The sequence below is a fragment of the Chanodichthys erythropterus genome, chromosome 10 (assembly GCF_024489055.1).
Source record: "Chanodichthys erythropterus isolate Z2021 chromosome 10, ASM2448905v1, whole genome shotgun sequence".
NCBI lineage: Eukaryota > Metazoa > Chordata > Actinopteri > Cypriniformes > Xenocyprididae > Chanodichthys > Chanodichthys erythropterus.
In genome coordinates this window covers 38,073,980-38,145,607 of record NC_090230.1, presented here as the reverse complement: position 1 = coordinate 38,145,607, position 71,628 = coordinate 38,073,980, and the positions used below count along the sequence as shown (strand labels likewise).

At 36.4% G+C, this 71,628-nt stretch overlaps 5 protein-coding genes and 1 pseudogene across 6 annotated transcripts; all 6 read left to right on the top strand.

Moving 5' to 3' along the window:
- LOC137028611 (collagenase 3-like) overlaps nucleotides 1–16,201 on the top strand; it is a 19,141-nt pseudogene extending 2,940 nt beyond the window's left edge.
- A 1,105-nt stretch (nucleotides 16,202–17,306) lies between these two features.
- On the top strand, nucleotides 17,307–22,827 carry LOC137028326 (collagenase 3-like). The gene is made up of 10 exons (XM_067397090.1): nucleotides 17,307–17,399; nucleotides 17,491–17,732; nucleotides 17,809–17,960; nucleotides 20,830–20,958; nucleotides 21,080–21,259; nucleotides 21,325–21,433; nucleotides 22,048–22,175; nucleotides 22,279–22,438; nucleotides 22,527–22,630; nucleotides 22,721–22,827. Exons 1-10 carry the CDS (start codon nucleotides 17,307–17,309, stop codon nucleotides 22,825–22,827), a joined length of 1,404 nt encoding a protein of 467 aa, XP_067253191.1.
- A 4,116-nt stretch (nucleotides 22,828–26,943) lies between these two features.
- LOC137028606 (collagenase 3-like) lies at nucleotides 26,944–30,177 on the top strand. The gene is made up of 10 exons (XM_067397616.1): nucleotides 26,944–27,085; nucleotides 27,176–27,420; nucleotides 27,504–27,652; nucleotides 28,457–28,585; nucleotides 28,729–28,890; nucleotides 28,977–29,106; nucleotides 29,194–29,324; nucleotides 29,421–29,580; nucleotides 29,674–29,777; nucleotides 29,860–30,177. Exons 1-10 carry the CDS (start codon nucleotides 26,981–26,983, stop codon nucleotides 29,964–29,966), a joined length of 1,422 nt encoding a protein of 473 aa, XP_067253717.1. The 5' UTR covers nucleotides 26,944–26,980; the 3' UTR covers nucleotides 29,967–30,177.
- A 3,134-nt stretch (nucleotides 30,178–33,311) lies between these two features.
- Nucleotides 33,312–38,571, top strand: mmp30 (matrix metallopeptidase 30). Its single transcript, XM_067397618.1, has 10 exons — nucleotides 33,312–33,421; nucleotides 33,561–33,805; nucleotides 36,558–36,706; nucleotides 37,045–37,170; nucleotides 37,251–37,412; nucleotides 37,524–37,662; nucleotides 37,802–37,929; nucleotides 38,013–38,172; nucleotides 38,253–38,356; nucleotides 38,468–38,571. The coding sequence occupies exons 1-10, from the start codon at nucleotides 33,320–33,322 to the stop codon at nucleotides 38,569–38,571; spliced, it is 1,419 nt and encodes a 472-aa protein (XP_067253719.1). The 5' UTR covers nucleotides 33,312–33,319.
- A 1,653-nt stretch (nucleotides 38,572–40,224) lies between these two features.
- acat1 (acetyl-CoA acetyltransferase 1) lies at nucleotides 40,225–48,516 on the top strand. The gene is made up of 12 exons (XM_067397623.1): nucleotides 40,225–40,357; nucleotides 40,566–40,613; nucleotides 40,720–40,837; nucleotides 41,781–41,876; nucleotides 42,032–42,132; nucleotides 42,237–42,380; nucleotides 42,576–42,726; nucleotides 44,967–45,062; nucleotides 45,644–45,757; nucleotides 47,179–47,243; nucleotides 47,324–47,481; nucleotides 47,585–48,516. Exons 1-12 carry the CDS (start codon nucleotides 40,286–40,288, stop codon nucleotides 47,703–47,705), a joined length of 1,284 nt encoding a protein of 427 aa, XP_067253724.1. The 5' UTR covers nucleotides 40,225–40,285; the 3' UTR covers nucleotides 47,706–48,516.
- Nucleotides 48,517–51,861: 3,345 nt separating this feature from the next.
- Nucleotides 51,862–64,519, top strand: tmprss2 (transmembrane serine protease 2). Of its 2 annotated transcripts, none has more exons than XM_067397615.1 (15): nucleotides 51,862–52,037; nucleotides 52,765–52,810; nucleotides 52,950–53,031; nucleotides 54,250–54,523; nucleotides 55,046–55,138; nucleotides 55,221–55,337; nucleotides 55,485–55,614; nucleotides 57,898–58,017; nucleotides 58,198–58,241; nucleotides 60,029–60,191; nucleotides 60,262–60,431; nucleotides 63,091–63,186; nucleotides 63,383–63,525; nucleotides 63,645–63,797; nucleotides 63,936–64,519. In XM_067397615.1, the coding sequence occupies exons 3-15, from the start codon at nucleotides 53,014–53,016 to the stop codon at nucleotides 63,942–63,944; spliced, it is 1,530 nt and encodes a 509-aa protein (XP_067253716.1). In that variant the 5' UTR covers nucleotides 51,862–52,037; nucleotides 52,765–52,810; nucleotides 52,950–53,013; the 3' UTR covers nucleotides 63,945–64,519. The 2 variants fall into 2 exon arrangements, with proteins under 2 accessions (XP_067253716.1, XP_067253715.1); XM_067397614.1 differs by having other exon boundaries at nucleotides 52,720–52,810.
- Nucleotides 64,520–71,628: the final 7,109 nt, after the last annotated feature.

The window sequence follows — 71,628 nt, the reverse complement described above, 5'->3', positions numbered from 1 at the left end:
CTTGGTCTTCCAGCTATCTTCAGGTATGTGAAGGCATTATGGTATATTGTTCCCATAGCGACAGTACACAGCATTGAGGGAACCCATGAAAGGGAACGTCTTGGCAAAGACTATAGAATAACACAAGACGTGTCACGACTCGTATTGTTTTGAATGGGAGAAAGTGAATATGGCGGAATAAGTCCCACCTTCTGAATAAGAGCCAATCGCCGACTGGTAAAGTCATACCCTGCGTTCCATTCGGAAGGGCTCATCACTATGCCCTAATCCCTTCAGAGGGTTTACCCTCCGGAGTGAGAGCTTCGAAGGGATGAAGGGTGTAGGGGTAAAAAAAAATGTTCTTTTGGAACGCACTTCAGCATCATCTTAACGAGACAATCAAGGATGATAAATTGTGCAAGCTGCGCCTTTTGTTTAACGTTATTATTTATTTATTTATTTATTTATTTTAGGTTTACCGCATGTAGGCTATTTTGTATCTATGTATTTGAAACATTTGAATGGACTGATAAATGAGCTGTAAAGTATTTTTTTTTTAAGTACAATGTAATTTTGACCATAATAATGTACCAAATCTAACTCGTATAAATATTACAGTAGTACAGAAAAATATTATACATACCTTTATAGTTAAAATCGAACTCCTAACCTCCTGTACCCATTCTGTGACGTCAAACAACTTCCCTATGCAAAGGATCATGGGGGCCCGAAGTGTCCATCAGTTGTTCCCTTCGAAATCCTTCATTCCGAAGGGCCCTTTAATGTGGCCAGTTTTGAGCACTTTGGTTTGGAACGACCCTTCAATATGGCGGCCATGATTATTTTCACTCCGAAGTGCCCTTCGGAGGGCGATATATCCCGTTTGGAACGCACCGATAGTTGCTGCTGCGTCCCAATTCGCATACTATGCGTCCTAAATAGTATTCGAATTTTTTTAAAAAATTAGTATGTCCCAAATCGTAGTATGTTGAAATGAGTATTCCAAAGATACCCGGATGGTGTACTTTTTCCGGTTAGAATTCGAAGTGCAGATCCGTGCACACTTCTAACGGCTAATATTGCCCATAACACATTGCGCTGTGGACGAGGATTCGATTAGAACTACAAATACGAATAAAAAGTGTTTAAAACTACAAACATGACGGACGTGCGAGGTACGACGGTTTAGATAAAGGGGCTTGAATGATTAATAAGCAGTGTCTAACCTGACAAAAAGATATTTATTAAATGTTATCCACATTATATTTCATCTGCAGCAGCATTGTAAACTTTTTTAACGATGTGTTTGGTCATTAACTTTTAAATGCATCATTATGCAAAGATGAGGAGTTCTCTGCATGAAAGACCCATGACTAGCAGATCAACGTGCGACTACATTTCTCTCCGAAACGGTAGGAAAATAAATTTAATTCAATGTGGAGGATTTTAACTGTGACAAGATGATTGACAGGGTAGTTTAAACAGTTACAGGTTGAGTAACTAAGCAACAGAACGTCAGTTAAAGACGCAGTTATGACGAGTTACAGTTTTTAAAAAAAATAATAATTATATGACAGTTGTCAGATTTCATTGGTTTTTCAAATATGAAATTTAAGCGAAAGCTTGGTGAACAGCTCTGGAGAATTTGATGTTTCCCCATTCAAAGAAATATGAGCTGCATGATGCCCAGGATGCCCGAGTCCCGAGAGGCGTTTCAAAGGTGAGTGAAATGACTTGTCTTAAAGTGACTTTGGTCTTGGTTACGTATGTAACCTTGATTCTCTGAATAGTACTAAACAATTGTACTTAAATAAAAGTATTGCTACTTAAGAAATAATTTAGAGTACAAGTAGAAGTACTGAAAAATAATATGACTCAAGTAAGAGTAAATAAGTAGTTTGCTGAAAAACTACTCAAGTTACTACATAACAAAGAACTTATTTTTCTATTTTTGTATTAAACCTCTGACAAAATCACTCCAAACCTATGATCAGACCTGTGTTCGCACTACCGCTGAGCCAGAAAGAGCAGTTGTCATGTACAGCTTAGGTAACAAACAGCTTCAAAAACAGTGTTTCCAACCACTCAGTATCATCATTTCTGTGTTACAAATATTCATATATCTCAGAAGTACTGGGGAAAAAAGTTTACAGTTTGGATATAAAAACTACAGTTGTGAGCAAAATAGAGCAAAAACACATTTTGAATGCAAATTGTATCGATTACATTGTTACACCACTAGGTGGTGACAAATGACTGTTAAATGTATTGAACATTTGACATTGAATCATCTATTCTGTTTTCCCTCAATGCTTTTTTCCTGCATATGATCGATATGATCCCATTAGGGTCCATTCTCAGGAAATAGGACATTTCGTTTCACTGTAATGCAGATGACACACAAATGTATCTGCCACTGAAACGCAAAGATGCCAGTCCTTTAAAACTTCTGTTTGACTGCCTCAAAGACATTAAAGATTGGATGGCCCTAAGTTTTTTACATTTAAATGAGACGGAAATCATGATATTTGATCCAAACTCTACTAATAAGACCTCTAACACTGATTTAGGCCCTTTGCTTCCCTATGTTCACTGTTAAAAATCTGGGTGTAATAATGGATATGGATTTTAAACTTGACAAACAAATAAACTCTGTAGTCAAGCCAAGTTTTTAGCAGTTAAGGCTTTTAAAAACTTTTATCTAAAGTTAAGCTTTTGTGGCGGGGCGGTGTAATTTTGAGACACAAGCCCAAGGTTTTGTTCACTAATAATGAAGTCCGACTACGCCACCCTAAGGATTAACCCCAGGGAAAATACTCAAACCACCCAAATTGGGGAATATAGCACACAGGTTCGGTTCCCTCAAAATGAGGCCAGAGACATGAGTATAAAAAAATACAAAAATGTTTATTAATACAAAAGTTAATTAAAATACAAAACAATGAATCACAGAAAAATACACGAAACCCCACTTCAAACACAAGAACACAAATTACAAAAAGAAAAAGATATCAAACAAAACCAACTTGAGGTAGTATGTATTTGTGTATGTATATGTAAAACAAAGACGGAGTAATACCAGCAGGGGCTGAGGTTCCCAACGGCTGGGATCAATGTAGAGTTTGGTTTCACAAGAGCACACTTCCACGCGCACACACACCCGTGCACTCTAATCACACTATCAAACACTCAAGGTGTACACCGCACACGATGAAGGAGAACCACCACCACAAGGAGGAAGATCAAACCACCCGTGGGACCCCAGCTCCTGCAATAAATCAGAAAGAAAATAAATAACTATAAAAACAAACTGGGCAGAAATGGCAATATAATCATCAATGCAGCAACTCCTCACATAAGTGGTATCAACAAACAGAAGTGAGGAGAAGCAACAATGTAACCAGAAAATCAGATAGTTAATCACCTGAAATTGTTACAAACACCAACTTCTATACAGTAGATCACCACACGATTTGAATTGCATTCATAGATTAAACATGCACATATCGACAGATTGTAGTTTCACAAAAAAAAAAGAAAAATCAAAGCAATACCATCAAACAAATGTCCACAAACTTAAAGAAAAAGAAAAAGGTTAACTGATTTAACCATGATAACTAATAATAAAATAAACCAAAACGTGAAGCAGGGCACTAGAAAGGCACGTAACAGAATCAAACCAGCAGTCCCCTTTAATAAACTTTGATGACTTCGTCGGCGCGGCTGTATGGACCGCCGCTCTGTTAACAGCGCGAAGACAGCAGCAAGTGCTCACGGCAGCAAACAATCACGGCATAAACGATCACGGCAGCAAACAATCACAACATAGAACGAGAGGGAGAATCCTACATCGAACAAAAGGAGATGTTAAAAAGAGTAATATTATGCTCACCCAGATATAAATTGCCTTAAAAATACTTACCATCAGGATATCACGCCGAATAGAATGCTTCATAGGCATGGGCTTGTCACCGTCATACCCACCGCTAACACCATGGGGTACAGGAAGTCATGTATACTAAATTACACCAAAAAAAATGTTAAATATACTATACTCACTTTATACTAACCACGCAACGAGCTATTAACATTGCATACCTGAGAGGCAAACAGTCATCAAAACCCACTAAGCAGCACAAAAAGGGCAGCAGCACCAGAATATAGAAACTGCACTCTAATTAAATAAACAGTTTTCAGATTATGCACGCCAACAATGTCTAAGTCACCATATTAAAACACAGCACACTTACCCACAGCCACCGTCAACACAGCCAAAACAAGAGAGGAAAACGGACGTGACGCATCCCAGGTAACAGCCAATCGGCCTTTAAATAGGAGGTACTATTCACTGATAGGCAAACACTGCTGTCAATCACCTAATCCTGTTACATTCCATCCCCAGTTTCTGCAACGTCGTCCCGACGGTGAATCAAACAAAATCCCACCTAGGAACTCAGTTCCAAGGCCGGAACAGGGTACCAGCTGTACTACTCACTATACTGGCCACTGAACCTGCCCCCACTGTTCGAGGAGGTGGTGCAAATTAGAGTGCTGACCTGCCGTCCTCCTCCCAGTCCTTCTTACCGTAACCTCACCTACCTCTAATGAGTTGGAAGGCAATACAACTGGCTGTGAGCCCACCTCAACCTCTGTTACCCTAGGGGTTTCCACAGCTTGCCGGACACCAGAGGTCTGAGGAAGAGAAGGACCAATGTCCTGTAGCCTCGTCCTACCTCCAAGTTGTGGTGTCTCTGGCACTAAGACAAACAAATCCTCCTCATCATCATACCCCTCTTCCGGAGGCTGCAAAGACTCAGCCACCGGACTATCAGGCAACCCAGTAGGCAGATCCTGACAGATCTGGGCCTTCAGCAAGGACCGGTGCACATGCTTTACTTTTCCCAAATCCATGGTAGGAGCAATGGTATATACTGCCCCACCTTCCTTGGGTGCTCTCATGATCTGGTACACCACTGAACTCCACAGGTCTTGGATTTTACATCTACCCCTCACACTATGATCACGGAGGTATACCAATTGACCCTCCTTCAGTGGTGCTCCCCTTACCTGCTGGTCATGCCGAGCCTTTCGCCGATCGGCTGCAGCACCCAAACGTTCACGAGCACTCTCAAACGCAACTTGCAACCGATCCTGCTGCTCCAGAATCCACCTATTAACGCTGCCGGCCAACGGCTCTTGGACTCTGCCCAGCAAGAAGTCAACCGGAAGTCTGGGTTCCTGCCCGAACATTAAAAAATACGGGGATTCCCCCCGTTGTCTGATGGGGAGTGGTGTTATATGCAAAGAGTACTTGTGGGAGGCAAAGTGGCCAATCACCCTTTTTGGAAAGCGGCAAAGTGCGCAACAGATCATGCAACGTTCTATTGAAACGTTCGCACTGACCGTTTCCGGCCGGGTGATATGGGGTCGTACGTGACTTCTCGACTCCATACAAACTGCAAAGCTGTTGAAGTAGGACGGATTCAAAATTCCGACCTTGGTCGGAGTGAATACGACCCGGCACACCGAATTTACAAAACCACTCTACCACAAGAACCTGAGCTACAGTCTCTGCCCGTTGGTCTCTAGTGGGTACTGCCAAGGTGTATTTTGTAAAAACATCGGTCATAACTAACACGTTTTCAAGGCCAGACCTTGAGGGCTCTAACACTGTGAAATCCAAGGCCAAAATTTCATTTGGCCGAGCAGCCAACAAATGTCCCATGAAACTACCAGGTGCAGAGGGGACGCCTTTGGCACACTGGCACCGCTCACACTCCTGGCACCAGCGGGTAATGTCTGCAGACATGCCAGGCCAATAGCACCGCTGCCGCACTAGCTGAAATGTGCGTTCTACCCCCTGATGCCCATGCTGTTGGTGAAGCTGGATCAAGACATCCTGTTTCATGGCTGCAGGCAATAATACCTGGAAGATTTCCTCTCCACCATCTGAGCGCAATACACGCCGATAGAGCACTCCATCAGTCTCCACTAGGCGGTCCCATTGACGGAGCAGAATAACTGCCAATCTGGAGAGTTTCTTACGCTCTTCAGGAGTTGGGGGCAACTTGCGCCTCCAAAACCAACAACTCACCTATGACTGAGTCTGCTACCTGCTGAGCACTCATGTCACTAATTGAAGTACAAGGAAATGAGGTAACCTGATTGACCGAGGTCACCAATCCACCTTGGGCAGCTTGCTGCAATGCCACTGGAACAGCCACAGCAGGACAAAACTCATGTACCACCCCTGTACCTGAAAAGTTTTGACGCGACAAGGCATCAGCATTGCGGTTGTTTCTCCCTGACCTATATTTGATCTCAAAATCAAATGATGCCAATTGGGAAGCCCAACGCTGCTCCATGGCACCCAACTTTGCAGAAGTCAGGTAGCTGAGGGGGTTGTTGTCAGTAAAAACCACACATTTATGGCCCAGCAAGTATTCCCTAAATTTTTCAGTCATGGCCCACTTGAGCGCCAAAAAACTCCAGTTTCATTGAACTGTAATTGGATGTATTGCGCTCAGTGGGCCTAAGACTGCGGCTACCATAAGCTATAGGGCGTACTTTACCTTGTTGCTCCTGTGAGAGGACTGCCCCTAGTCCTCCATGACTGGCATCTACCTCTAAAATAAAAGGTAGCGAAAAGTCAGCATAAGCAAGCACTGGAGCTGTGGTTAACTTACCTTTCAACCCTCAAAGCTACACTGACATTCCGCTGACCAGGCTTCAGCAAACTCCTGAACACCCTGCTTCGGCCGCTTGGGATTTTCTAGCTGAGCCCCCAAACAAAGAAGAGGGGCAGCCAAAATGGCAAAACCCAACACAAACCGGCCGTATTAGCTAACAAATCCCAAAAAATAGCGCAACACCCCAACACAGGTGGGACAAAGCCCATGTGCAACCGCCTCCACCTTCCCTGGATCAGTGGAAACTCCATCTGAAGAGATGACATGCCCCAAATAATGCACTTCCCTTTTGAAAAAAGCACACTTCGATAATTTGGCCTTCAACCCTTCACTTTGCAAGCGGCTCAGGACTACCTCCATCCGGGCAAGATGTTGATCTACCGAGGAGGAAAAGACAACAATATCATCAAGATAAAGGAGGAGGGACTGGCACTGCTGATCCCCAAACAACCGTTCCATCAATCGTTGGAAGGTGCTTGGGGCATTGCACAGCCCAAAGGGCATCCTATTCCACTCAAAGAGGCCAAACGGGGTGCAAAAAGCAGTTTTAGATTTGTCCCCCTCAGCTACAGGTACCTGATTGTACCCGCTGGCCAGGTCCATGGTAGAAAACCAACGGGCCCCAGCCAGCGAGTCCAGAGTCTCCTCTATACGTGGTAGAGGGAACGCATCCTTCCTAGTCTTTGAATTTAAGCGACGGTAGTCCACGCACATGCGCAGACTACCGTCCTTCTTTTTGACCAGAACAATGGGCGACGCATAGGGACTGCAGCTCTCTCTAATTACCTGAGTTTCCAACAATTGATTGATATGTGCCTTGACCACCTCATACTCGGATGGAGGAATACGCCTGAACCGCTGCCTAACAGGGATGTCATCCAACAAGGGGATCTCATGGGATATCAAATTTGTGCATCCCAAATCCCCATCGTTTTCAGAGAACACAGGCACATACTTCTCCAGTAGTGCCCTGACCTTACCCTGTTCTTCTTCTGACAACACAGATAAGTCTAACATGGCTATCTGTTCTTGCACAGTAGGGGAAACCTGCACAAACTGTGTACTCACCTTTAGCTGTAACGGTCTTAACTTCTGCGACCTCCGGGGGCAAACTAATCACATCAACCTTATTCACAGTGCCAATAACAGTGCTAGCGTACAATACCACATCTACAGTACCCACATTAACTACTGGCACATAAACTGTACCACCGTCCACCCTTAAGAGAGCAGGAGAGGCTAGCAAACCTGCCGGTAGACCAGAAACTGGTGGCTCAAACAGTACTGTACCACTCGAATATTGCACTGAACAGGTTGCAGCAACCAATTTCATGGTGCCACCCAAGATGCGCCACGCCCGACGTCCCCGCACTCTAACTCGCCCTCCGCCATCTGAAACTGGCTGAACGTCAACCTGGTGGCAATGCTGTAAGGCCTGAAAAACAAAATTAGGGGCCTGTGATACCACTGGTAAGTCAAAGAGAGCTGTGCCATGCTGGCCAAAGAGCTCCCGGTAGCAGCGGCTCAGGATGTTCATACCTAACACCCCAGGAACTTCTGCACACACACCACCGGGAGGATCTCTGACCACCAGTATGCCGCAGCCTGAAATTACTCGCCCACAGAGTTCCACATCTAATTCCAAATAACCAACATAAGGAATTGAAAGACCGTTTGCAGCTCGAAGTTGTAACCAATGACACGATCTAAGCTGTTCCTGACCCCACGACCCAAAATTTGTCACAAACCAACTCTCAGTAATGGTGGACACCATAGAACCAGTGTCCACCAGGCAAGGTATCTGAGCCCCACCCATAGATACAACAAGCTGTGGACAAGTAGACATAAGGCGTGACATAAAATCAAAATCAGTTACAGTTTTAGAGCCTATCCTTTTCCCAACCAAATTGTGGCCCTGCAACTCGGTGGGAACTAGTTTTCCGACGGCTGCGCGGATGACTGTCCACCCTTCATTACGGCAGAATTCACACGGGCTGATGGTGAAGCAGATCTCCGCTCCTCATCGCAATCTCTGGCAAAATGGCCAGGTTGCTGACACCTTCTGCAAATTAAGTTAGCCTTAAATGGTCGTGAACGTGACTGAGAATTTTGAAGCTGAGCCATACTTTGGGTTAACTGATTTAATTGTTGTTGCTGCTTTCTGAGCATGTCCCGTAGTTCACTCATTTCTGACGTTACTGAACCACTACTACTATTAACATGCTGATGTCCCTGTACCCCATATTGGATGCCATAAGCGGATGGAACAGACTGGCTCCGACCACGTACCCCCAGGCATACCCTCTCTTTCCCAACGAAGAGCTTCGCTGCGAATGTCAAACAATGTAGCAGTAGGTTGACGACGCACAAATTGCTTAAGTTCACGCCGAAGAGCACAATCGTTAACATACTCAACAAACTGATCTCTTAATAACACTTCGGCGTTAGGCATGCCGTGAGGTGACTGACTTTTAACCTTTTCCAGGAGACTCATCAGGGCCAGGGAGAACTCCACCAGCGTCTCCCCATCCTGTTGTCTTCTGGAAAAGAACGACTCCTGAAGTGCTACATAAGACTTTGTACAACCGTACAATTCACGCAATACCTGAATAATTTGATCTGGATCCTCCCTCTCGTTCCTCGATCGATAACGAATTTCTTCCCTCGCCTCTCCTTCCAGATGATCAAACAAGAAAAATGCCTGATCAGCTGTAGACAGATGGCGAAGCCGCATACAGGCCTGAGCCTCCTCCACCCACTCATTGATGCCAATGCCCGACCGACCGCTAAACTTTGGGCACTTGCGATCCCGAGGAATGAAAACAAACCGCTCCGCTGTCGATGCACCAGCACCAATAAGTGGGGGATTTTCAGCCACAGGAATAGCAACATTAGATGGACCTGGCTGCGCAACAGACACTGGCTCTTGCCGCAGCCTTTCATTATCAGCTTTCAGTTGAGCTACCAAATCTCTTAACTCACGCAATTCGTCCTCCATATCTGCAACTGCACACGCAAAGAGGGACTGCTGTTGTCTGGTTCCTACCAGAAGAGAGAGAAAGAGAGAGAGAGAGAGAAAAAAAAAAAAAAAGCAAATATACAAACAAAACCCACGTCTCTGGACTACACAAGAGGGGATCCTGCCGACTACGCCAGAATGTGGCGGGGCGGTGTAATTTTGAGACACAAGCCCAAGGTTTTGTTCACTAATAATGAAGTCCGACTACGCCACCCTAAGGATTAACCCCAGGGAAAATACTCAAACCACCCAAATTGGGGAATATAGCACACAGGTTCGGTTCCCTCAAAATGAGGCCAGAGACATGAGTATAAAAAAATACAAAAATGTTTATTAATACAAAAGTTAATTAAAATACAAAACAATGAATCACAGAAAAATACACGAAACCCCACTTCAAACACAAGAACACAAATTACAAAAAGAAAAAGATATCAAACAAAACCAACTTGAGGTAGTATGTATTTGTGTATGTATATGTAAAACAAAGACGGAGTAATAACAGCAGGGGCTGAGGTTCCCAACGGCTGGGATCAATGTAGAGTTTGGTTTCACAAGAAGCACACTTCCACGCGCACACACACCCGTGCACTCTAATCACACTATCAAACACTCAAGGTGTACACCGCACACGATGAAGGAGAACCACCACCACAAGGAGGAAGATCAAACCACCCGTGGGACCCCAGCTCCTGCAATAAATCAGAAAGAAAATAAATAACTATAAAACAAACTGGGCAGAAATGGCAATATAATCATCAATGCAGCAACTCCTCACATAAGTGGTATCAACAAACAGAAGTGAGGAGAAGCAACAATGTAACCAGAAAATCAGATAGTTAATCACCTGAAATTGTTACAAACACCAACTTCTATACAGTAGATCACCACACGATTTGAATTGCATTCATAGATTAAACATGCACATATCGACAGATTGTAGTTTCACAAAAAAAAAAAGAAAAATCAAAGCAATACCATCAAACAAATGTCCACAAACTTAAAGAAAAAAGAAAAAGGTTAACTGATTTAACCATGATAACTAATAATAAAATAAACCAAAACGTGAAGCAGGGCACTAGAAAGGCACGTAACAGAATCAAACCAGCAGTCCCCTTTAATAAACTTTGATGACTTCGTCGGCGCGGCTGTATGGACCGCCGCTCTGTTAACAGCGCGAAGACAGCAGCAAGTGCTCACGGCAGCAAACAATCACGGCATAAACGATCACGGCAGCAAACAATCACAACATAGAACGAGAGGGAGAATCCTACATCGAACAAAAAGGAGATGTTAAAAAGAGTAATATTATGCTCACCCAGATATAAATTGCCTTAAAAATACTTACCATCAGGATATCACGCCGAATAGAATGCTTCATAGGCATGGGCTTGTCACCGTCATACCCACCGCTAACACCATGGGGTACAGGAAGTCATGTATACTAAATTACACCAAAAAAAATGTTAAATATACTATACTCACTTTATACTAACCACGCAACGAGCTATTAACATTGCATACCTGAGAGGCAAACAGTCATCAAAACCCACTAAGCAGCACAAAAAGGGCAGCAGCACCAGAATATAGAAACTGCACTCTAATTAAATAAACAGTTTTCAGATTATGCACGCCAACAATGTCTAAGTCACCATATTAAAACACAGCACACTTACCCACAGCCACCGTCAACACAGCCAAAACAAGAGAGGAAAACGGACGTGACGCATCCCAGGTAACAGCCAATCGGCCTTTAAATAGGAGGTACTATTCACTGATAGGCAAACACTGCTGTCAATCACCTAATCCTGTTACACTTTTTTTTGTCATTTAATGATTTTGAAAGGCTTATACATGTTTTTATTTCATCTCGTTTAGACTATTGTAATGCCCTCTATGTTGGTGTCAACCAGGCCTCCCTCTCACGCTTGCAGTTAGTGCAGAATGCTGCCGCTTGACTTTTAAAACGAACGCGTAAACGGGAACATATTTCCCCATATTAGCTTCCCTACATTGGCTTCACCATTATAAACTTTGGAAGAGTAAGGATATTATTAAATATATCTCAGATTGTGTTTGTCTGAAAGAAGATGAAGGTGAGTAAATCATGGGATAATTTTCATTTTTGGGTGAACTATCCCTTTAATGCACACTGCAGTAAGCTAGATCGATATTAGGCATGATAAAACATGGCACCCTCTGTAAATCAAGAAAATGAGATATAAACACTAAGACCTACTGTCCTACACTCAGGGCTGCCCGTGCAGGGCCCCCGAATTTGCTCATGGGCAAAACGTTGGCCCCCTTAGCGCTGGCCCTGCATGGTCAGCCCTTACTTAGCCTCCAGGAAGCTTTAGCGCTGTTTTATTGAAAATAATAAACTTTGAAGTCACCGTTATGAAGGTAAGCGCTTGCTTTAGATGGGCACTTGACCCTTGATTTCTTAACTTTAATGTATGTTATTTAGATACCCCTTATAGTACATTTGAAAATGTAAGTGAAACTAGAGCACTTGAAGTACATAACAGAAGTGTACATTTTTTTCACCTGGGATAGCTTTGTGCAACAGACAGAGACAAGAAACCAGTGTCTTTCAGTAGAGGAGGACAGTGGACCTCTCATTTTACACCTACTGGTGAAAATCGTAATTGCACGTCCAAAATTCAATTTATTTTTATAATAACTTTCTTTAGCAGGAAGATGGAAACGTGAAACAAGTGCCAATCAATAGAGGGGGACAGTGGACAACTTTCACAACCTTTCAGTTCACCATAGTGGCTGATTAGGGAATTGCATGTTCAAAATTAACCTTCTTTTTGTAATAGCTTTTTCCATTAGGGAGACAGAAATATGAAACCAGTGTCAATCAATAGAGGAGGACAATGGACAACTTTCACAACCTTTTTTTTCACCCCTGCTGGTGGAAAAGGGAATAGCATGTCCAAAATTAAAGGATTAGTTCACTTTCAAATGAAATTTTCCTGATAATTCACTCATCCCCATGTCATCCAAGATGTTCATGTCTTTCTTTCTTGAGTGGAAAAGAAATTAAGGTTTTTGATGAAAACATTTCAGGATTATTCTCCTTATAGTGGACTTCAATGGCCTCCAAATGGTTGAAGGTCAAAATTTTCAGTGCAGCTTAAAAGGGCTTTAAACGATACCAGACGAGTTATAAGGGTCTTATAAAGCAAAAAGATCGGTCATTTTCGAAAAAAATACACCTGTATATGCTTTAAATAAACAAATGATCGCTTTCCAAGTGATTCCGGCAAAACAGCATTTTCATATTCTTCAAAAAGCTTACGCTGTATGTCCTACACCTTTCCTATTCTACTTACGGAAAAAATGGAACTGCCGCTGCGTTCATTTGGTGGAAGCACTTGGAATGTGATCATTTGTGTATATAAAGCATATACATTTAAATTTTTTTCTCGTCTGGTATCATTTAAAGCCTGTTGAAGCTGCACTGAAACTGTAATTTTGACCTTCAACTGTTTAGAGGCCATTGAAGTCCACTATAAGGAGAATAATCCTGGAATGTTTTCATCAAAAAACTTTCAACAAAAAAAATTTCTTTTCGACTGAAGAAAGAAGGACATGGACATCTTGGATGACATGGGGGTGAGTAAATTATCAGGAAAATTTTATTTGAAAGTGAACTTATCTTTCTTTTTGTAATAGCTTTGACCATCAGGGAGACCAGTGGACATTTTTCACATCCTTTCATTTTACCCCTACTGGTGGAAAAGGGAATTGTGTGTCCAAAATTAACATTATTTTTGTAATAGCTTTGTGCAAAAGAAAGACAGACATGAAAGCAGTGTCTTTCAGTACAAGGGGTCTTTCACAGCCTCTCTTTTTACTGGTTTTATTGGTTGAATACAGAATTGCATGTGCAAAATAATCTTTCTTTTTGCCATAGCTGTCTTCAACAGGAAGAAAGAGACCTAAAACCAGTGCCAATCAATAGAGGGGGACAGTTTACATTTCACAACCTCTCTTTTTACCCTTGTGGCTGATTAGGGAGCTGCATGTTCAAAATTAACTTTCTTTTTGAAATAGCATTTTCAACCCTCAAGTAGTTCTAAACCTGTCTGAATTTCTTTGTTCTGCTGAACACAAAGAAAGACATTTGGAAGAATGTCAGAAACCAAACAGATCTCGCCCCCCATTTACTACCATAGTAGGGAAAATAAATACTATGGTAGTCAATGGGGGTGATATCGGTTTGGTTTGGTTCACTTGGTTCACGTTGTCTTGTGTTTTGTAAGCATTTGGTTTATGTTTTCATTGGCCAGGCATTCTTGTGTTGCGTTCTGTGTAGCATGCGGCTCGTGTTTTATACGCCGCGTGTTTTCATGTCACGTTTTGAGTGAACACGTAGCTTGTGAGTGTTCTCATTAGCTGTTTGTGTCTTGTTTTGTTTGAGCAAATTGCTTGTGATTTGTGTTTGCTGGCCAAGTGCTCTCATGCCTATTTTCTTGACCACGCCCACGCCTTGTTACCTGATTATTGGTTCATTTGCCCCACGGCTCTCCCTCGTTTACCTTGTTTGCTACCCTATTTATTCTCCTTGTGTTTGCAGTCCTGTTTGAGTTTGTTGTCTGATGTTACCAGTCGTGTACCTTGCCTGATCTTGTCCTGCCTTGCCCAGTCCAGTTTCCAGTTGTGTTTTCCCCGACAGGGTAGTTTTTGTTGTTGGTTTTTGTTTTTTTACTAATAAAAAGCCAATTTCCTTCCTGAGATTAAGTCCTCGCTTCATCCCTTACCTCAAACCTGAAATATATATAATGTATTTCATAGTAGAACAAAAACACAATCGATGGCTTATTTCTACATTTATATTTAAAATTGCATTTTAAAACAAATCTCCTCCTCTTTCCAGATCATTGAGATGGTTACCCTTTTGAGGGACCAAATGGTTTTCTGGTTTCCCTCCTTTTGAGGGTATTGGTGGTGATGCCCATTTTGATGATGATATGTTCTTGTACAGATGTCGTCAAAGTTAGGATTCATCTGGAGTCTCCAGTTTGTACAAATGCTTTAAATAAAAACAAACTGTATTTGCATTCCTACTTACTGTGTTCCTCAGGTTACAATTTGTTCCTGGTTGCTGCTCATGAGTTTGGACACTTTAGGGCTTGAAAATTCATGGGATCTGGGTGCACTGATGTATCCTACCTATGCATATCTATACCTTCTTCCTCCCTCAAGATAGTGTAGATGAAATCCAGTCTTTTTTATGGTAAGATATTACAAATTACATCATGTTGATGGTTCAAAAGACCCTGAAAGTGGTGTTTGTAATGATTTGACTTATCGAACAGGCCCAAACCCTGATGATGTAAAACCCACACCACCAGTTACCCCAAACACATGTGATCCCAACCTGGTCCTGGATGCTGTCACCATGCTCCGCGGAGAGATTATGTTCTTCAAGGGCAGGTAAACAGAAATGTCGATGTGAGCTTATGATAGTTATATGACTTGTCGGATCTGACGTTTCATTGACTAACGGGTGTCTGGCTTTATTCGCAGTTTCTTCTGGCGCAGTTATCCCCTGAGCACAACTGCTGAACTACATCTCATTAAAAGCTTCTGGCCTGAGATTCCAGACCATATTTATGCAGCATTTGAGAGTCCATTTTAGGACAAAGCCTTTTTCAAAGGTAAAAAAACAATTAAGAAACTTCCAAAAGAAGTTCCAAATGTGGGTTTTCACAACGATGCCATAGAAGAAACTTAATGGGTTCCCCAAAGAACTGTTCACTAAGAAGAACCATTTTAAGAACATTTTAATAATCAAAAGAACCTTTTTCTGCTATAAAGAAACTTTTGTCTATTGGAAAGGTTCCTTGATTGTTAAAGGTTCTTCGTGGAACCATAGATGCCAATAAAGACCTTTTTTTTTTTTTAGAGTGAAGATAACTACATGTCATATGACAAATTAAGGTCTTGGCTCTCTATGGTTATGATGTGGCACAGGGTTATCCCAAAAGTTTTAGCCTGTTCCGTTTGCCAAAAAATTAAGAAAATCAACGCAGTCCTCTACGATGAGACCAGCCACAAAATCCAGTTTTTCACTGAAAGCCAGATTTATAGGTCAGTAAATCAGTCTGATCGAGTTAGCCTTGTCATCTTTTTCAAGAATCTTCAAGTAACGAGAATTTATCTTGTGCAGTTATGATGAGGAACATCGCAGAATGGAGAAAGGTTATCCTAAACCGGTGGAAGTTGTTTTCCCTGGAATGACAGGGACGGTGACCGCAGCCTTCCAGTACAAAGGTGAGGGTTTTACAAAATGTAACAAGAGAAAATCTAAAATAAAATCCCATCTGACTCTGACTTATCATTTTTAGGTTTCAACTATCTCTTCAGCGGATCAAAGGTTTTCGAGTTTGGCTCCTCCAACAACAAGCTGTTCCGTGTTCTAAACAACAATTATTTCCTGCCATGTTAATCTGTTAATGTTGAGTTTTTCTTTAAAGCTCATCAATATACTGCCTGTCTGAAAGAACCATCAGTATTTTAAAGTAAACTGAGTAACTTTTTTACTTATTTTACTGAAAAATGTATAGGTTGTCTAGTATTTAAAAGAGTGTTTGTGCAACAAGTAACACTTGTTCTGATTGAGCAGTTTAATAATCTTAATCTTTTGTTATTAATTTTTTGCCTCTTTATTAATCGTGCCTGACACCAAAGGTGGGAGTGTAAAGTAGGGGAGACTGAGACACAGGATAAAAATGTTTATACAACATACACTGTTCTTTGTATATTCACATATTTTTTTCAAATTAAAATCTTGTCATGTTGTTTATCAACATGTTTAAGGCAGGAAACATTTCCTACACACCTAAAAAGAAAAAAACTCTTGTGTTTGGGATAAGAACAAAGGACATATCAGCTGTTTTCAAGGGCGATGTCTATATAACATTAATTTAATGACTGTTTAAGATGTTTACTGCAATATTCTCCATATATCTATGTCACCCAAATCCACAATCACCACTTAGTTGTTCTACTGACTCATTTGAGCCTCCACCTAATCCTTTTAAGGATATGAGAGCAGGTGGTTTTAGTGTGTGTATTTTATTAATTTATATAAAAAAATTGTGAGTTAAAACATATAAATGGCCAAATTCCCTGCAAAAACCATCACATTTATTTAAATAAAAAAATAAATAAAAAAATAAAAAAAAGATACTTTCTTCCTGATCTTGTTATTAGCCATGTGCACTGGTTGGTTTTATATTGGACTTTATACTATTTAGTTGATTTAAGTTGAAAAAGACCATCCTGTAAAACATTTTTAAAAACATTATTACCATGTTGCCCTTGTTTGTGTTTATAATACATAGAAATGCATAGAAATGCTGATTAAAAAAAAGTCATGAGAAAAAATATAATACAGATATTTGGGCGAGGAGAAAAGGCTGTGTCAATAAAGTTGAAAATCCTGCTGTTATTGTCTTGCTGTCAGTTTGATGGTTTACTCACAGAAGTTTGTAGTGGATAATTTCACCTCTTGCTCAACACCTCACCGTTTTAAGAGTATATAAGTCTTTATCGGACTCTTGTCAATCAGAAGCTCAAGATCGTAAGAAGCAACTCGCAACATGAGGATTCAGCTGTGTTTTCTTGCAAGCCTGGTGCTTGTTATTCATGCAGGACCGATTGCACAGCCCGTTAATGATTATGATATTGCAAAGGTTTGGGGTTTATATATATATATATATTTGCTTGTTTTGTCTTCTGTCATAGGCCTAATTCCTCCAATAATTCTGTTTTTGTATTCTTTAGAATTACCTGATTAGATACTACAATCTGGAATATAATCCTCCTAATCCTTCAGCCCTAAAACCGGATCCAATGCCAGAGAAATTGAAAGAGATGCAAAGGTTTTTTGGGCTCAAGGTCACTGGAACGCTGGACAAAAAAACACTGGACGTGATGAAGAAGCCCCGCTGTGGAGTTCCAGATGTGGCTGCGTACTCCACGTTTGGAGGCGGATCCAAATGGCAGACCAACAAGCTCACTTACAGGTGTGTAAAATATAATTTCTCTTGGTGTCACGGGGAAAAACAAGATGCAGATACAGACTATGATCTTTTTCTACAGGATTGTGAACTACACTCCTGACATGTCAGTAGCTGAAGTAGATGACTCCATTGAGAAAGCCCTGCAGGTCTGGGCAGGTCAAGTCACTCCTCTGAGATTCACCCGTATGTACAGTGGCACAGCTGACATCATGATCCTCTTTGCTAAAAAAAGTAAGTTTTCCCTATCCATTTATTTGGGGTTCAAGCACTGAAAGCCTATTGTAATTGTTAAAAATTTCCAAGGATCAGCATTCTTCCATAAAAGTGATCGGGCAGACCAAACCATAAGTCGTAGAGACTTGTAATTTTTCAGCAAGTCTCGCCCGATTGGCCTGATAGGGGCGCTACAGCGGTTAAAAGTATAAAATGGCTCGTAACCCCTGAACCGTTTGGTGTAGGCTCATGTATCTTATGTCTTCGGAATCCTTGGCTCAAGATGGACAAAATGCATGATCTGATTTGCTCGTCGCAAAATTTTCAGATATTTTGGATTTTTTGAAAAAGCTACTTTTGTGAATTAGTCCTGGGTTTTAGCCTAATCGGAACCAAACCAGTGTAGCGAGATTCTCTGGAATCCCGTTGTCAATAATTATCAAAAAAAATTCCAATTCACTGTTGCCGAAACGTTCGGGTGGAGCTACTTTTACCAAAATGTCTATAACTACGAAAGGAATGAGGTATTTTCACCAAACTCAGCACACCTATGTATGAGCTCATTCTGTGATCGCGTAAAAAAGGATGCAGCGACTGGCCATTTAGTGGTGCTATAACAGCAAAAAAACATGAAAACGGCTATAACTACTTCACCATTAGTCCGACTGACTTGACTTGTTGGGTCTGTTTGACTCACGGCCCTAGAGGCCTGTGAGAAATTCGAAAGAAATGAGCCCCTGGGGGGCGCCTTCACATTTTTTTACATGCGTAAAGGATTGTGTATCACGTTTTTCGCACACACCCACGACATTCGTACTACATGCTTATTCTGAGCAACTTTACCTCTAGGACCACCACTGTTCATCAAATCATTCAATAAATATAGGAGATTATTTAATAAAAACAACTTTGGCGAACTAGTCCTAGGTTTTTTCGAAACCTTGATAACTGTTAATAAGCTTTAAAAACTATATATTTTTTATGGTAAATTGCCAGTATTGGCTGTAAAACGTCTTTTCCATTTATGATTGAGATGGCTACAGCCTTGGAAAATAAAATATAATACCTTTTTACTCATGTGTTTAAAGGTCCTAAAGTGCCTAATAATTGCTGCTCGCAGCTATATTTTATGTTAATATTTTGGTCATTAACCACGTGCTTTTCAGTCAGCGAGTGTGCAGATTGTCCTTCATAAAAAAACGACCTTATAGGTCGTTTTTCAAGCACCTTATTACAACCTATATTTACGTTTTAAAGTCATGCGCCCTCTAGTTGCCGTAAAAATAATGACAGTGTCATGTTACGTCTGTCGTCATGAAATGAGGTATGACTGTTGTTACCAATCAAAATGCGTGTTCAATTTAAATGCAATGTGTGGACTTTTTACACCATTTGTCCTATTTCCATTTAACAAAACTCATTTTTTTATTAACGAATACACCAACCCCACCCCTAAACCTACCCTTAGTGATTTATAGTGCATATACACTTTATGTGCACATGCGTTCCCTGGGATCGAACCCACAATCGCATGATCACATGATTGCATATTGTTATATATTGCAATGCTCTGCCAGTTGAGCTACACGAAACCCGAAATGTGACGCAGATAAAAGGGAACAATGCATTAAAATTAAAGCGTCCTGTTGTCGATATGGGCGCAACTTTAGTAAACGCTTCTATGGGTCATATTTCAGAGAAGTGACAAACGACCTATATAGGTGTATTGGTTGGAGAACATGTTGAAGTGTGTGTGTGTGTGAGCTTTATTGTAACTCAAGTACACTACTTGACAGTTTCTTTCAGTATTTACTAGTGTTTATTCGTTTGCTCCTGTCCTATGCTGTGTTCAGACTTAGGGTTTGTTTGATGTTTGCTACATTCAGGAAGTGTACTTTCTTGGAGCTCATATATCCGACTGCTTGTATTCATTGATGAAAAGTAGCCATGTGCAGTAATGAAAATCGAGGATGCAACGCATCATTGAATCAAATCAAATCGTTGACATGATAATCATAATCGAATTGAATAATGAGATGATTCACAGCCCTACCTACCCAAAAGGATCACATCCCAATCTTGATAGCACTGCCTTCAAATTCAAACACAGGCTATGAAACACAGGCACCTCCCCCCCTAATGAGTGTATACGCCCCTTACTGTTAATTGGCTACAAGTGTGTTTTTGTGGGCTGCAGGATTTAATGCGATTAAACCTTGTGCGATTTGGCAATTTTTTTATGCACAGCTTGTCAGAGCTGTACGGCTCTGTGATCAGTATGCTTCTCCATCTGAAAGCCAGAGGTTGCTCTCACGCAGAAACTGTAAATATGCGCTGCCGTAGAAGAAGATAACATGCGTCATATCGCTGTAGCTGAATAAACAAAAGACTGAAACGCTTTGATTGACTGTCGTTATGAAGTGAGTTTGGAATAAAACGTTATGAAATGTTGTCTTTTTTTGGACAAGATGATAATAAATGCTTCTTATGTCTGGAAAGATGTTTGACGCGTGTTGCTTTTTCAAATGTACATTATAAGCGACAAACTTGCAGTGCTTTCAGATGGATTAGCATTTGGAGCCATACTTCATTGACAAGCTGCACATAAAAAAAACCATTGGAGCCTTTGTGATTTCATAATTGCACTAAGAATAATAATCGTTTAAGCGATAATTGCATTTAAGATCAATGTTATTTTTCATATCGTGCGATAAATCGTGCAGCCCTGGTGCTTGGTCCGATTCACTTTCAACAGCATTTCTCAGAAATCACTTACTGCACCTTTTAATTGCAACCTAAATTTCTTAAAAAATAAAGCACTGGTTTCTTTGATTTCTAAAATCACATTATATTTAAAATTAAACGTAAAGCCAAATCTTTCCTACAGATCATGGTGATATTTTCCCATTTGATGGACGAAATGGTGTTTTGGCTCATGCTTTTGCTCCCGCCTCTGGAATTGGTGGAGATGCACATTTCGATGATGATGAGTTTTTCACTTTCCGCTCACAAAGGGGTGAGTTTTGCCACATATAGATTTCAGAGATTCATCTTCCATGGCACTTTGATTTTAAGTAAAAATCTAAAGTGGCAATTAAACATTTGTACCTAAACTGTACTACATGATTTCTTCGCAGGTTTTGTCTTGTTTTTGGTGGCTGCCCACGAATTTGGACACTCTTTGGGTCTTACTCATTCCAATGTTCCTGGCGCTCTGATGTTTCCCACTTACAGCTTCACTGATCCGGATAATTTCTCTCTGCACGATGATGACATTAGAGGGATTCAATCGCTCTATGGTAATATGATCTTCAAGAGTACATCTATAATGTTTGAGTCAAACATATTCAGTCATTTATTTACTATGTAGTATTTCCTTCAGGAGCCCCTGTCCAACCTGATCCAGAATCACCAACTACTCCTAGCTATTGTAATCTGATCTTGGATGCAGTTACAACTTTTAGGGGAGAAACAATGTTCTTCAAGGACAAGTAATAGATAAAAACAAATACAATTCCTGTATATTTTTATATATATTTACACTGAACAAAATTATAAACACAAACACTTTTTTGTTTTTGCCCCCATTTTTCATGAGCTGAACTCAAATATCTAAGACTTTTTCTATGTACATAAAGGCCTATTTCTCTCAAATATTGTTCACAAATCTGTCTAAATCTGTGTTAGTGAGCACTTCTCCTTTGCTGAGATAATCCATCCACCTCACAGGTGTGGCATATCAAGATGCTGAGTAGACAGCATGATTATTGCACAGGTGTGCCTTAGGCTGGCCACAGTAAAAAGCCACAGATGTCGCAAGTTTTGAGGGAGCGTGCAATTGGCATGCTGACTGCAGGAATGTCCGCCAGAGCTGTTGCCTGTGAACTGAATGTTCATTTCTCTACCATAAGCCATATTGTGAACAATATTTGAGAGAAATAGGCCTTTTGTGTACATAGAAAAAGTCTTAGATCTTTGAGTTAAGCTCATGAAAAATGGTGGCAAAAACAAAAGTGTTGCATTTATACTTTTGTTCAGTGTATGTTTATATTCATATTTATAAATAAAATACTTAAATCAAATGAATTCATGTGCCTCTTTTCAGCCTTGTCTGGCGTCGTTCTCCAAGCGGAAGTGTGGCACAACATCTAATCAAGAATTTGTGGTCCAACGCCCCGGATAATATAGATGCTGTTTACGAGCATCCAGTGGAAAAACTTTACCTATTCAAAGGTGTCTTCTCCAACAATTTGGGAATGCTGAAACCAGAGTCATACTTACAATCTCTGTAAAATCTTCATTAAAAAAAAAACTTATGGCCTGTATTTATTTATAGGTAAACAAGTCTGGGCTTTTAATGGAAACAGTCTTGAGCTGGGCTATCCCAAGACTCTCGGCAGCTTTGGTCTGCCACCATCTGTGACAAAAGTTAATGCTGCCGTCCACAACAAAAACTCAGGAAAAACACTGCTCTTCTTTGACATATATTACTATAGGTGGGTCAAATGCTGTATCATAAACAAAAGCCCTTAAAATTTGTTTTCCGAAAGGACATAAGAATGTAAAATGTCCCTTTTTTGGTAGCTATAATGAGAAGATGAAGAAGATGGACAAAGGGTATCCCAAACGACTGGAAGATGGATTTCGAGGGATGACTGGAGAGGTAACAGCAGCCCATCTGTCTAACAGTAGGTGTTTCTAACTTTCTTTCTGTAACAATACAAAAACTCAATTGTGGCATGAATGTACAACAAGTTCACTGACTTCTTTTCTTCCAGATAACATTTATCTCTTCAGTGGGACAAAGGTGTTTGAGTTCAGCAGCAGCAGGAAGCTCCTCCGTGTGCTGAATAATAATTACTTCCTGTCCTGTTACGGAGTGTAACTACAGTACTTACTTAAATGTGCATAGGAAACTTAAAAATTAAAATGAATTAATTGCTCATTGTATTTTTGCAGTCTGTTGATCAAAATTATCACTGGACTTCTATTTTACTACTGTTAACATTTTAAAAGAAAGTGTATTTATTAGTGCTGTCAAGATTAGCGTGTTAATGCATGCATTTCATGCATTTCATTTTTTCAGTTTGACGTGTTAAAAATATTTAACGCAGTTAACACAGCATCCATTTTAATGTCATAGTTAAGGTATCGTTACATTATATGATCATGCTCTTATTTACGCAAATGCTTTTAAACCATTCAAGCACTAAATTAAAAACGAGAATGCATTGTCTGTGATATGGAAGGCCAAACAGTTCAAAAACACGTGAATTTTAAAACATTAACGACATGTAAAATAGATTTCACACGTGTTTAATGCGTATTTCATACGATAAATATTCACTGTTTGCACGTGAAAAAACAGCGTGTTAAATACTCTTGAAATACTGAAAAATCATGTGTTTTTGAACTGTTTGGCCTTCCATACTGTGAACGTCATGTCTGTGTGACACACGACTCGTGTGCACAGAAAGACGAGTGCCAGTATCAAGTTCTCTTTTTTGCTTGAACAAACTGTAACACACAGAATTATCCCAAAATGCCCATTTTGGTGAGTAACCTCATAAGCGCAGTCTTAAATGAGTAAATAATCTCTTAAAAGACCATAAAGCTTTGTGAGAAAATAAGATTTGCGTCAGATCGGCGTCATGTTCGGCAGCGACAGGTCTTAAAGTGACAGCAACCTAATAAATTTCTGCATATTTCCTATCTGTTAGACACATATGTTAAAACATATGTGTTTTATTATATACTTTTATTATAATGGGTTTATGTGAAGATTGTTTTAAGTTTTAAGCTTAAATTAAAAGTTGTTATTTTTTAAAACCCTAATAAATGTTGAAATTGATAGCTTTCAGTTATACTGTAATTTTGAATGTCTATAATTGATGTTTTTTTTTTTTATCTATACATACAGTTACATCAGTTTCAGTATTACTATCAGTGATACTGGCCTTCATTCATAAAAAGATGCCATTAAACAAATATTTAAAATACTGTGTTTAAGTTTTTTCCTACATTAATTCGGGGAGTAACTGTGAAATTATTACAATATAAAAATATTAAAAGCTGTTTTAAAAAATGTTTTTAATCATGATTAATGGTGATTATGTGCCTAATTCAATTGAAGAGCATGTTCATTTTGGAAGCAAGAATTGATTTTGGTAGGGAAGTACTTCTAATTTTAACTCGGATAATAGCTATTAGATAAACTTTGTAAAAACTGACAGCTCAAGTCATCTAAACATCCAACAATAAATAATACACCTTTTTATAAAAGGTCAGATCAGCAAATCACAGCACTTGTTGTGATTAATATAGTATGAAGCGTTTCTGCTTATCAGCTTCTGAGAAATGGTTGACTATGGATGAGTATAGTTCACTATACTTATTTGAGTTTAGTGAACTCATTGTCATGCTCAAGAAACCAGTTTCAGATGATTTAAACTTTGTGACATAGTGCGTTATCCTGCTGAGCCATCAGAAGATGGATACACTTTGGTCATAAAGACTTGGTCAGCAACAATACTCATGTAGGCTGTTTTGCTCAATTGGTACTAACTAAGGGGCCCAAAGTGTGCCAAGAAAATATCCTCCACATCATTACACCACCAGCACCAACCTGAGACTCATCAGACCAAACAATATGTCGAAAATGACAAAATATTTAGTGGTCTTTTAATGATCTCTGCCATTTAAATCACATATCACTGGTCACGAAATTAGCAATAATTGCACAAATACTGTATAGATAAAGTTATTTTATTGCAACTCACTGCTCCTAATGTGTGTGCAATAACTGGATGTGTTAAACGCAGAGGACAAATTTCAAGCATGGGCTACTAAACTTGGCCTTCACATGTCATGTCACAAAGCTTAGCATGAATTAGCCTTCTTCAACTTGCAGACAGCTTTTTACAGGATAAAGAGTCAGTGTTGTTCCACTCAGTGTTAATGGCTTCAAACAGTTCATTTGAGTTTAAAGGGTTAGTTCACCCAAAAATGAAAATTCTGTCATTAATGACTCACCCTCATGTCGTTCAACAACCGTAATCATATTGGGAACACAAATTAAGATCTTTTTGATAAAATCTGATGGCTCAGTGAGGCCTCTGTTGCCAGCAAGATCATTTCTTTTTTCAATGCCCAGAAAAAGACATATTTAAAACAGTTCATGTGACTACAGTGCTTCAACCTTAATATTATAAAGCAACGAGAATATTTTTATATAGTGATTTTATTCAACAATATCTAGTGATGGGCGATTTCACTGCTTCATGAAGCTTCAAAGCTTTAAGAATCTTTTGTTTGGAATCAGTGTTTTGTAACGCATATCAAACTGCCATGTGAACTGTTGAAATTTCGAAACACTTATGACATAATGAAGCCCCTTTTACTGAAATCATATGATTTTGGCACTCTAAACCACTGATTTGAAACAAAAGATTCGTAAAGCTTCGAAGCTTCATGAAGCAGTGTTTTGAAATTGCATAGATATTGTTGAATAAAGTCATTTTTTTAATATATATTCTCGTCGCTTTATAATATTAAGGTTGAACCACTGTAGTCACATGAACTGTTTTAAATATAGTAGCTTTCTGGGCATTGAAAAAGGAAATGATCTTGCTGGCAATGGAGGCCTCACTGAGCCATCGGATTTTGTCAAAAAATCTTAATTTGTGTTCCCAAGATGAACGAAGGTCTTACATGTGTGGAACAACATGAGGGTGAGTAATTAATGACAGAATTTTTATTTTTGGGTGAACTAACCCTTTAATGTGAGACCAAATATTCACTTTAGAGTTCAAATCACCCTTTCTCCATGCTTCGCTGTGGTAGAGATGCATTTATTATTAGATTTCTCAGCAGATTTTCATCACCATGAACTTGTGTTTCATTGTGATTCATCACTTCACACACAACTTCCCATATTCTGCCAAAAAAACGTCATTCTGTCTTTGATGTTATTCTGAGACAGCAATGGCTTTTTATAGCGCATTTGCTTACATTTCCTGACCAATAATTTGTGGTTAAGACAATAAAAACCTTAGTGTTTAGCAATTTTGGGCATGGCCCATTTTTTTAAATTATTTTCCCAGGAGTGTACATTGAAATATGCTGCACAAGTATGGACCACTTTCATGATAATTTGGTTCCTGTGCATTATTTTCAAAGTGTCTCAAAACTGTTGGCATTACTTGTATAACACCCCACACAAAGATGCATATTTAGGCTACTGTACATGAAGCCTTGAATTTCCCATTGAAACACAGTGTCAGTGGGCGTCTCAGTTGTTGTTGAATGACTGACGTCACAGCAGTGAATCACAACCAGAGATGACAATGAATCGGAAACTTCCTCTAAGACCAAGTCTGACATGTCCATGTATGTCTATAGATTTTTCTTTTTTTGCAGTTCTCATTCTAAAAAGGGAACAATGGTTGCATTATTAAAGTAGTATCAGAGTAAATATTAACTGCGCCAAGCTTCACTTCTGCATTTGTGGTCTTATTGCAATGTAGCTAACTTACCCATAAAAAAGTTAGCAATTTTATATTTAACTTAAGTTACCATATATGGTAAAAAGTAGTTTCAAATATTGTAAAAAAACAAACAAACAAAAAACTTTTTGAAGTATGTATTATATTATATTTTATATGACAAGCAAAGTTAGAAAATGTAAAACACACAGACAACACCGTAACATCTTCGCCGTATTTTTAACAGGATAGTTCTGGAAATCTGGCAGTTTATTAGTTTAAATGGAAGCAAAAATGTTCGCAGTATTGCCCTTGTTTGTGTTTATAACAAATGAAAATGTTATAATATACTCAATAAGAAAAATAAATGATAAAGGAAGTTAAAAATCCTGTGATCATTCACTAGTCTGTCAGTTTAATGGTTTACTCACAGAAACCTGTGGCTGATGACTTCACCTATTGCTCAATACCTCACTGTTTTTAGAGTATATAAGCCTCCATCAGACTCTTGTCAATCAGAAGCGAAGCACAAGAGCGTAATAAGCAACGTACAACATGAGGAAGATTCACCGCCAGCTGTGTTTTCTTGCAATCCTGGTGCTCGTTATTGACGCAGGACCGATTGCACAGCCTGCTGACAAAGATGAAGCCACTGCAGAGGTATGATTTTTTTAGGCCTAGTACTAGCTTCCATGTTTTATTTGTCATACTCATAACTCCTCTAATAATTCTATGTTTTCCCTCCTTTAGTATTACCTGAAGAGATTTTACAATCTAACAGATGTAACAAATGTAAAAACTGACTTCCGACAAGGGTCCGGTCTGACTGAGAAGATGAAAGAGATGCAGGTGTTTTTTGGGCTCAAGGTCACTGGAACGCTGGACAAAGAAACAATGGAGGTGATGAAGAAGCCCCGCTGTGGAGTTCCAGATGTGGCTGCGTACTCCACGTTTGGAGACGGACTCAAATGGCAGACCAACAAGCTCACTTACAGGTATAATATCAGTTCTCTTGGTGTCACAGAAAAAAGACAGAGTGAAAGAAGCAGATAGAGACTATGTTCCTTTTTTTTGCCAGGATTGTGAACTACACTCCTGACATGTCAGTAGCAGAGGTGGATGATTCCATCAAAAGGGCCCTGCAAGTGTGGGCAGATGTCACTCCTCTGAGATTCACCCGGATTTACAGCGGCACAGCTGATATCATGATTCAATTTGGTTCAAAATGTAAGCTCTATCTATCTATCTATCTATCTATCTATCTATCTATCTATCTATCTATCTATCTATCTATCTATCTATCTATCTATCTATCTATCTATCTATCTATCTATCTATCTATCTATCTATCTATCTATCTATCTATCTATCTATCTATCTATCTATCTGTCTGTCTGTCTAATTCAGTTTAGTGCAGACCAATTAGTCCTCATATTCTGTCAAAATAATATATGCTTGTTGGCTGTGAATATTTGGGCTGTTATCTCAGGGCCACATATGCAAATAAGAGAGAAAACTAATATCATGTTAATAAGCATTCAAATGATGCTCATAAAAATAATTTTTATATTAGAAAAAACTGTTTTATCTTAGAAACAAAAATAATAGTGAAGTTTAAATTCAATTACAGCAGTTTCATTTTCCTTAAAATCTGTTCGGAAAAAGTTTGCAGTGCCAATGGGTGGAGCTTGACTCTGGACGTAATGGGAAGGGGTGTAAAGGTCAAACCACACCCTAACCCTAAACCTAATTAAGTCAAGTGGCATTAAATTGCACTTTATTAATAATTTATTTGTTTTAAATACTGTAATTTGTTGACTCAGGAATTTGGTATTCCAAATGGTTAAATAGCTTAAAATCGATGCGTCGAGTGAATCATTACCACCCTAAACCAATATTTCTTTAAAGTACACTATGTTTTATCTGAAGCCCAGCAGGTCCTTTGATTTATAAACATTTCTATAGAATTTTATATTGTTTATAGAACTGAATTCTTTATTGAACTCTAAATGTAAAACCTCTTTTCTACAGATCATGGTGATTATTACCCATTTGATGGACCAGGACGCACTTTGGCTCATGCTTTTGCTCCCTCACCTGGAATTGGTGGAGATGCGCATTTCGATGAGGATGAGTTTTTCACCTTCCGCTCATCAAGGGGTGAGTTTTGCTAAATGTAGTTTTGAGGTATATATTTTTTTATTTTAGTAGATGAAAAAGTGCAATGACATCCATCACACTGATTTTACCCCAAAATGTGTTTTTCATTTGTACCTGAACTGTTCCACTTGATTTGTCCACAGGTTTTGTCTTGTTCTTGGTGGCTGCCCATGAATTTGGTCACTCTTTGGGTCTTTCTCATTCCAACGTTCCTGGCGCTCTGATGTTTCCCACATACAGCTTCACTGATCCGGATCGTTTCTCTCTGCCCTCTGATGACATCAGAGGGATTCAGTCGCTCTATGGTAAATGTGCGATCTTCAGGAGATTATCTATACTATTTGAGTTGAACATATCCAGTCAATTGTTTACCATGTGGTATTTCCTTCAGGCCCAAACAGAGAAAAAAAACCCATCCAACCTGATCCAAAATTACCAACGACTCCTAACGCTTGTGACCCTAACCTAATCTTGGATGCAGTTACAACTCTTAGAGGAGAAACAATGTTCTTCAAAGACAGGTATTACACAAAAACAAATAAAAACTTGTGGATTTATATAGAGGCCTAAGATGTTTAAATGAAATGACTTCATGTGTCTCTGTGCAGCTTTTTCTGGCGTAGTTCTCCGAGCAGAAGTATGTCTCAAATTCAGATCAGGAGTTTCTGGCCCAATGCCCCGGATAATATCGATGCTGCTTATGAAAATCCAGCGCAAGATAAAGTTTTCTTTTTCAAAGGTATCTTTCTCAAACAATCTGGGAATGATTAAACCACAATCTCTGCATGCATCCATGCTCAGAATACCTCTAAGTATCACCTGTCTTTGTTTACAGGTCGACAAGTCTGGGCTTTTAGTGGAATAAATGCTGTGCCGGGCTATCCCAAGACTCTCAGCCGCTTTGGTCTTCCATCATCCATAAAAAAAGTTAGTGCTGCCATCCATGACAAAAACTCAGGAAAAACACTGCTCTTCGTTGACAGGATTTACTACAGGTTGGTCAAGTGCCAAATCATAAATAAAAACCATTGAAATTTACTCTGAAAATAAACTCTTAAATTTATCCTTTTTTTTTTTTTTTTTGGTAGCTTTGATGAGAAGGCGAAGAAGATGGACACAGGTTATCCCAAACAACTGGAACATGGATTTCCAGGAATGGCTGGAAAGGTTACAGCAGCCCATCTGTCAAAAAGTAGGTGTTTTATAACTAATTTTCTACAAGCATTAAAGTACAATGATTATACCTCATTAAGATAATTATTTTTTTCTTCCAGGTTACATTTATCTCTTTAGCGGGAATAAGGTGTTTCAGTTCAGTTCCTACGGGAAGAGGCTCCTCCGTGTGCTGAAGAACAATGACTTCCTGACCTGCCTTAAATAATACATGGGTTATTTAAAAACTACAGTGCTTTAAAAAAAAATGCATGGGCATATTTAAACAAATGTATTGTTTTTTTTTATTTTTTTATCTTCTCTGCTGTTCAAAGTTGCCATTAGATTTCTTATATAAACTGTTAACTAATTTTAAAAGAGTGTATATTTACAGAATCTGTTTTATGTTATTTTTAAATAAACTAAAGTGCCTAATTCAACTCAAGAGTATGTGTGCTTTTCAAGAATTGGTTTTTTGAATTTAACATTTTAAAAAGACTCAAAGCCGACTTACTGAGCAGAATCCGAAAATATCTATTGTAAACCCAATATTAGTAATCAGCTTTGAATATCAAACCATCTAAACTTTCAATAATAAATAAAACTCGAAAGCTTTATAAAAGGTCAGAGTTTTGTCAAAGCATGTAGATGCTTGTTGAAGTTGATATAGTATTAGGCGTTTCTGTGTATGAGCTTTTGAGGGATGGATTAGTCTTGTCATCATTGCGTGTTTGTGCTGTACCATAAAAACAAGTATTTGTTACGTAAAAGGGTCGCTCAGACATATATGGACAAACTTCCTGTGGTTACATTTTAGGTCATGAATAAGGGTGTTCTGGTGTACGTCTGTTAAACAGCCTCAGGGTTGTGTTTTTGAATTTGTGTCAGGATTTAGGAAACTTGTATAGGCACTGGACATGCCCTGAAGAGAATTCCAGTGGTTATGTAAAACTTATGTAAAACCTGTAGTACAAAAAAAAAACAAAAATCGCATCTGGCCTGTCATTGTCTATAGACTATAAACATTTAATGCCTATTTAATTTTATTAAATATTTTAGCATTTTGGGGCCATGCACATGCTCTGAAACATCCTGAAACAAAGTGTTTATTGATATGTATTCAAATTGAAATATTATAGCTGGATCTTGAAGTTAACAAAAGTAATGCATTCACACACACACACACACACATTTTTTCATTAGTACATTATACATTTATTCAGACACCTTGAACATTGAACATGAATATAACATGTATATATAGATATCACATGATATCAAATTTGAGATGAATTTGGTCAAATATATTTTCATTCACTTGATTATTTAGGTTGTGAGATGTTTCTGGCTGAAATACTACATGACATTAAAATGTAATATTTTAACGGCAATTCAATTGCGTAAAAGAGCATGGGAAAATCCAAAATTCCATTAATTTGTGTCAGAACCTTACGAGAACCCTGTCAAGCTATTTTTCTACCCTCACCCCCATTGTTATGACTGCTGATTGGTAGAGATAAACACTCAGCAAGACCCTTTCTAAACTATTTAGACTTTTAGAATTGATCTTGTTTGCTTTCGCACTAGGTTAACAAGTGGTACCTTTTCAAACTTATAGTACAAAACGTCAGTCATGCATGATTTAGGGGGGGGAAAAAACAGTGGCTTCCCCGATTGCAGCAGCTTTCATTTTCATTACAGATATTTTTTGCCACTTTTCCAGGAAGTGACTATTTTTTTCTCTTGAAGGGATATAAACGGTGCAAATGTTTTATGCAATAAGTTAAATCTGCAACTTTGAATGGAAACACATTATGTTATGCATGGCCTAACTTGCAGATTTCTTGGCAAATGTTTTTACAGAATTTTTATGAATGCTTTTTCTCAATTGCTAACACACATTTCATGACATTTTTTACATTTTAATGTAGAAATTTAGACAATGTAGAAACACAGCATAATATAGGCTACAGAAAAGAACCGTTTAAGCTGAGTTAAAGGGTTAGTTCACCTAAAAATGAAAATTCTGTCATTAATTTCATACCCTCATGTCGTTCCACACCCTTTAGACCTTTGTTCATCTTCAGAACACAAATTAAGATATTTTTGATAAAATCTGAATGCTCAGTGAGGCCTCCATTGACAGCAAGTTAATTTTGAAGCTTTACAAATCTTCGAAGCTTTATGAAGCTTTTTTTTTTTCGAATCAGTGGTCCGGAGTGTGTATCAAACATCCAAAGTCACATGATTTCAGTAAATGAGGCTTCGTTTCCTCATAAGTGTTTAGAAATTTTAACAGTTCACGTGACTTTGGCAGTTTGATACATGCTCTGAACCACTGATTTGAATCAAAAGATTCGTAAAGCTTTGAAGCTTCATGAAGCATACACTGCTAGATATCACTAGATATTGTTGAATAAAAGTTTTTAGGTGCACAAAAAGTATTTTTGTCGCTTTATAACATTAAGGTTGAACCACTGTAGTCACATGAACTTTAGTACCTTTCTGGGCACTGAAAGTTTTAATTATCTTACTGGCAATGGAGGCCTCACTGAGCCATCGGATTTTATCAAAAATATCTTAATTTGTGTTTCAAAGATGAACGAAGGTCTTGCAGGTTTGGAACGACATGAGGGTGAATAATAAATGACAGAATTTCAATTTTGGATGAACTAACCCTTTAACTAATTTAAATAAATGTAAACAATTAACCTATTGACGATAAATGTATTTGAGGAATTTGCAGGCCCCATGGGGGATCAAGATAAGGTATCAAAGGAACATGAAAAGCCAGCACATCCAACAGTGTCTCAAATCCAGGTGCATGGCAAAAAAAGTACATAAAAAAGCAAACCAAACTCAGCACAATGTGACTCCCACTAGTCTGAACAAGAGCTGATTTGCTCAAAACATTACATTATAATAGCCTATTCTGGTGAGTTTACATTCTTTTGTGGGGGCAACGGACTTTGTTTTGCGTTAAGATAAGCTGTCAAACATTTCAGCCATCTCCCCTGACAAATTTGTAGTATCTTTATTCCATCTTTGTAGACTGTAGAGTCACGCACGTAATCTGCTTGCAATTCTGAAAAGAAAATGTGTGATAAAAGGTATAAGAAGTTATATTATGTTATATTAAGTTATAACATAATATTCATTTCTTCCACTCAGAAGCAAAAAAGCTGGTAGGAAAACTATCTAGTGTCGGAAACTGGAAATGCATCACGTCTAACCAGGAGCATGGATAAAACATATCCCCTCTGGGGATGAAAATGACTAGAAGGGAGGATATCAAAAGCAGTAGCAGTGAATACAAAAGCTAAATTCTTCCTGAAGAGGCCTATTCAGTTGCGTCATCAGCAAGTCATCAGCAACAAAAACTTCTGTCTGGCATGTTCAGACAGGAGCCAAAACCCCTGAAACCATGACAGTTTCCCACTCCCACCCCCACTTATACCACTGCTGATTGGAAATGATAAAACACTAGACAAGCCCCTTTTTAGACTATCTAGACTTATAAAAGACACAAACAGAGACTCTGGGGGTCACTTTTCTTTCCCTGCAGAGGAAGAAGACTGCAGTATGAGGCACTTGACAGCTCTTGTTCTGACACTCGTGGTGTATTTGGCTCTTTGTGACGGCGCCCCCACGACTGCATCGCCAGAAGATCATCAAATAGCAGAGGTCAGTACCTATATGCCTTATGCGTACTCTTATGTTTATTATCTATATCCAATCTATACGTTTAATGTATTAATATCCTTGTGATATGATATTTATCAGTGATGTGTTTAATCACTTGTTCCTTCCTCTTTCTCCTCAGGCATATCTGTCACAGTTCTACAGGGACTCTAATGCAACTAAATCCCGCGGCAGAATGATGTTCCTTCCAGATCTAGAAAGTGAACTGAAGGCCATGCAGACGTTTTTTGGACTGGAGGTCACGGGCAAGCTGGACTCAAACACTCTTGAGACGATGAAGCTGCCACGCTGTGGAGTCACCGATGTGGCCAAATACGGTCACTTCCAAGGGAGTCCCAGGTGGAAGCAGAGTGTTGTAACGTATAGGTAGGTAGTTCTGTAGCTCAATCAGTAAAGCCGAAGGTCATGGGTTTGATTCCTTGAGTGCAATGTAAGTCATTTTGGATAAAAGCATCTCCCAAATGCATAAATGTGAAATGTTTAACTCCTTAATGAAATAACAAATAAGACAATTTTGCTCCCAGAAATTCAATTTATGGCAATCATGCCATATATAGAAATGCTTTCCAATTTTCTATGCAAAATGCACGAGACTGTCAATGAAGGGACTTTGAGGGCCAAAAGTAGTTTTTGAAAAAAAAGGAAGTTGCAGTACACTGTAAAACCCGCTAAGTTGCGGTAAATCAAACCATTTGAGGAAACTAATTGCTTCAAACCATTTAAGTTTTAAAACTAATATGTATAAGTACTCTAAACTCATATGCACTGAGTTAAATTCACTTAAATTTTAGAGTTGGTTTAGTCAATCATAAGAGTAAAGTCAACTTAAAGATTTTAAATTTACTCCACTCATTCAATTTGAGTTCAGGTAACAAATCTAACTAAGTCTTAACAACTATATCGTTACTTAAATGGTTTTAGGAAACAGATTGTGGCAAATGGTTTAAGTTAATCCATCTCAAAGTAATAAAGTTACGTAAGACTAAGCAAAACTTAACATTGGCACAAAATTATGACAGAACAAGAGGGTATTCTTAAAGGAACACTCCACTTTTTTTGAAAATAGGCTCATTTTCCAACTCCCCTAGAGTTAAACAGTTGAGTTTTACCGTTTTCGAATCCATTCAGCCGATCTCCGGTTCTGGCGGTACCACTTTTATCATAGCTTAGCATAGTTCATTGAATCTGATTAGACCGTTAGCATCGCGCTTAAAAATGACCAAAGAGTTTTGATATTTTTCCTATTTAAAACTTGACTCTTCTGTAGTTAAATCATGTACTAAGACCGACGGAAAATAAAAAGTTGTGATTTTCTAGGCTGATATGGCTAGGAACTATACTCTCATTCCGGCGTAATAATCAAGGAACTTTGCTGCCGTTCCATGGCTGCAGCAGGCGCAATAATGCAGCGTCTCTCACAAACGTCTCCATGGTTGCAAGGCACGTTCCCTGTGCAAGCAGGGGCTCACGGGCGCTGCGTAATATCATTGCACTGCTGCAGCCATGATACGGCAGCAAAGTTCCTTGATTATTACGCCTGTATGAGAGTATAGTTCCTAGCCATATCAGCCTAGAAAATCACAACTTTTTATTTTCCGTCGGTCTTAGTACATGATTTAACTACAGAAGAGTCAAGTTTTAAATAGGAAAAATATCAAAACTCTTTGGTCATTTTTAAGCGCGATGCTAACGGTCTAATCAGATTCAATGAACTATGCTAAGCTATGCTAAAAGTGGTACCACCAGAACCGGAGATCGGCTGAATGGATTCGAAAATGGTAAAACTCAACTGTTTAACTCTAGGGGAGTTGGAAAATGAGCCTATTTTCAAAAAAAGTGGAGTGTTCCTTTAAGTATTTATTGAAAAACAACAGTTACTTCACAAAATGTTCAAGCATAAAACAAAATAATTGGGCTGTCAAGTCTAAAATATAACTTTAAAACAATCTTAGATTTTTTTTCCCTCCAAGTATAAGACCCCACAAACAAGGAAAAATGTTTGTTTAAAATTTTCAATTTTATAAAATTTGTAAAAGTTTGTAGATCATTTTTATGTAAGAAAGGTAATCCAAAGGCAGTGCACTGACTTGGAAGACATCACCTCATCTTCAAAGACAATCAAAATATCCAGTGGGTTAAAAGGTAAAAAGTTCCCTCTTCCTCATCAACAGCAATGATGGAGAGTGTTGCCTTCTGCACCTGGTCAAGCTCCTTTTTCTAAAAGCATAGGAAAAAGAAAAAAAAAAACTGCGTTAGTGTATGTCACCACAGATAAAAACAACCCTTGTCAGAGCAGACACCATATTTAAAATAACATTGTAAAGGTTTTGGAGTATTGTCTACTCAATAGGGTGTGTTTATTTAAAACCATGTAGTACTTTAATTTTCACAGCATGTCTTTCAGAGTTGTTTGAATGTTTTTTATTTTTTATTTTTATTAATAAAAATTTCATTTGGCATCACCCTAAAGTTATTTATTACACTAACTAAAGAAAAGTGGTACTTAAAGGGTTAGTTCACCCAAAAATGAAAATTCTGTCATTAGTTACTCACCCTCATGTCGTTCCACACCTGTAAGACCTTCTTTCATCTTCAGAACATAAATTAAGGTGTTTTTCATAAAATCTGATGGCTCAGTGAGGCCTACATCGCCAGCAAGATATTGCAAGATATCACAAATGAATTAACTTTTTAAAAAGTTTTAAGTAAAATGAACTTATTTCATTTAGTGAATTTCACAGTTAGGTTTTACAGTGTACTCTTCTCTATTGTGATGTATATCTGAGTGAAAATGCTTCTCGCGCAAGAAAAAATGTAGGGTGGGTTTGGATGGTTGTGGTTTGCTATTGGTCGATCTCATGTGAGTGACAGGTTGTCCCGCCCTCACACCAGTAAACATGTCATCAGAGAAGAAAAGAGATGTCGCTGCAAGTGGAGGGGGAGTTTTTTGATTAAAGATTATGAGGGGAAAAGTAAATAAAATAATAATAATAATGATGTACACAGTTAAATCATTTATTATAAACACTGTAATATTCCATAAAAATATGAATTGCCAATTGATCTCATGGTGACTTTAAAGTTGATAATAAACATGATTTTCTTCTTTCTCTCTTAGAATTACTGAATATACATCACAGTTAAGCCAGGGAGATGTGGATGCCGTTATTGCCAAAGCTTTCCAGCTCTACAGTGATGTTATTCCACTCGATTTCAAACAGATCTACAGTGGCACAGCTGATATCATGATTCTCTTCAAGGCTGGATGTAGGTTCTAAACACACATGCATTCCCTCATTTCCAAATATATGAATGATAAATATATGCATATTATCCTGAAGGTTATGGGTTTCATTCTCAGTACTGGCAGAAATGACTGAGGTGCCCTTGAGCAAGGCACCTAACACCCAATCGCTCCCTGGGTGCCACAGCAAAATGGCAACCCACTGAAAAGCATGTGTGTGTGTTCACTATTCACTACTCCTAATGCGTGTGCACTAACTTGGATGGGTTAAATGCAGAAGACTGAGAATTCTGAGTATGGGTTAGCATTCACATGTCACTTTCATATACATATGACATATACAATGTATGTTTCCTTTTAGATCATGGAGATTTTTACCCATTTGATGGGCCTAATGGGGTTCTGGCTCATGCCAACTCACCCGGTCCGGAGCAGGGAGGAGACACACACTTTGATGATGATGAGACATGGACCCTAAGTTCACGAGGTGAATGAACAAATCATGTAGAATCACATACATGTAAATTATTACATTTTAATAAAAAAAAAAAAAAATAATTGCTTTAGGTATAAACCTGCTTTTGGTGGCCGCTCATGAGTTTGGACATGCACTGGGACTAGATCACTCCAATGACCCTTCTGCACTCATGTATCCAACTTACCGATACGTCAACACTAATGGCTATACACTTCCCCGTGATGACCGACTTGGGGTCCAGGCCCTGTATGGTAATTTTTTTTTTTTGCAATATCAATAGATTAAATACAATAGATCAGCTTAATCAATTTTAAAACAATCAATAAATATGTGTTGTCCACCCATTTTCTATAATGTTTCAGGTGTTCGAACGTCAACAGATCAACCTAAACCTGACCCAAAACCAAATCCTGGACCAAGCCCACCAGAACCATGCAAGCGTGACTTAGTTTTTGATGCAGCAACCAGCATTCGTGGAGAACTGTACTTCTTTAAAAATGGGTAAGAATACACACACACACATGGAAATGCTGCAAAAATAAATAAATAATCACAAATTATAACCCTAATGTGGTATTGGCAAGGTCAAGTAAAAATTTGATTTAAAAACTGTAATTTTTCATGCCTTCATGTCCATCAGGTATTACTGGAAAAAGGGCTACTACAGTGGACTTTCAGTGCATGAAATAAAATCTACCTGGCCATCCATTGACTCTGTTGATGCCGCTTATGAGTTCAGTGGCAGAGACATTAGCTTCCTTTTCAAAGGTAAAATCTTATTTCCCAAAGAGTCTTTAAGTGGTGTATAAAAATGCTTCAGTAAATGCAGTTGTGTGCTCTTTCACATACAGGTCAGCAGTACTGGGCAGTAAAAGGCAGCACTACTTTGTCTGAATATCCCAAACCCATATCCAAATTTGGGTTTCCCACAAATGTGAAAAAGATTGATGCAGCTGTACATGTGAAATCAACTGGTCACACTTTATTCTTTGTCGGAAGCAAATACTGGAGGTGAGAAAAAAATATATAACATTGTGTTGATTTTTTTTTAAAACAACATCAAAACTAACATAATTTCAACAACAATGTAGTTTCAATGAAAGAACAGCTCAGATGGACAGAGGCTTTCCTAAAACTATTCAACGTCATTTTCCTGGCATTGGCTCAAAGGTGGATGCTGCTTTTGAAAATTATGGTGAGCTTAAACACTACAAAACAAAAACATTAACCATTCAATCATTCATTATTTAATGCTGTTCCATTTTGTATTTTTCCTAAAATGTATTTTTTCCCCCCTCCTTTTCAGGTTATCTGTATTTCTCAGAAGGTCCAAGGCAAACGGAGTATGATTTCACCTCAAGACAAGTGAAACGTGTTCTGTTGAACTATGGATGGCTGAACTGCTACTAAGCTTTGAATTGAAAATGTAGACATTTTCTAATCTGTTTCAGTATTCTTGTACTATATTTTCTATTTTGTACAGACAAAGCCACAATAAATGTTTTTTTTAATTACAACTAATATTTACAACTTGTTCTAACTCATCTTCTAATATAATAAATAAAATGAATGTAAATGAGAGGTATTGCAATCAATATAATTGATTTACCTGTTCAAAAATACGTTAAAGGTGCCCTAGAATCCAAAATTGAATTTACCTCAGCATAGTTGAATAACAAGAGTTCAGTACATGGAAAAGACATACATTGAGTTTCAAACTCTATTGTTTCCTCCTTCTTATATAAATCTCATTTGTTTAAAAGACCTCCGGAAAACACGCAGATCTCAACATAACACCGACTGTTACATAACAGTCAGGATCATTAATATGTATGACCCCAATATTTGCATATGCCAGCCCATGTTCAATGCATAACACAAGGGCAGCAAGTATTAATGTCTGGATGTACACAGCTGAATCATCAGACTAGATAAGCAAGCAAGGACAATAGCGAAAAGTGGCAGATGGAGCAATAATAACTGACATGATCCATGATATCATGATATTTTTAGTGATATTTGTAAATTGTCTTTTTTTAAATGTTTCGTTAGCATGTGGCTAATGTACTGTTAAATGTGGTTAAAGTTACCATCGTTTCTTACTGTATTCACGGAGACAAGAGCCGTCGTTATTTTAATTTTTAAACACTTGCAGTCTGTATAATTCATAAACACAACTTCATTATTTGTAAATCTCTCCAACAGTGTAGCATTAGCAGTTAGCCACGGAGCACTATCAAACTCTTTCAGAATCAAATGTAAACATCCAAATAATATAACTGCACTTATAGTCCAGAGCTCAGGAGGCAGGGAGTGAGAGATTTAAAGGGGCCGCGCAGCCTGATTCGGCGTATAGTTAATGATGCCCCAAAATAGACAGTTAAAAAAATTAATTAAAAAAAATGGGGTATTTTGAGCTGAAACTTCACAGACACATTCAGGAGACACCTTAGACTTATATTACATCTTTTGAAAAGACGTTCTACGGCACCAAATACTCTTTTATAATGAATATGTTTCAGTTTCTGAATTTAAGACACTGTGAAGTGTAAAGTAAAAAATGTCTAGGCAGTGTAACAGTAAGATTATAAAAAAGGCATTTATTAAAGTCTCTTAATAAATGGGCGGTAGCCTATACATATTTAAAAAAAATTTTTTTGCTTATTTCTTTTACTAATTCTTAACAAAAAAAAAGCATTGAAGCAATTTTGTTTTATATTATTAATATATTTTTTTTTTTTTTTTTTTTTTTTTTTGTCAAATCAAAGTTACGGACTGTGTGTCAAAACCAAAAATTACATATTTAAACCTTTTATGACAAGGCACATTTTGTTCAGGTGAAATGGAGTAGGCTAAATCGAAGAAAAGATGTATGAACCCAACATGGAGACAAATATTATATTTCTTAGAACTTTGTACAAGTGTTTTTAACTAAACTTCACCTATAAAAACCTTTTTCACCCATTTCACGTTTTCCAACAATTATGACATAAACTACACTACCCATAATGCTTCGGGCCGTCGCCATGTGACGCAGACACACCTCTTACTGTGATTGGCTGCTCACTGCAAGAGTTCACTCCACTCATTCGGAGGGCTGAAGGTGAAAATTGCTCTTCTGTGTATGCAGTTTTCCATCGCGATAATGACATCCAGTGCAATTTACAGTACACGCACACATCTGTGCAGACATCTGGTGAGTTTGAACTAAATAAATCGACATCGATAGCCGAACTTTGTCGCGAGACCCACGGCACATGCAGCAGTTTAACCGCAGGCCTGTTTCATTATTTACCTTTTAAAACACTGAGCTTCACTTCATGAACTGTAGGTCGTTGGTCTTTGTTGACATAAACGCTATAATCAGTTATGCGGACACCCATTTTATGAATCTGTCTTTGCAGGCACATAAATATCTGAGTAGGACATACAGCACACGACCATCTCTAAATGTGAGTAAAATGTTATGCGATTTTTGTATCACTTCATGGACCCAGAGCTGTTTCTCTCAGGTGTGCATTCAGTAAATATGATCTTTTCTCATTTGTCTCTGGACAGGAAGTTGTCATCGTCAGTGCAGTTAGGACCCCAATGGGGTCTTTCAAAGGAAGCCTTTCCACAGTACCTGCCACCAAACTCGGTTCCATTGCTATAAAAGGAGCCATTGAGAAAGCAGGTATCTATCTATCTATCTATCTATCTATCTATCTATCTATCTATCTATCTATCTATCTATCTATCTATCTATCTATCTATCTATCTATCTATCTATCTATCTATCTATCTATCTATCTATCTAAAATGTTGTATTTTATAAAGAATATAATTATTTATTATAAATAAATATAATGTATGTATATTATATATTATTAAATTGTATTATTATTAATTATTTCTTTTTAAGTTTTGGGTCTGAGCAAATAAAAGAATACTTTTATTTATCAAGGATGCATTAAATTAACCAAAAGTGACCGTAAAGACATGTATAATGCTATGAAAGATTTTTATTTCAAATAAATTTTCTTTTGAATGTTCTATTCATCAAAGAATTCTGAAAAAAATGTATTTGTTTTGATAAAAATATTAAGCAGCACAGTTGTTTTCAAAATTAATAATGATAATAAATTGATAATGATAATCAATAATGATTTCTGATGGATCATGTGACACTGAAAACTGGAGTAATGATGCTGAAAACTCAGCTTTGCATCACAGGAATAAATTATGTCTTAAATACATTGAAATAGAAAACAGTTATTTGAAATTATAATAACATTTCACAATATTACTGTAAATTTACTGTATTTTTGATCAAATAAATGTAGCCTTGGTTAACAGAAGAGACTTACTGCGAAAAAATTGTATTGTATATATATGTATTGCATATGTAAGCGTGTAAAATATAATACAAATAATAACCAGAGTAACAAACTTCTTTAAATCAGAAAGTTGTGCTATTCGCCTGTACAATAAATGCCACTTAGTTCGATGTTTTGTTATGTAATGCAGTTATATTCATGAAATAATTGTCTTTAAATCTAAATTTTTTTAGTCTTATTTGTTCTAGCTGTCCGTATGATATATGACATCATATTAGGAGGTTTGCATGTCATCTACAGGAATTCCTTTGGAAGAGGTAAAGGAAGTTTACATGGGCAATGTGTTGCAAGCAGGAGAAGGACAAGCACCAGCCAGACAAGCTGTCCTGGGTGCAGGTGAGTAATTTATAATACATATTTTTTCTTTAATTATTTGTGCTTTACCTGGCATGAATTTACAAATGCAACTTCTCAAAGAGAAGCTTTTAGCATTTAGTGTTAGTGTAGGTTCTGCTGAGCGTTGTGTGATGTTTGTTGTTTTCCTCATGCAGGTCTCCCACTGTCCACTGAGGCAACTACCATCAATAAAGTGTGTGCCTCTGGGATGAAGTCCATCATGATGGCCGCTCAGAGTCTCATGTGTGGCCATCAGGTAGTGTGGAAGACACGTTACCAGAGATTCAGAAAGTGTTGTGTTTGAGTGAGCCTCAGTGTGCTAATAAAGCACAATTATTAAATCTATATGATGTCTCCCAGGACGTGATGGTTGCTGGTGGAATGGAAAGCATGTCTCAGGTTCCGTATGTCATGGCCAGAGAAGCGCCCCCTTATGGTGGAGTGAAGATGGAGGATCTGATTGTTAAGGACGGTTTGACGGACGTCTACAACAAATTCCACATGGTATGTACGTTTGTTAAGAACCAGTAAGAAAGATTGCATTTTATTTGCATAAAAGCTTGATAATAAGATAAGTATTGAGTGAAAAAAGGAAGTGAATGAAGTTGTGTGGAAACTTTGGACAGCACTGTACATATAACACTGGAGAGGCCATGATTGTGTACAACGTGTACAAAATTGTGTATTTCCCCATTTTAGGGAAACTGTGCTGAAAACACAGCCAAGAACAGCAGCATCTCCAGGGAGGAGCAGGACGCATTTGCCATCAACTCTTACAGCCGCAGCAAAGCAGCATGGGAGTCTGGCATCATGGCCAAGGAAGTGGTTCCTGTGAGCATCCCTCAGAGAGGTTGGTTTCACTACTGTAGCTGTTTAATTCCTTATCATTCCCAAAGAATTACCTTTTATCAGCTAAAATATGTAGGGGTGTGACCATACATTTATCTCACGAGACGAGATGATGCACGATATTGGGTTCACGAGAACGAGATGATATTTTAATGCCATTTTTAAGAAATCTTCAATGACGAAATATGTGACTGGGAAAAAAAAGTATTTTATTCGACTGAAATCATAAAATGCAAAACAATGCAGATTAATTTTGAAATGTTTTAACTAGTGCTGTCGCAAAATATTAATTTGGTAATCGAGTTATCAGATAATACAAATAGTAAACAATAGCCTTTAAAATGATTTAATATGACTTAAATGACATATAAAATAAGAATGAAGCAATAGTAATTGGTTCATGGTTTTATTAAACAACACTGTTAAAATACACAATGTAATACACACGATATAAACAACTAATTATGTACATTATTATAACAAATGCCTGCAGAGGGCACCAAAGGCCTGGTTATTGTTGTTTTTACAACAACCAAAACAACATAATCTTAAAAGGTCCCGTTTTTCGTGTTTTTTTGAAGCTTTGATTGTGTTTATAGTGTGCAATATGACATGTGTTCATGTTTCGCGTGTAAAAAAACACAGTATTTTTCACATAATTTACTTATCTGTATACCGCTGTTTCCACTGTCATAAAAACGGGCTGATGACTTCCTTGTTCTATGAAGTCCCTCCTGCAGAAATACGTAACGAGTTCTGATTGTGCCAGCGGTTCCTGTGTTGTGATACGACAGCAGCTTAGCGCTCCTTGCCCGGAAAGGTCACGCCTCTTACCATAACGTGTGCTGCACATAGTTTTACATGTGGATTATTGTGGTGTTGTGCCGAATGAACACAAAAGACAATAATTCCAGAGAGACTGAACTCTTTAATCTCCACAAGCAGCGACAGAAAATGTACAACGTTTGCACTCACTCAGAAGAGTACCTCATACGGAAAACAGCCATATACATAAACATAGTCCCCTCTTGTGGCCATTATGTGCACTGCAGTCCAACATTAACTATTGCAGTAAGGATACCACAATTATAATTTTCGGGAACCGAGTTAAACATAAATTGTAACCATTGATCTCTAAGCACAGCGTCCCTGGGAAGGCCAAACAAAGGTGATTGGACTGCAGGATGAAAAAAAAAAGCGTTTCGATGACATGGCGTCAAACACACTCTACAAACGCAACTCTTGCTCTTCTCCGTGGGAGCGCAACAAGACCACGCCCCCTTTTTTGTGTATTCCTGTGGGCGGAGGTTAGTCAAAAAACTGTTTTAGTGACGTCATTAAAGAAGGAAGTAGAGGGATGTAGTCCAAACTGGCTGTTCGATGTAGGCGACTTCTGTTAAATAAAATATCTCGCTTGGCATTGAGCTTTAAAATTTTACAGATTTTATTTATACTCTAGCAACAACATTACACACTAACTAAAGTTTGAAACATGGGATCACGAAGAACGGGACCTTTAATATTTGGCCGCTCCTTTATAATAGAAATGCTACAACCACTGTAATTTCTGGAACAAAAACGTGGGCATCAAAACATGCAAACCTAGAGGTTTAGGGGTTAGCCTTGCTCAAGGGCACCTCAGTCAGTTGTGGGTAATGAGAGTGGAAGAGAGCGCTGTTCATTCTCTCCCCACATCTACATTTCCTGCCAGTACTGAGACTCGAACCCACAACATTTAGGTTACAAGTCCGACTCTAACCATTAGGCCACAACTGACCCTACAAAGGAGAACAATTAATGTGATAATGAAGAGAAACTCAAGCTGTGAACATCTGGTGAAATGGCGCACGTTGTGTTCCCTGATGGATGTTATAAGCAACCTAAACTCACAGCATATGCAGAGATGGAGTTAGTTAACCGAGCTGCTGAGATGCGCTCCACACAACGTAAAGTATGTCAGACTTTATATGCATTCTCAAATGCATGTTCTTGGAAACCTAAACGAACATCAAGTTTTTGCAACAAACTCTGTCATGCAGATATCACAAGCTTTTCACCTCAACATGAAATATCTCACATTTTAATATTGTGAGATCTTGTGGCACGATATCTCGTCACACCCCTAAAAATACACTAATGCACACACACACACACACACACACACACACACACACACATATGTGTGCATACATTATATAAAACGCACCATGATTGTGATTAAAATATGCTCTCACTGCACAGGAAAACCAGACGTTGTTGTGAAGGAAGATGAAGAATATAGAAAGGTTGACTTCAGCAAAGTCCCCAAACTGAAGACTGTGTTCCAGAAAGACAACGGTACAAGATCATCACTTCATTAGCTCTTGTGAAAAAGTCAGCATAATTCTACTGATGTGCACTTTTAGTGTTCTTCATATCTTAAAAGTATACTTAAAATAAAAAAAACTGCACTTTCATGTAGATTTGTTTAAATTGTCTATTGTAATATTTCCAAACTAAAAGTTATGCTCTAAAGTACATTTTCAATAATTGTTTTAATAATCTTTAGTCATGTTTAAAAAAGTACACTTATTATGTTCATTAACATACTAAAGCACATGATTGTAATTGTAACTGTAGTATGTTAATTTATATTAGATTTGAAGTTAATATATTTTAAATGTGCTAAATTGCAACTTCCTCATTACAAATGTGTACTTGCAAATAATTTTTTGCTTGTGCATAAATGCCATATTTCAAAGACAATAGAATTATAAAAGTAAATATAAAGAATTAAGTAAAAAAAAAAAAAACACTATTTAGTTCACCTATCTGCATTTATTATATTATTTAAGTGTTTGAAAACATTACATGCTGTTCGCATGGATAATAAAGAAGTGTTTTCAGTTCAGAAGACAAGCATACCTTTGTTTTTGCAGGCACGGTGACGGCAGCCAACGCTAGTACGCTGAATGATGGAGCGGCTGCTCTCGTGCTCATGACAGCAGATGCGGCAAAGAGGCTCAACGTCACACCGCTTGCAAAGATTGTTGGTGAGGCAATTCACACCTGTTTAAATAATGTTATGGTGCATTCTGTTCATTTTAACCACAACATTTTGTTCATGTTTCATGAATAATTCACTGTTTCTTTAGCTGTTAGCCAATGCTCTATGTCTGAATACATCCACCTGAATTCTTTCCTGAACAACTTCACCATGTTAAAGGCACTTTAATAATTTAATGTTATTTAAATGAAGTTAAGCAAACTACTTTTGATGAAGTAGAAAGTGCTAAAAAAACGCAAAAAGCAAATGGTTGCTAACTATTTTGGTATATTATTTATATTATCTGAAAATAGTTTTATTATTATTTCTAAAGTGAGGCACTTCAAAAAATACGTTTACTGTAAAACAAATGTTCTGTACTAAATGTTTTTTTTTTATTTTATACAAAATATATATTTTATAAAATACAATTTACTCTAAAACTGTTATAAAATGAAAGCCATATGTCTAACCAAATTGTTTAGTTGTTATACCAAAAATAGCCACCGGGTGTCACCCACATTACATTGAATTTTTTTAAATGTGTTTTCCTGTAACAAATTATTACATTTCTGTCACAGTATCACTTCTATCACAAAGCAGCCGCCAAATATGTAACCTTGAGTTTCAGACCTTTCAGACAATATGGGTTTTGTCAAGATTAGAAACGTTTTGATTAAAAAATAGTTAAAATAATTTTTGTAATGTGAAGTATGACACTGCCTACTTGGGGGAGGAGCCAGTTAAAAGGGTTTAAAGTGGTTTTCACAGGATGAATTTTGAGTTTTTAGGCTTTTGAATGATGCCTAATTTATGATGATTCTAAAATATGTTAAGAAAAAAAGGCGATTAAAAAAAGAGTGCTGAGCATCCCGCCAGGGGGACGGTGACAGTTAAGAAAATGCATGAAATTCTGAAATAAACTAAAGCATATTATATTATCTTATAAATATTACAAAATAGAAGCAATTCAATTTGAAGTGTTCTTTAAAGAATTTAAATGTCTATCAACATCTTTCTTGAAAGAAAGAAGGTATTTTCTTTGAAAATCTAAATTTATGAATGTAGAATTTCCAAGAAATAGTAATAAAATAATTATAAACTTAATATGATAAGGGTCTATTTTTCAAAGAATCACCACAAATCACACATTTTTAGCTAATACAAAAGTTTGAGGATAGTTACAAATAATTAAAGCTAATTGAAGGGCAGTAATGTTTCTTTTTAGCATTTTTAATAGGCTAAATTACTATTTTTCTTTTGGGGGGGATGGCTTTTTCCTGGGAGAACTACTCTGTTTTGAGTGTATATGAGTTGGTTGCATTATCACTAATAGTAAGTTACTCAAATATGGCCAATTTTGTCCAATTATGCATGTTTGCTGGCTTTTTCTACACATCTGTACTACAATTTTATCTTAATTTACAGCTTTTGCTGATGCTGCTGTCGCCCCCATCGACTTCCCTATCGCTCCTGCCTTTGCCGTCCCTAAGGTGAGCTAAATTTATGTGTTAATTACTAAGGAGAAGTGTTTTTTGAAGTCCGTCAGTGCAGTAACATCTATGTTGTGCAGATCCTGAAGGCTGCCGGTTTAAAGAAAGAAGACATTTCCATGTGGGAGATCAATGAAGCCTTCAGTGTCGTGGTGCTGGCCAACATCAAGATGTTAGACATCGACCCCAACAAAGTCAATATCAACGGAGGAGCAGTTTCCCTCGGACATCCAATTGGGTAATACAAGCAACATCCTTCTCATACATCACTGTTCACTGCATTGACATACTGGAATTAGATTTGCATGTTAATTAATGTGCCTGTTTTGCGATTTTTCTAGAATGTCGGGGGCAAGAATCGTAGGACACATGGTGCACAATCTGAAATCGGGACAGTACGGACTGGCCGGAATCTGCAATGGAGGAGGCGCCGCTTCCTCCATTCTGATCCAGAAGTATTAGGACTTGAGATTGCAATTAAATTCATTACAGAATTTGTGTAGGATTTGGACTTTTGACCAGATTCTTCATGCATATATCCTTAATGTGAGTCTGCTCTCTTGTTCTCCCTCCAGAAAAGCTCACTCTTGTTTTTTAATTAAAATAGGGGAAAATGTATCGAAGCTCATACAATACAAACTTCTCGAATGGTAATTTATTCTGTGCACTCATTGCATATATCATTACGTGGTGTCATTCTCAAAATAATGGTTATAATATTGTAATGAAAGGGTTTCGAATGTTACAATCTGTTACTGCAATAAAAGAGACTATTGATTGTTTTTGTTGATGCTGATTGTGATAATTAATACTCATAAGACATAATGCAGTTCCCCGGAATGAACACCAGATGGGGAACCTGCTTTGAGCTCTGCTTGCTGCTGGATGCATTTCTGCAAATAATTAACAACGTAAACTATAGAAGTTTACATATGATGACTTCTGTTTCTGAGAACCCTGGAAATGTGAAAGGGTCCATTGAGGCAGTTCTGACCTGAAGCTAATTTATGCCACAAATAAATTTTAAATTGTAATTTTTTTTATCATTTTTAGCCAGACTGTCATACAAAGAAATTATAAACGCAAGCAAAAACAAGAGAGAAGCAACTAAATATTATTAACTGATAATGGTGTAGTCAGTGTATGCTGTTTCCTGTGAGCTTTTTGATTGTTTATGCTTTTTTGGTATCACTTTAAAAAATAAGGTTCTTTAGTTAACATTAGTTAACTACATTAGTTAACATGAACTGCACTTACACAGCATTTATTAATCTTTGTTAATGTATTAGTACATGTTGAAATAAACATTATTAAAATCTTGTTAACATTACTTGCACTGTGAACTAACATTAACAAACAATGAACAACAGCATTTTCATTAACATTAACGAAAATAATATTAAATTCAGTAATAAATATACTGCTCATGATTAGTTCATGTTAATTAATACATTAACTAATGTTTAACTAATGAACTATTTTAATGTGTTTCCACTTTTTTAATATAAAATAAAAACCTGTAGCTGTAGTTTACCCCTTTTTTGCCAAATAATTTTGTCAGATAAATACCTTAAACTTTTAAAGTTTAGTGTTCTGTTTATATATAATATATATATATATTAGATATAATATAAACATTTATTTATTTAATATATATGTATATATATATATATATGTTTATAAAATATAAGCATATATTTATTAAACATATTTATAAACATTTATTTAAAAAATTATATATATATAATATAAGCATTTATTAAACATATATATAAAATATAAACATTTATAAACATTTATTTATTTAATATATATATTTATAAAATATAAACATATTTATAAACATTTATGTAATATATATTTATAAAATATAAACATATTTATTAAACATATTTAGAAACGCATTTATTTAAAAAAAATAATATATATAATATAAACATTTATTTATTTAAAAAATATAAAATATAAACATATTTATTAAAAACATTTATAAACATATATATAAATGTTTATAAATATGTTTAATAAATATGTTTATATTTTATATTTTTTTTATATATATTTGTTATTTTGTTAAATAATGTCTTGACAAATGGTCTGTCAATTAGAATACAAAATTTGATGGAAAAATAAGTGTTGTTAGTCACATTAAACAGAAATCATTTACATATCCTCATATTGTTCTAAACTTGTGTGAATTTTTTTGGAGCCCACTGACTTCCATTGCATGGACCCCCCAAAAATTCTCATAATATCTTCTTTTGTTCCACAGAAGAAAGCCAGTCATACAGATTTGGAACAACATGATTTTCATTTTTGGCTGGAGTATCCCTGTAAAAGTTCTGACATTTTCTCTGAAATCTATATAGTGCATAATTTGGTGACTTGCTTAGGCATTTCAACAAAATAGGATAAAAAGAATCTGTGAAAAATGAGAATTACTTGCTTCAACTTGAAATTTACATGCGGTGCACTGTATACACTAGGCTTATTTAGTGCAGAAATAATAACAGTGTGGTAGTATGTTGTTTTGAACAGACAGTTTTCAGTCACTTTACCTCAAAGACATCTGTTAAATGTTTAACACATGTGTCAACTTTGTCCCAGCTATTGTGCAGCAAAATCCTTCACCTTGAGAAAACATATCTGGCTCTACCTTAAGATGCCACACTTTCACATCACATAATGTTAGTTTTGCTAAGTACACATAGCCTATGTTTATCATTTAGTTTCTTCTCTCAGTTTGTCATTGAAAAGTTATTGTGCTTCAATCTAAGCGATAGATGATCGAGTCAAATATTAACAGGATGTTGTGAGAGCACTTGCAACATCATGAATGTCAAAGTTTCGGCCCAATGACTCAGTTACAGAATAACAGCAGGGCCGAAATTGACCCTGTGTGATGATGGCTGAGTTTGGGAAACCGCACTTACAGTAGCCTACAGTTTATCTTTATAACTTGTTTTTTTAAAATGTAATGATTTCTCAATGTGTTCTAGAAATTGAACAGGAAGAGGAAGTCTGGTTACGTCTAATCGTAACAGACTAATCTTTCATCACATAAGCCTTGTAATGGTTTTATAGCTTTCTATCATTCAGGTGATTCTTGAGAAATTTACAAAATGATTTCTTGTACTCCGGCTGGTGATTTTATGATGCTTATACAGTTAGTTGCCCTTATTAACATTCATTTCCAAATGAGGGGAGGTAACCCCCCAATAATTAAAATTGCCAAGTACCCCAACATTTAAAGGGATAGTTCACCCAAAAATGAAAATTTGATGTTTATCTGCTTACCCCCAGGGCATCCAAGATGTAGATTACTTTTTTTCTTCAGTCGAACGCAAATTGTGATTTTTAACTGCAACCGCTACCGTCTGTCAGTCAAATAATAGCAGTGATTGGGAACTTGAACAATAAGAGTCGAAAAAACGTCCATAGACAAATCCAAATTAAACCCTGCGGCTCGTGACGGCACATTGATGTCCTAAGACACAAAACGATCAGTTTGTGCGAGAAACCGAACAGTATTTATATCATTTTTTACCTCTAATACACCACTATGTCCAACTTCGTTCAGCTTCCGGCTAGTGAGGTCTGATCGCGCTCTGACAACGAAAGTGATGTCTCGCGCTCATTGAAGTATATGGGCGAGACATCACTTCCGTCATCACAACGCGTTTTTTGACCTCACTAACAGGAAGCTGAACGAAGTTGGACATAGTGGTGTATTAGAGGTAAAAAATTATATAAATACTGTTCGGTTTCTCGCACAAACCGATCGTTTCGTGTCTTAGGACATTAATGTGTCGTCACGAGCCGCAGGTTTTAATTTTGATTTGTCTAAGCAAGTTTTATGTACTGTTATAGTTGAAGTTCCCATCTACTGCTATTATTTGACTGACAGACGGCAGCGGTTGCAGTTAAAAATCATAATTTGCATTCGACTGAAGAAAAAAAGTCACCTACATCTTGGATGCACTGGGGGTAAGCAGATAAACATCAAATTTTCATTTTTGGGTGAACTATACCTTTAAATTCTATTGAAGTTAAAACGTTAAAACTATAGAAAAAGTTAAACATGATCTAAAACAGCCACATAAACTGATGAAAAGAGGGCAAAACATCATTAGAAAGCTTTTTAAACTACTCATGACCACCCCTACAAGAATGTATCACGTTTTATTGTATTTACTGAGGTAAATTTTGTCTAACTTGTAGAATTTATAATAGATAATCTGTTAATTAAATATAGGCTATTTATAGATTTATAATACAACGGGGTTAATAAAGGCCTTCTGAAGTGAAGCAATGCGTTTGTATAAAAAAAAATAAAAAATCCATATGTAACAAGTTATGAAGTAAAATATCTAGCTGTCGCCAGACCGCCTTCCGCATTCTACTTACGGAGAAAGTGTAAAACTCTAGCAGTTCAAAAAGCTTACGCTACGCCCTACGCCTTCCCTATTCAACTTACGGAAAAAGTGTAACTTTCTTCGCAACTCTAATACGGAAGGCGGTCTGGTGGAAGCTTGATATTTTACTTCATAACTTGTTAAATATTAATCATTTTTGAATCGTTTCGCTTCAGAAAGCCTTTATTAACCCTCCGAAGCCGTGTGGAGTATACTCATGATGGGTGGATGAGGATGCAGACATTTTCTTCAGCTCATACTCGTTTGGTAACGCTTACTGCCACAAAGTTCGGATGCGTCAGGATATTTGTTAATATTTCTCCGATTGTGTTCATCAGAACGAAAAAAGTCATATACCTACACCTAGGATGGTTTGAGGGTGAGTAAAGCTTGGGGTCATTTTCATTTGAAAGTAAACTAACGTTAATCCTTTAAAGTCTTATTGACCAAACAATCGGTTTCCCAAATGAAATGTGTTTCTGTTTGATGACGGCTGATATTAGAAAAAACAAAGAGATGACATGGCCAAAATCATTAAGATCCTGATGAAGGAGTAGGACATCATTTCAATATGAGAAAATGCTATAAAGCTTGTTTGACTTCCCATGGCACTTGGAAGTAGAAAATTATGTCAAACTGATAAGGTTCCAGACGCTTAAATAATATAAAATAAGCTACATTATATGATATGCTATTGGCGTGAATGAATTAGGATGGCAGAATTGACATTTTTAAGAAACATGGAAGTTGAAAAAGTGACACTTGCATTTGTATATAAAGCCTATAAAACAATATATTTTTAAAGATGAAAAACAAAACATAATCTCTTATATTGCTATTATACCTTGTGTTCAAAGCTGTAAACATAACGTGAGTCAGAAGAAAGCTCCTTTATGAGGCATGAATGTTCTTCTCCGTGTTTATTATTTTGTCTCCTCATTTGGTTGGTAAATTTAAATGCAAAGCTGGGTTTTCTACGTCCTGTTTAGTATTGTAAAGTAAGACATCGGAATGTATGTGATATTTTGCATTTGCATTCACCTGACTGGTGCGTGCTTCAGCTGGTTTACTAAAGGTGTGGCGTTGACTGCTCATTACACATACAGACAACAGACGCTGCAGCTCAAACACTATAGGAGAACCTTCTGTCAGGTAAGTTTTAGTATATATAATTATAATTTATAATATTTTATAATATGTATCAGGCAAGTCAGAGAGAATCTGTGGAAATCATTTCATACAGATCAGTTTCGGTTTCTGAAACTAATAATGTTTGTTTTGTTGTGTTCAGTCAGCAGAACATAGTTTGAGCTTGAAGTTTGGATTGAGTTTTACAGTCCAAACAAAGGCTAAAGATGAACAATAAGGATACGGTAATGGCATAATTCATTATTTTTCTCTCTTAATTTCTATCTGAACATGTTTATCCTCTTTCAGTCACCTTTCACTCACCAATGTCATTCGATTGTCGTTGATTTCATGAAGCAGGATTCTTTGTCAGATACTGTCAGTCAACAACTGCGTCAAACACATTTGTAAAGCATTAACTATCCTAACTATCCTGTCCAAAGGAGAACCTAATGAATGATTCATAAAGGTCATTCAATTTAGAAAAAGGAAAGGAAGTTAGATTTGAATTCATGAAACACAATGGCCTGATTTAACTGTTTGGCCATGCGAGTTTCTGTTTTGTCTGTGTGCTGTTTAATAAGTCATTTTCATAGGGTAGTGTTTTCTGAATAGACCACAGGGAACTAATTATTGTGCCTGAGTGAAATTGAAATTAAAAAAATGAGTTAAATTTATCATTTAACTCATTAAGTACTGAGATGGGAAACTTTTTAAATGAACAATGTTAATAGCTAAATATATAAAATAATAATAAAAATACTAGTGTTTTTTTTTGTGGTGAGAACTATGTAATATTCAATGTAATTTAATTGTTGTTATTATGGTATTTGATATTCAGCAATTGACACTGTTAATATTATATTAACACTGAATATTATATAGTTACTGCCGCATTTTTTATTTATTATTATTATTATATTATTACTAGTTGTTGTTATTATGGTATTTTATATTCAGCAATTAACATTGTTAAACAAGTAATGTATTTATTTTTTCTCTGGCGATAAACATAATATTCAATGCCAACATTTTAATATTCAATGTTCATGTTTTACCACTGTTGTAAGATAAAAGCAATTAAAGCTCATTTCCTGTGTCTACTGCATGTAAAATGCTGAATTGACATGTTTATCAGATGAATTATTGAATTACTATTAAGGCATGTTAAATACCTCAGTCTGTTTAATGTCATAAAAGTAAAGAAGTGAGTATTATGACTCAAATAATGAATGTTCATTTAACATAATTATTTCCTGGAACAGTTTATACATTGTTATTGTTAGTCATTCTGTATATAATTAACATGGACACTGTTGTCTAAAATGGTATTTTCATGATGCACTTCCTTAGGCGTATTAAATATCATTTTCACAATGAATTACATCACAATATGGAAGCAAAATTGTTTTCAAATGCCTTTTGCTCATGAGAAACTGACAATAATTTCTAATTTCTGTCAGATCTATGGCAATGTTTCTCACGTGAACCGTGGTTTCCAACATGAGGAGCAGCGGCCTCCTCCATATGCACCTTCTGGAATATACCCTGCTTTACCTCAGTACCCTGTTCCCCAAAACCCGCAGTTTCTAGACCCGAATCCCTCTCTACCATACCCTTCAGAGAGATACTCACCTGCTCAGAGCCTCCATCAGTATGCTCCTCAAACAGCACCTGTTAATACCTTCAACACGACCACACCAGGACTCCAACGTGACGCTAGACTAGTTCGCAAAGGTATGTGTATGCTTTTTAAGGCACCAAATGGCTTTTCTTTTTAATGTTAAGCCACATATTGATTACAATATTGACATCTTTCTGTGCTTTAAACTAATTGAATGATTGCATGAGACATGATATCGAATTCATGTAAGTATCTTTCAACAAACCTTCTGATGTTCATTCATATTTATTTTGTGCTATAACTAGTAGTAAAGATGATGAGATTATCAGTTCACGTGCGCTATCACTTCGCTTCATCTGAGGCATTGCCATGAAGCTTAATGCGATTTATTGGACGGGAGGCGTGCTACAAATAATGCGTATTCAAGTTTTGATCACGCATCACCTGAAAATAGCACAGACTAAAAGATTGATTGATGGGATTTAAGAATCGATAGTGGTTCATCAAAACGGTTAAGATTGTGAAATCCCTATTTTTAACCTAGCCCTAAAATTTTATGAATTTTAAAGGGTTTTTAAGCTATTTAATGCTTTTTGTAAAAAAGTTTTTTTGTAAAAAATTTTATTCTCTGTCAGCTTCCAGAAGAAAAAAATGGCCATGGATCATTGGCACAGTCGCCATGCTGCTGGTCATTGCTGGGATCATAGCTGCAGTGCTTTGGTTTTATGGTAAGAAACTCTCTCATTTGCTTTCATACAATACATCCACCCATTTGTTTCTTGTTCTGATGTTCTCTGTCTGCACCAACAGGTGTGTTTGATTGTTTGCAAGGGCGGCTCTGTAAAGCAGATAACAAATGCATCAGCTATTCACAGTGGTGTGACGGAGTGCTGGATTGTCAGTCGGGAGAAGATGAAGCTCATTGCTGTAAGAATTCCTCACGCATATGATCCATCACGTTGAACCGTGACCGTTATACCATTCGATGATGCCTATCTTTAGTAAACCCAGTATACAGTTATGAATGTGCCTGCTGTGTCTTTACTGTTTTTTTCTTTGTTGTTGTTTTTGCAGTTCGTCTGTATGGATCTAATTCCCTTCTTCAGATGTACTCAAATGTGAGACAAAAATGGGAGTATGTGTGTTCAGATAGATGGAATGATAACCTCGGAAAGCAGGCATGTGAGGAGATCGGATATGAGAGGTAATGATAGTTTGATTCATCTCAGTTGAAGTACTACAATTAAAAGAGTGTGGCATACACTAGCATTTTTCTCAAACACTTTTACTAAGCAAGGATGCATTCAAATGATTAAAAGTTACAGTAAAGAAACTTGGGTAACGCTTTAGATTACAGCCCGGAAAGTACTGTGTAATTACAACAAATTTACAGCATAACTTTCAATAATTATGGTGTAACTATACAGTAAGTATGTGTAAGTATAGGGGAACAATATGTAAAGTATTGGGAATAAAGGGGTAACAACCAGGAAAATAACAAATTATTTATACTGTAAATATTTTATATCTAAGGGGTACTTATGACATATAACTAAGGGGTAAGTATGACATTATGGGCCGTAAATTAAATTGGAGCTTGTTACCCTCTTATTTCATGTAGTTACAGGGTAAATATGACCTTACGGGCCGTAAATTAAAGTGGAGCTTGTTACACTCTTGTTTCATGTAGTTACAGGGTAAGTAATTAATAAAATGCAAACAATCTGATATCACTGACTCCGAAACCTTTATTTGAAAAATAACTTTATTAAAAACAGGTCTACAACACTTATTATTCATTTTTTTTAATCATTTTTTAATTTCAAACTCTAAAGTCCTGACAGAAAGTAACACGTTTTGTCCATTTTTGGTTTGTTGTTGTTTCTCGCTTGGCTTCCACCTGCTGTTGGTTCTCAGCTGATGAATCTTAAGAAGGAATCCGTTGCTATTCTGTATTCTAAGAAAATACAGTACACTCCGAAATTTTCTAATGGTTTAGGCTATTCATCTTTTTGCTTCCGACCAACTGTCACCAGCGCCTGCATGAGATTCGACTTTGCGTTCGATGAAGCACATTGAAATGAGCAACGTGAAGCTTTCAAGACGTTCTCGCGGGAGATTCGTCTGAAACTCGCGCGAGAACTGCCGTCTCTGTTATTCTGTCTTGTTTGTTTCTCATTCTTATTATCTGTTATTCTGTGTATTTTGTTGTGAGCATTACTAAAAAAAAAACAACAAAAAAAAAAAAACTGACGGCATCCAACATCTGCGTGAGTTTCTCGGCACAACTACGTCACGCTTCAAGATACGTCAAGCAGAATGAACTCTCAACCCTCGCATGCACGCGCAGGAGACAGCTGGTCGAAAGTTTTAAAAATATTTAAATATTTGGCATTTTTTTTACAAATACGTATAGTTTCACTTCAGAAGTCCATTCATCCATTGGGGTCGTATGGATTACTGTAGTTATTGCTGTTTGATGCTTCGACTTTTAGGAACACGTGAGCTTGCATCATAAAGCATTCCCAGATGATTTATTTTTTTCCTAAAATCCTTTTTGTGTTCATCTTAAGAAGGAAAGTCGTATACATCTCAGATGGCATGAGGGTAAAAGATGAGTAAACGGTGAGCACATTTCCGGGTGTTCTGTATTTTTTAAATACAGAATAGCAAATGGGATTCCCTCTTAGGATTCATCGGAAAGAAAGAAAAAGAGGAACAAGAGGAGGAGGAAGCCAAGCAAGAGAAACAAATGTGTTGTAACTTTAAATCTGTTTTGAAATAAGTTGTTTTTCAAAAAAAAGTTTTCCAAGTGATATGACTGTTTACGTTTTTATTTATTTATTTTTATTAATTACTTACCCTGTAACTACATGAAACAAGAGTGTAACAAGCTCCACTTTAATTTAAGGCCCGTAATGTCATATTTACCCCTTAGTTATGTCATATGTACCCCTTAGTTATAAAATATTAAAAGTATGAATAATTTGTTATTTTTCCTGGTTGTTACCCCTTTATTCCCAATACTTAACATATTGTTCCCCTATACTTACACATACTTACTGTATAGTTACACTATAATTATTGAAAGTTACGCTCTAAATTTGTTGTAATTACGCAGTACTTTCCGGGCTGTAATCTAAAGTGTTACCGAAACTTGTTACAAAAGTTTTCTATTTCAAATAAATGCTGTTCATGTGAAACTGAAGTCTGGGGTAATGATGCTGAAAATTCAGCTTTGCCATCACAGGAATAAATTACATTTTAAAATATAGTATAGAAAACATTTATTTTAAATTGTAGTAATATGTCACACTGTTTTTTACTGTATTTTTGATCAAATAAATGAAGCCTTGTTGAGCACAAGTGATTTCTTTCAAAAAATAAAACAAATTATACTGACCTCAAACTTTTGAACAGCCGTGTTGAATGAATGTGGTTTGAATGAATTGTTACATTTGCTGTGTGTTTGTGATTTATCTCTCAGGAACACGTATGCGGGTTATGTGGAAATTGACCCTAGAGCATCACTGGACTATGTGGTGATGAAGACAGATTCTCTCAGCACTTCTAATCTGAATGTGTCCAGTAGTTTTCTCAGTAAAAGGTGTGTCACAGAGTTTGTTTATACCAAATTTTTATATAGACTGTTAATACAGTCCTTCCCGCTGTTTAGGTTTTGGTTACTGTATTTACAGTTTACATTTAATTCTTGGTTAATAATGTTTTTTTTCTCATAATCAGCTTGTTTTAAAAATCTTGTTATATTTCTCTTATGATAATTTAGTTCAGACTGTCCATCTAACAAAGCAGTGGCACTCGAATGTATTGGTAAGATAAAAGTTTTGCATCTCTATTGTTTTATTATTATTATTATTATTTTTATTATTATTTGAGTTATATATAATATATACATATTAGTTATAACAATATAAGAAAAACTTAATCTTAAACTTAAAAAAAAACATAATTGAAATTTATAAAATACCTTAGCATCTCACTGACATGAATAAGTTTAAAGGTGGCGTAGAACGTCTTTTTAAAAGATGTAATATAAGTCTAAGGTGTCCTCTGAATGTGTCTCTGAAGTTTCAGCTCAACATTTTTTTTATTCATTTTTTTAACTGCCTATTTTGGGGCATCATTAAATATGCGCCGATTCAGGCTGCGGCCCCTTTACATTCTCGTGCTCCCCGCCCCCGAGCTTGCGACTGCCTTAAACAGCATAAACAAAATTCACACAACTAATAAAACCCTCAAAATGGATTTTTACAAAGTGTTTATTATAGTTGAGAGCTCCGTGGGTGGGGAGCGTGATCATTTAAAGGGGCCGCAGCCTAAATCAGCTCATATTAATGATGCCCCAAAATAGGCAGTTAAAAAAATTAATAAAAAAAAAATCAATGGGGTATTTTGAGCTGAAACTTCACAGACACATTCAGGGGACACCTTACACTTATATTACATCTTTTAAAAAGACGTTCTACGGCACCTTTAACCACATTTAACAGTACATCAGCAACATGCTAACGAAACATTTAGAAAGACAATTTACAAATATCACTAAAAATATCATGTAATCGTGGATCATGTCAGTTTTTATCGCTCGATCTACCATTTTCGCTATTGTCCTTGCTTGCTTACCTAGTCTGATGATTCAGCTGTGCACAGATCTAGACGTTAATACTGGCTGCCCTTGTCTAATGCCTTGAACATGAGCTGGCATATGCAAATATTTTGGCATACATATTAATGATCCCGACTGTTACGTAACAGTCGGTGTTATGTTGAGATTCGCCTGTTCTTCGGAGGTCTTTTAAACAAATGAGATTTATATAAGAAGGAGGAAACAATGGAGTTTGAGACTCACTGTATGTAATTTCCATGTACTGAACTCTTGTTATTTAACTATGCCAAGGTAAATTCAATTTTTAATTCTAGGGCACCTTTAAGTACTAAAATAATTAAAACTGTAATAAAAATAAAGCTAATAAAAGGAAAACTAAAACAATGATGAAAGCAAATTAAAACATTATTATAACTAAAAACAAAAATTATGAAAATATATAAAAATACCATAAGAGTATATAAATCGTATTAAAATAACACCTATCCTATTGTTTTTTACTAGGGCTGGACGATTAATCAAAAAGTAATCAAAACCAAAATTCAGAATCTCTAACCGTCATAATTTTCCCATATAAAGAGACCTTGAGCCTTGCGTCTTCACTAAACTTTGTCAGTTGTATGTGTTTTAAGGTTTACCAGTTTAGACGATCAGATGAGTATTATATCGAGCTACCGTATGTCAGATCACTCTTTCAAAAGGAAAAAACATCCCACCTTTAATAGTCAAGCAAATTTACAGTACAAACCTTGTAAGTGAACTATGAGGGCAAAAAAAAAACAGAAACAAAATAATCGTTCATTAATTGAGGTAAAATGATAAAATTATCATATCATTAATTATCATATAATTATCATAATCATCCACCCCTATCTTTTACTCACTCTCAGGTGAGAATTATCATTTTTCTGTAAAATATATGAGTATAGTTTGTAAGTAGGAAAATTTAATTTTCACATATGTTGATGCTGTTTTCTGAATTCTGTTCTAGAATGTGGAAGGAGCAGCGGGAGCCGAATTGTGGGTGGAAGCATGGTGACTTCGAAGGGGGTGTGGCCATGGCAGGTCAGCCTGCAAGCTTCTGGAAGGCATTTGTGTGGCGGGTCCATCATTACCCCGTACTGGATCGTCACTGCAGCTCACTGTGTTCATGAGTAAGTGCTCTCATTTAGTCCATCTCATTTAACAAGCTATTATCAACTGACAAATGACAAACTTGTGTAGGATTTCAAATGCAAGGGATTGGACTGTGTATGCTGGATATCTAACTCGTAGCGAGATGTGGTCCGCCACCGGCAATTCTGTAAGCCGAATTGTCATGCATGACTTTGACCCGAGAACCAACGAAAATGACATTGCACTGATGAAGCTAAACCGTCCACTCACGATTACATGTAAGACTAATTTTCATGTTTATTTCCCAGCCAATATAAAAATGTCATAATTATAATTTAATAATACTGACAAATTAAATATTTAGTATTGTTATGTGTTATTTTAATGTTATTTATGTACTATTATAGTGGTTGTTACTATTTTGAATTTTGGTTTTATTTTTATATTTTCAGTTTTCATTTTCATTTTAGTAATTATGTTATGTTCTGTTGCCATTTTATTTATTTATTTATTTATTTATTTTACATATTCCTGTTTCGTTCTTTTTCAATTTTAGTGCTTCATTATTTCAGTTAGTCACCAAGTCAACATTTTCAATTTTCAAACATTTTTAAAGTTTTAAGTTTTTTCATCAAAAATTTGTTTTTTATTTTATTTCAGCTTTTAATTTTTTTTTTAAAGTTTTAGTTTTAGTTAACAATAAGGTTGTTTCAATACTTGTTTCAAGCTTGCCCTGATAATTATTTTATTTAAAAAAAAAAAAACTCAACAGCTGAGTATTACATGAAAGTTTCAGTTTTAAAGAGACAGTTCACCCAAAAATGATCATTTACTCACCATCAGGTTGTTCAGGATTATCTTTCTTCGGTGATAACCCAGTGCAGAATAGTCAAGCTGCTCTTCCATACAAGATTTTCAGCATATAACGATTCATATATCGGCCTGTTCTACGCACAAATTACTTCTAGTAATAATAAGTCTATGAATGAGTTTTATGGTCCACTTTTACAATGCTTTTTCTTTTTTGGGCTTAAAAGGGACCTATAATGCTGCTATTACAAGACGTAATATAAGTCTCTAGTGTCCCCAGAATGTGTCTGTGAATTTCCGCTCAAAATACCCCACAGATCATTTATTATACATGGGTTTCATGTGACGTCACTGTAATCTATCGCCGCCATATTTGGGACCGGTCACAGCTGCGCGCCCTGTTAAAGCCTATGGTGACAGCAGCCACAACTACCAGAGGAAGGCCAAAGAAACACTCTCAGAAGGTTCACAACAAGTTTACAATATATCTGGGATATGTGGTGCTGTTAGCCGTTTCAACAGTCGTCAGAACTACAAATTTATTTGATCCCAAAGTAGTTAGATCGAGTTAGATCGGCGGAATTATTGGCTTCATTCAGAAAGGACCACACCACTGGCAGCCAAACAGCAATGCACAACATTAATAACTGCTGGGACTGTCATTTACATAACATTATAACGAAAACACGACTGTAATAAAATGTTGTGAATTCTCTGTGTTGTTGTTTCAGCGTGTTGTTGTGGTAAGAGCGCGTCGACTGAGTTAAACATTGATTACATAACTTGTTCAAACTTCACTTGTGCATTCGCGTCATTTTGTGCAGATAAAACTTGTAATAATTTTATTAAGTATATCTGATTATTCTCATAAAGGATGTGTTTCGTTGAGGTAAATAACCCACAGAGCTGATGATCATCTATAGCTTCAGCGCGAGCACTCAAAAAGTAAGACAACATTAATATGATTGGGACTGTCTTCTTCTTATACATGATATTATAATCGTATATACTTGTAAAATGACGTTGTGAATTATTTGGGCTTATTTGCTGTGTTTCGGTGTTTCAATGAGATTACTTCAAGTTCATCTGTGCGTGATTTTGTGCAAATACTAGTTGTAATATTATTTTTATTTTGTATTAATATCTGGATTATTTTATATAGGATGTGTTCCGTTGAGTTAATTAACTTTCAGTTTATGTTTTTTTTTTTTTATTCTCTTCAGCTTCAGCGTGCGCAGCTCAAACAGCAATGATCAAGTCATTAAAATGTTTTACGTTACTACACAGTAATATTAAAACTTTAATATTTCTTTTAGAAAATTAATGCATTATTTTTAATACCTAGCAAACACAGCAACTAGAATTCACAATATTTTCAAATAAATCAAATAAATGTGTAGTTCTGACGACTGTTGAAACGGCTAACAGCACCACATATCCCAGATATATTGTAAACTTGTTGTGAACTTTCTGAGAGCATTTTGTTGGCCTTCCTCTGGTAGTTGTAGCTGCTGTCACCATAGACTTTAACAGGGCGCGCAGCTGTGACCGGTCCCAAACATGGCGGCGGGCATAGCGGAAGTGACGTCTTTGAAACCCATGTATAGCTTATCAAATTTGCCCCAATTTAGTTGTGAGCAAAAACATGCCGTTTTTTGTGTGTGTCCTTTTAAATGCAAATGAGCTGCTGCTCCCGGCCAATTGCTCAACAACAACAAAGCTGGAGAATCTCACGCAGCCAAAATGAGGATTGTCAGTAACGGTGTTCAGCCTTACATTGTTCAAACTGGTTACAACTTTTAGAATGCAAGGAAGGAGCTCGCTGTAATCCCTACCAGCCATTTGTTGTAGTTCTTAAAAAGTGATTTCTGTAGAAAATATCCCCCTTTGCATTGAACTTTGAGCATCGTAACTTTGCAGATGTTGTTTATGCTCAAACAGCAACATTACACACTAACGTTAACTAAAGTTAAAAAAAAGTGAAATCATAATCATGTGTGAATGGCCATTTCTGTTGTGTGGAAAAGAGCAGCTTGAACATTCTGCAAAATATCATCTTTTCTGTTTACAGAAGAAAGGTTTGGATGATGACAATTTCCATTTTGTTTTATATGTATCTGGTTTCAGTGAGCGTCAGGCCAGTGTGTTTGCCCAATAAAGGCATGTACTTCTCTGCTCCGTGGGAATGTTACGTCACCGGATGGGGCGCACTGTATAGTGGAGGTTTGAAACTTTTTTTTAAGAGCAAATCAAAAGCTGAGACCGTCTATACTCAGCAGCACCTGTAGCATCTGCTAAAACACATACAGATCCAAATGCATGTGCAATGAATAATATCGCACAGAAAATAAGTCATTTCAGCTCTCTAAAATCTCAGAAACTGAAAAGCTTGACAAGCAAATATTTTGTTTTCTTAAAGGATCTTCCTCAGAAACCCTACAAGAAGCCAAAATTCAGCTAATCGACAGAACAACCTGTAACAGCCGACAGGTGTATGACGGACAAATAACAGACACCATGATCTGTGCTGGCAAGCTGCAGGGTGGTGTGGACTCCTGTCAGGTCAGAAACACACTCGGTTTAAACACAATTAGATGATGCTCGATCATTAAAGAGTAAATCAGAGTACTGTAAATGAATATGTGCTAAAGGCCAAATTCAATAAGTGCTGTTCCACACAGGGGGACAGTGGGGGTCCTCTGGTCACAAAGGAGAATTCTCTATGGTGGCTGGTTGGGGACACTAGCTGGGGTGATGGATGTGCTTTCAGAAACAAGCCCGGAGTCTACGGAAATGTGACCTACTTCCTTGACTGGATATATGAACAAATGCGGGTAAAAATCCAAACTGTGTCACGGAAAATGTTTTATTAGTGTTATTATTAATTTATTATTTTATAAATATACAATGAATTTATAATATTTATTACTATTATTATTATTATTAAAACACCTCTTTGTATTCTTTTTCAGAAATATTAGCTTTTTTATATATAAAGAAGTTTTGAGAAGAGCAACTGATCCAAACCAATGAAATGGGGACTGTGTCCAGGAGACTTTTTTTTTGTATTCGTGTTTTTGCTTATTTTACTTTTTGTTAATATTGTTTTCACATAAATCCATTTATTTATTTTCACTAGTGCCAATGAAGTGAATTGCACTGTATGCTACAATATGCACTCTTCTAATTTTTTATGTATGTTTTATATAAAGAGCACAATTGTACAAATGACTTCATAAATATGGAAAAATTTCTGTCATCTGGGTTTCTTTGCTATTGCAACGATTCATATTTACATTCTTACAGTATTTGACCATAAAACAGGGTGTGATAGGGCAATATAACCACTCCCATCAGCACTGTGGACCGACAGACTGTTTTGCAATTTAATGCTTTTAATATAGAGTTTTATAGATAGCTGCACTTGTTTTCAACAACATCAAATGTATAAGGGAAAGTATATATCCTAGGTCTTCTGACTGGATACCATTGCACTTTTTTCACCATTTTTAATCACTGTTTTTGCCTTCACATTAAATGATTTTCTATAAACATACATTTTTTACTTGTCTTTGAAGTACAATGAGCTCATAAAAGCTGCATTTATAACAATTATATAAGCAAAATGCTTTTTAAAACATTTTAAATGAAGCATGACATCACGCCACTGGACGTCTACAGCCCTTATAAACTTACTAAATACTGTCACTTATTTCATGCTACACAACTAAACTTTGTTTTTTATTTATATGTGGACTTTGACATTATTTATTATATTTTACTAATATTCTTATATATGAACTTTGATATTATCATGTATTCCTCAAAATATAATCATATCAAAAGTCATATATAAACATTATATAGTCATTTATATATTATACACACACACACTGAGAAATATATATATATATATATATATATGACTGGGTATTATTATTTTCTGATACATATTGTAAAGGTACATTTTTGATACATATTATAATAGTAAAGTTTATATATAAACTCATATAAGATATAATAATGTCAAAGGCCAAATATAAATATAAAAACAATAAAGTTCAAATGTGTAGCATGAAATGTGACATTATTTTGGTTTGTGTATGGGTTGTTGACAAGAAACATTACTATATATTTAATTTTTTTTATATGAACTTGAATATTAATATAATTTGAGGACAACATATATATACCAGTATTATACTGTATATATTATTATATTATTTATTATCTGTGACTGTAAACAAATGGATTATTTGAATGATTCCAGATAACTCTGGGAACCTCCTATTAGATATCTTTTTTGGCTTTATGAAGCATTAAGGTTCACAATCAGCTGACCAAACCACAGGAGTAAAACTCCTATGACCCATTTTTCCTCAGCTTTTCTTCACGCCTAAAAAAATGAATTTACACCAACCCACAGAGCCCTCACGGTTCCTGGCTCTCAGTTAATCACCATTATGAAGTGTTATAGCATATTGAGCAGCAGTATTTAAACCTCTCCTTTGCCATTTTAGCAGGACCTTTAATCACCGCTCATTGAATTTGCGACTCTAATCGGCAGATGCTCAGTGGAGGAGATCAGCGTCTGCTACCTGTTTGTACCAATTAGCAGATGCGTGACACTCGGCTGACGGCTCTTCAGAGGGTTAACAGATGTGGCAATTACGGCCTCATTTGAATGAATGCTCAAGGGGTTCAACATAAGGGCTGTGCAATTACACGGCAGCCTGGGAACCCATTTCATCTTCAGCTTTATTCTCGGGCTCTGTAAGAGGGAAGTGTTGGCAGGGAACCCACGGTTTGTTGACAAACAAACCTGCTTCCCGTGATTTTTTATTTTTTTTTATTTTTCACAGAGGAAAATATGCTGAGAGGTCCATAAACCCAAAAATGTCATGCTGATTTAGTCCACTCGGGCCTGACTCGGGCTACATGAGAGCTTAGTTACAACAATGAGTGAATCAATGGGACTTTAAAGGATATATTATTGCCCAGGAAATGATTTTATTCAGATAGGAAATGTATTTATTCAGCTTAGGTTCTCATTCATTCTTATCAATCATTCAATCATTCTTAATCATACAAGTCAGAGGGGGAAAAAGACATTTTGTTTTTGTCTAAAAGAGGTTTTGAAAACAGAAACTAATCCAAACCACTGACACTGAAGGGGATTTTAAAACTATTTTTAAATTATTTATTTTATTTTATTGTCCTCTGGAGCATAAGTGAATAAATTGTACATATAGTGAATAAATACATTAGATTAAAATTATTAATGAATAAATATTTTATTCATTTTGTTTAAAAATGTGTAAAAGAGGTTTTGAGAGCATCTAATCCAAACTAGTGACACTGATTTTGACAATGTCAAATGGATTTTTATTTTATTTTATTTTATTTTATTTTATTTTATTTTATTTTATTTTATTTTATTTTATTTTATTTTATTTTATTTTATTTGTCTTCTGGAACATTACTAAGTAAATAAATTATACATAGTGAATGAATAAATTAGATTTAAATAAATAAAATAATGTGATTAAAAATAGTCTACTAAATAGATTAAATTAATCAAAATTTTATTTATTTTAATTTAATGTAAATAAATAAAAATTAGATTCAAATTAAACAAAACATAAATAATATGTTTAACAGTACATTACAGTTTAGTGAGTAGAAATAATATATAATAATAATGTAAAATAGAAACTAATTTTTAGATTTCTAATATTAATTTTCTAGTGTATGTATTGGGTGTTTCTAAAAGATAGATTCCTTTAACATCCAGGTTCCCAACATGAGGCTGATCATATTTGTGGATTAAAAGATTGAAAACGATTGAAAATGATTTAATCTTCTGTGGGAATTCTGGGAAACAACCTTAAGATAAGTACCAGCTGATTACTTCTATACAATAAAAGTGAATAATGGGCTATAAGGACCATAAAAATGGTCAATCAGCAGATTTGATATCAATTTCAGATAGAAGCTACCAGAGAACCAATAAGATCGAGTGATGTGAAGCCTAAAGTAATATCACGGCATGTTTAAATGTGCGAATGAAATTTGATAGCTAATTTTCAATCATATTATGTCTTCACAAGACTTGAAGTTTTGTTTTAAGGTGCTTTTGTGTTGCAGTCAAAGCATTCACTTACACTGTACAGAAAAGAGCAGCCATGACATTCTGCCTAACATCTACTTTTGTGTTAAAGGGAAGATAGTTAGCGTTAACGGGTTTAGAATGACATTGCATGAATAAATAATGACAGAATTTAAATTTTTAGTGAACTACTGCTTTAAGGAGTCACCCAGGTGTGAGCAGGGCACAGGTTCTCCAGAGAGGACAGATGCTGAGGTCTACTGTTCACTCCACATGAGGTTTTGTGTCCGTAGATCAAACAGAGTGTGTCATTTAGTCTGAGGGCCTGATCAAATACACTTGCCTCTGCAGCCAATGAGGGGGGAGAGCTTGTTACTGGGCAGTTATGGGTTTAGTCTCTCTCTCTCTTTCTCTCTCTCCTCTTGAGGTCGATGTCATACATCAGCGTTCATAGATTCCCTGTGCTGCTGTGTGCGATTCTCCTGAACATCAGCAGTCTGTGCTGCTTTTAAGATCAGCTAATAGCATCAACAATCAGCTCACCTCAGCAACACGAGCAATATTAGGCTTATTAGAGGAACACTACCTGCTGACTTCAAATTATTTCTGTATGTCAAAGGATATATTCATATTTTTATTGCTTTCTAGTCTTTTCTTTTTTTTTTACTCTGCACCATTAACGTTTGTTGAATCCTAAATAGGCAATTTATGTTTTGAAAACGCCTTTAGGTCAGCTAAAATCAAATATTTTAATCTTGATCTTTTTTAAAATCTAAAATTAAGATGCTTTTAATCTAAAACTGGTGAGATTTACATACGGATATTTTTTGATGCTAAAAGCCAAAAGTCTATCATGCGCCAGTGTATTTATGTAGTTCTTTTGACAAACAGAAGGTGGCGTCACTGTCAGGATAAATAAACCACTGACAACAAATATACCACCTCAGAACGTAGTTGTGGGGTTTCCCTTCGTTTTCTCTCACGTCTTCTTAAAAAAACTGAAAAATTTGAAAGCTTCACAAGATTAAATATGATAAATCAAGCTAATTAAGACATCTTTAGTAATTATAACAGAGTGTTTTCGACAAAATTAGCTATAGAATGGTAGCTAATATTGCTACCATTCATAACCCATGTACCAATTCTTAGTAATCTTAATAATCATACCATTTCTGATTCACTTTTTGATTAAGTGAACCTTCAGCAGAGATTTTCTGTACCTTTTGATTGAATATATGTAAGTACAAATTTTTGTTTATTTAGGTTTCAAACTTGTTTTCCAGGATTTTGAGTACTCTATATTCGTGATGAATAATTGTAATTGTAAGTGAATAATATTATGTAAATTGATGAAACGACATATTCACTCAAAAAAAGGGTAAAAATGGTACCTTCAGGGGTACAACAGCTTGGCAGTACAAGGTTCATAGTACTGTAGTACCTTAAGGTATGTATTGTTACTCTAAGGTACAAATATGCACATTTTAGGGGTAAAAAGAAAAAAAAGGTACAAAGATGTCGTTTTATGGGTACTACCCCAGTGACAAGCTGTTGTAAATAGCAATGATTGCATTTTACTTCTCCTGTATGCAGTATTAATAGAACTGTATGTTTTATAATGGATAATCCATTTATGTGAAGAGTATTCTTTGCAATTCTCTTCAGCTTCTTCTGTGTTGGTCAGTCTTTCTGTTGACAGTTTTGTATTTAGGTCACACAGGAGCCCTCGGGCAGCAGTAAACCATGTCCTCTACAGGAGTGATTGACACCTTCTCTGATGGCGAATGAAGTCTCCAGCTTCTCTGGGCTCCAGCCACAATAATAAACCAGCGCTGCACACTGACGGTCGGTCCTCGTCTCGTATTTTTAATTTAACATTTTATTGTGATACATTGTAATTGAGGCAAATAAATCGAGACAGTTGTAGAATAACACAATTAGTGTTTCATTTTTTTTCTCTAGGATGCAATCATCTTTTATTTCCCATTAATGAAACAACACCTCATTTTATGGCCTACTGAACTGAACAGCATGGATTGTGAATTAAATTGAGAGGTAAATAAATAAAAACAAGAATATCTTGCATCGCATATTTACACTGAGCTACAGCCTGGCATGTGTAACCACCACGTAAATGACCTTTAAATCTAGATTAGAGCTGACTTCTCTAGAATTATTCATCATCTGCCTTTCAACTTATACCTTATCAACTAAATCCCAAAATATATTCAACAGGGTTAATGCCTGTCTTAGAAGTTTGGGATCTGTTGGAATCATCATGTGCTATTTTCAGCTACAAACACCTGAAAGCCTTTTAGGACTATAGAACAATAGACTTTCTGTTGCAAAATGTAATTTCCTGTCTAGAGAGACTAGCTTGGATTTGAATGGCTTTTTAATGTTGATCTGAAGTTTGTCTGTGTTGCTTTAAGATGAAAGGGAAGAAGAATCTGGTTTCGGATCAGAGTAAAAGCTGTGGTGTTGCATGTCAATCTCACTCTCCCAGTGTTTATGTGAGAAAGAAAAATCGTACAAGAGCTTTTCAAGCCCTCATTGTGTCTCTTAGACAGCGATAAGAAGAAATGAAGAGAATGTGACTTTTGTCTTCTACTTCTCAGCTGTTCCTGAACTTCCTCCTGAAATAATATTATATATATATTTCCATAATTCTAATTTCCTAATATGTCTCCCCTAGTTACATAGTTACATTACATCACATTAATGTCTCACACTGTGCAGATTTCCCAAAATCAGAAATTGCAATTTTATTTTATTTTACTGATCAAAATGCGCTTTTTATATTATATTATGTTAATAAATTAGAAATTGCAGTATATGAATTCACAAACCCTTTCAAGAACAAATTATCGCATCAATTGTCTCATTTATTTTATTTCATTTACTGATCTAGAGGTGTCTTTTATCTTTATTTTATATTATATTATTTATTTATTTAAATATTAATAATAAATCAGAAATTGCAATATGAAATCAAACACTTTCAAAAACAAATTAGCTGTGACACTGCTTTGCATTATTTGTCTAATTTATTTTATTTTATTATATTTTACTTTTCTTAATATATATGTATATATATATATATAATATATATATATATATATTATATTAGTAATAATATATAGTAATAATAGTAATAAATCCGAAATATGAATTCAAACACTTTCAACTGCTTTGAATCTTTTGTCTCATTTATTTAATTTTATTATATTTTACTTTTCTTAATTTGTATATATTATATATATTATATTATTTAACATATTATATTAAATAATTATATTGTATTATTTTATATATATATATATATATATATATATATATACTATATATTATTACTAATATATATATATATATATATATATATATATATATATATATATATATATATATATATATATATATATTAGTAATAATATATAGTAATAATAGTAATAAATCCGTAATTGCAATATGAATTCAAACACTTTCAACAACTGCTTTGCATCTTTTGTCTCATTTATTTTATTTTACTAGGAGGGGGGTTGCTTAAAATTATGTCAGAGACATAAACTCTTCAAATTTCTCAATAGAATTTTTTTCTAATTGAGTTAAAATTGGAGCATGTATGCAATCAAACTGAAAAATCACTAACATTATGATGTTCATGAGGATAATTGGAACATTATTTCTTCTGCTCAAGTTCACAGCTGAGACCGTCTATACTCAGCAGCACATGTAGCATCTGCACATACCAAACGCAGCCCGGTACATTCATCTGTCTGTCATGTTGACAGGTCTTCAGCGGCAGCGATGTTAACGTCCCGTGGCTGTTCTCCAGTGATGAGTCCAGATGGAGGCTATGTTGGTACCTGCCCTCCCATTTCCATTGCCAGCTCACTCCCTCCTGCCCCCCGTACACCTCCTCACCATCTGTGCCAACCTGCCGTCTCTCCGTCAGACAGTTGCAGGTTCCGCCATGCGTGGCAGGCCTACAGCTGTGCAGACAGCCAGCCCAACATCTGTGTGTCCTATGGGAAAGACGGGGGAATGTCCCGCTGATCTGCTCAGCTGCTGCTGGCCTTAAACACAGCCATGGGCCGGCAGTTCTGCGGACAAGACGGGTTTTGCAATGTAAGTTTAAAACAGAAAGGCACTATAGTCAGTATTTCTTTTTTCCAACCTTACAAAATTCTGTTGCTTATTTTATTATTATATTATTACATTTTAAAGCTGTTTTCAATTTAAATATATTTAAAAATTAGTTATTTCTGTGATGGCAAAGCTGAATTTTCAGCATCATTACTCCAGTCTTCAGTGTCACATGATCCTTCAGAAATCATTCAAATATGCTGATTTAGTGCTCAAGAAACATTTATTATTATTATCAATGTTGAAAATAGTTGTGCTGCTTAATATTTCTGGAAACCGTAATACTTTTTTTCCAGCATGAATCTATGATTTATCTATGACGTCTGTCCGTCCGTGAATTGTTATAATGTAGGTACAATATGTAAATGCTTACTCATTCTCCATGTTAAAGGTAGGGTAGGCAATTTCAG

What these genes read in the sequence shown, in the direction of transcription:
- acat1 (XM_067397623.1), top strand. Translation starts at nt 40,286, where the DNA reads ATGCAGTTTTCCATCGCGATAATGACATCCAGTGCAATTTACAGTACA. An exon ending in TCTACAACAAATTCCACATG is followed by an intron (nt 42,381 to 42,575) that starts GTATGTACGTTT and finishes TCCCCATTTTAG; the next exon opens with GGAAACTGTGCTGAAAACAC. An exon ending in CTGCCTTTGCCGTCCCTAAG is followed by an intron (nt 47,244 to 47,323) that starts GTGAGCTAAATT and finishes TATGTTGTGCAG; the next exon opens with ATCCTGAAGGCTGCCGGTTT.
- LOC137028326 (XM_067397090.1), top strand. Translation starts at nt 17,307, where the DNA reads ATGAGGATTCAGCTGTGTTTTCTTGCAAGCCTGGTGCTTGTTATTCAT. An exon ending in AAAACTTTACCTATTCAAAG is followed by an intron (nt 22,176 to 22,278) that starts GTGTCTTCTCCA and finishes ATTTATTTATAG; the next exon opens with GTAAACAAGTCTGGGCTTTT. An exon ending in AGCAGCCCATCTGTCTAACA is followed by an intron (nt 22,631 to 22,720) that starts GTAGGTGTTTCT and finishes CTTTTCTTCCAG; the next exon opens with ATAACATTTATCTCTTCAGT.
- LOC137028606 (XM_067397616.1), top strand. Translation starts at nt 26,981, where the DNA reads ATGAGGAAGATTCACCGCCAGCTGTGTTTTCTTGCAATCCTGGTGCTC. An exon ending in AAGATGAAGCCACTGCAGAG is followed by an intron (nt 27,086 to 27,175) that starts GTATGATTTTTT and finishes TCCCTCCTTTAG; the next exon opens with TATTACCTGAAGAGATTTTA. An exon ending in GTTGACAGGATTTACTACAG is followed by an intron (nt 29,581 to 29,673) that starts GTTGGTCAAGTG and finishes TTTTTTTGGTAG; the next exon opens with CTTTGATGAGAAGGCGAAGA.
- mmp30 (XM_067397618.1), top strand. Translation starts at nt 33,320, where the DNA reads ATGAGGCACTTGACAGCTCTTGTTCTGACACTCGTGGTGTATTTGGCT. An exon ending in CAGAGTGTTGTAACGTATAG is followed by an intron (nt 33,806 to 36,557) that starts GTAGGTAGTTCT and finishes TTTCTCTCTTAG; the next exon opens with AATTACTGAATATACATCAC. An exon ending in GATTCTCTTCAAGGCTGGAT is followed by an intron (nt 36,707 to 37,044) that starts GTAGGTTCTAAA and finishes GTTTCCTTTTAG; the next exon opens with ATCATGGAGATTTTTACCCA.
- tmprss2 (XM_067397615.1), top strand. An exon ending in TGCAGTGCTTTGGTTTTATG is followed by an intron (nt 55,139 to 55,220) that starts GTAAGAAACTCT and finishes CTGCACCAACAG; the next exon opens with GTGTGTTTGATTGTTTGCAA. An exon ending in CCGTCCACTCACGATTACAT is followed by an intron (nt 60,432 to 63,090) that starts GTAAGACTAATT and finishes ATCTGGTTTCAG; the next exon opens with TGAGCGTCAGGCCAGTGTGT.